This window comes from Hemicordylus capensis, chromosome 3 (genome assembly GCF_027244095.1).
Source record: "Hemicordylus capensis ecotype Gifberg chromosome 3, rHemCap1.1.pri, whole genome shotgun sequence".
NCBI classification, from domain to species: Eukaryota; Metazoa; Chordata; class Lepidosauria; order Squamata; family Cordylidae; genus Hemicordylus; species Hemicordylus capensis.
In genome coordinates, this window is record NC_069659.1 from 316,287,743 (window position 1) to 316,359,831 (window position 72,089).

At 44.3% G+C, this 72,089-nt stretch overlaps 1 long non-coding RNA gene across 1 annotated transcript; it reads left to right on the plus strand.

The window, feature by feature from the left end:
• The first annotated feature begins 13,147 nt into the window (after positions 1–13,147).
• LOC128348996 (uncharacterized) lies at positions 13,148–40,612 on the plus strand. The gene is made up of 4 exons (XR_008318478.1): positions 13,148–13,291; positions 20,096–20,189; positions 39,461–39,524; positions 40,137–40,612. It is a non-coding gene; the product is annotated as an uncharacterized LOC128348996 (long non-coding RNA).
• The last annotated feature ends 31,477 nt before the right edge of the window (positions 40,613–72,089 follow it).

The following is a 72,089-nucleotide window of genomic DNA, read 5'->3' on the forward strand; positions in this document are numbered from 1 at the left end:
GATGTAGCACAGAACAATGGGTTTGATGAACCCATGATTCCATGCCCCTCCCCCCACTCTCCTGTCCACATCCAGACATTGGGGAGAGGGGCCTCTCTGCAGTCAGCAAGACTGCCAAGATTTGGGGGAGCTGGCTGTGTCAGTTTCCTTCTTTGGTTTTGGATAAGGTTAACAGTGTTCGGATGTAATGCTGGCCATGCAAAACCGGAGGGTGAGACAGTGAAACTTAGAGAGAACCAAAGGTAACAAATGGAATTTGCGGAGGTAAACCGCAGGTCCATTTTTTTCTTTAACAGCAGTTTGCCATGGGACCTCCAGTGAAGGGACCTCCAGTTTTGTTTTATGTCTGAACCCAGCCATAATATATTTTCATAGGGTTTCAGTAAAAAGTAGAGAGAGAAAATAAGTACTTGGGATAGTTACTTTAAAGAACTTTATTCTGGCTCACTGGGAAGCAAATTAAATTCAGTGCAGCAAAGATTATCCATGTACCAACTGAAATTTCCCCATGGACCCCAGATAAAGTAACAATACCCAGGCGAGTATTGTTATTTCCCTATGTGGATGTGGGCGAGGTCCTAGGAACATAGGAAGCTGCCTTCTACTGAGTCAGACCGTTGGTCCATCTAGCCCAGGATTGTCTACACAGACTAGAAGCAGCTTCTCCAAGGTTACATGCAGGAGTCTCTCTCAGTCTGGAAATGCCGAAGGGGGAATTTGGAACATTCTGCGTGCAAGTGCTCTTCCCAGAGTGGCCTCATCTCCTATGCGGAATGTCTTACAGTGCACATATGTAGCCTCCCATTCAAATGCAAACCAGGGTGAACAATTCATGCTTCCTATCACAAAACCAGCTCTCCTATGTGAGTTCATGGCAGAATTGACATTTGAACCCAGATTATAAGAATATAGGGCCATAAGAACAACCCTGCTGGATCAGGTTCAAGGCCCATCTAATCGAGCATCCTGTTTCACACAGCAGCCCATCAGATGCCTCTGAGAAGCCCATAGGCAAGAGGTGAGGGCATTTCCTCTCTCTTACTGTTGTTCCCCTACAATTGGTATTTAGAGGCATCTTGCCTCTGAGGCTGGAGGTGGCCTATAGTCACTAGACTAGTAGCCATTGATAGACCTGTCCTCCATGAATTTGTTTAAAACCCCTCTTCAAGCCATCCAGGCTGCTGGCAATCACCACATCCCATGGCAGATAATTCCAGAGATGAATTATGTGCTGTGTGAAAAAGTACTTTATTTTGTTGGTCCTAAATTTCCTGCCCTTTTGTTTCATGAAATGAAATTGAAGGCCAGTGGTTCTAGTGTTGTGTGAGAGAGATGAAAATGTAACTCTGTCCACTTTCTCTACTCCATGCATAACTTTATACCACTCTATCATGTCTCCCTGTAGTCACCGCTTTTCCAAACTCAAAAGCCCCAGATGCTGTAGCCTTGCCTCATAAGGAAGGTGCTCCAGGTAGGGATGTGCATGGAACCAGTGGGGTGGGGGAGCTCAAGAGTGGAGGGGGATACCTTTAAGGGCAGGTGAGGGTTCTCTTACCCGTCTCACCACGTTTCCCCCTCTGATGCTGCAGTTTAAAAGGGTCCAGCGGGGCAGCAGTGTACCTCCCCGCTGCCCCATTGTCTCATCAGACCGGGAGGGACCGGAAGTGCCGGGTGTGTGTGCGTGCACCCAATGTGTGTGTGTTTGAGAGTTTACACAGTATACAGCATTTCAAACGTGGCTCAGAATCATAGCATTTTTATTTTCAATCCCCTTCCTAATAATTCCTAGCACGGAATTAGCTTTTTTCACAGCACTCTGTCAACAGCACTCTGTCAACACTTTCAATGAGCTGTCCACCATGATCCCAAGATCTCTCTCTTGGTCAGTCACTGACAGCTCAGACCCCATCAGTGTATATGTGAAGTTGGGGGTATTTTTGCCCCAATATGCATCACTTTACATTTTCTTACATTGAACTGCATTTGCCATTTTGTTGCCCAGTCCCCCAGTTTGGAGAGATCCTTTTGGAGCTCCTCACAATCTGTTGTGGATTTCACTACCCTAAATAGTTCAGTGTCATTTGCAGATTTGGCCACTTCACTGGTTACGAGCTCATTCATAGTTCACTCACTTTGCCCTATGCTTACAACCCCCTTAGTATTAGAAATATACTTCTTCCACAAATGTGCACAGCCAGTATATTCTGGGAAAACACATTAATGCATAGAAGGGCTGTACTCATTAGGGAGGAAAAATAATCCTAGCTAACAAATTTCAGCAGCACTGACAAGCCAATGAAAAAACCATATATCCCTCTTTAAGCCAACAAAGAATTCATATGGAGCGCCCAAAAAGACCATTTATCATTTTGTCTCAGAAGAGGTTACTATAGCAATCTTGAAGAATCGAGCTATTGAGTTTTAATTAAGAATTAATAGATTCTCAAAGAGAAGATTAAAAGGAATCATTGTTAGACAATAGACTATAAAATACATGAGACAATAAAAAATAATTAGAAGCACTGCAAAGCCTCTGTGTAATGTCATTGGAGCCCACAAAATCAATCTGTGAGAATGCTGAGGTCATATTTATTATTTGTTGAACTTTCATGTTATATTGTTTAGGAGATTATAAGGGAGAAAAATAAAAAAATATATGATACTATTCATATCGCACTTCAAGCTTATAACATTATGCATTTTTTTTAAGGTGACAGCTGGTACTGCAGACATTCAATGGAAAGAAAGACACCCCCATTTCCTCCATGGAGAACTCAGGGAAAGAAAGGAATGGTCTTCCATGTTGTGGTCTTGCAATAGAAATGCAAGGACACACTCACCTGAGGTAGGAGGCACTGGGAAGGGAAGGGAACTCTTCACATGATCTTATCTGGCCAGTCATAGTCAGGAAGCTTCTGAGAGCCAGTGTGGTGTAGTGGACTGGGGAAACCCAAGTTCAAATCCCTGTTCAGCAATGAAATACATGGGGTGACTCTGCACCAGTCACTTATTTATTTAACATTTATTTTATTTTTACATTTATATTCCACTCTTCCTCCAAGGAGCCCAGAGCAGTGTACTACATACTTGAGTTTCTCTTTCACAACAACCCTGTGAAGTAGGTTAGGCTGAGAGAGAAGTGACTGGCCCAGAGTCACCCAGCTAGTATCATGGCTGAATGGGGATTTGAACTTGGGTCTCCCCGGTCCTAGTCCAGCACTCTAACCACTACACCACGCTGGCTCCCTTACTCACTTATTTCTCCACCTAACCTACCTCACAGGGTTGTTGTGAGGATAAAAATAACCGGGTGCATTGTTCTGAGCGCCTTGGAGCAGCAGCAGCATATAAATAAAAAATAAAAATCAATAAAATAGAAATAAACATTTGGCTGCCTTTGGACAATTCTCAGTTCTGGCACCCAGATTAAATCCTTTGTCTAAGAAACTACAGACCCCAATTTCAGAGTCTATTTTAGGTTTGTAATGGTGGCCAAGGGAGGAGGAGGAGAGGGTGTGCAACTAAGCAACAACTGAGGAGAGGGGCCGGGCTTCATTTGTCCCATGCAGGTACTATACTTGTATATAGGTTTCTAATTGGCTTCCAGCATGCTGCATAATTAGCGTACTCCTGACAAAGGCTTTTGGACCTGCCTACTAGACTGTATAAAATATGTTCATGTTGCCACCTAGTGGCCAGAAAACAGACACATTCATTAGGCACGTTTGGACTGAGCATGCTCCTGGCTCAGGCACATCTTCAGAGATGAATGCCCAAATGAGGCCTGTGTGATTTCAGAATGAAAACACAAACAAGCATTTGTTAGTTCATATTGTTGTGCTATAGACTGGGGATGTCACTCTTTAGCAGCAGTGACAGCCGGACAGACATTTGCTGTATGATTCATGGCTGCATCAATGTTTTTCATATTCAGTATCATGATCCAGTACCGAGTAAACTGCAGTGTGATAAATATTAACCAATTCATTTGATCTTTAGGATGATTACATCTTTATATTTACAATGTATTCTCTTTCTAAGCTTCCAGTCTTTCTTTCTTTGGAAAAACTAGAAGTAAAATAATGTGGTTGTATTATTTTGGAACAGAGTACTTCATCAGCAACAACTAATACTAAAGGAACTTGTTGAAGTACTCTTAGAATGTATTTCTATCATTTTTTAAAAAATTCTGGAGACAGGTGAGGTTCCCCATTAGGACTAAAGATAGGATAATGTCATCATCTTCAAAAATTGGGGAAGGCGACTGGAAAAACTACAGCCTAACGTCAGTAATAGGGAAGGATAGGTTCTAAAGCAGTCAATCTCAATAGCAAGCATCCTGACCACAATGAGTGATTATTTGAAGCCAGCATAGGTCAGGTTTGTCGAGAATAAATCCTGCCAGACAAATTTCATCTCTCTTTTTTGGTGACTTTTTAAAGTGGTTTGTGAGAATGCTGTGGATGTAATTTATGCTGTGGGTGTAATTTAACGACACACCATTTGACAAGTTCCCCATGATATTTTAGTTAGCCACGTGGTGAACTTCAGGATATATGATAATACTGTCAAGAGGATTCACTGGTTAGAAAATCATAATTAAAGGTGCTCATCAGTGGATCCTCATTACACTGAAAGTAGGGATGCACATAAAATGCTTCATGCATGTCCCAGGGGACAGGGAGAGGTACCTTTAAAAGGAGGCAGGCAGGTCTTAACTGCTCCTCCGGTGAGCTACCACTGCTCCCCCCCCCCCCGCTGCCCCATTGTGGCGCTGTTGTGCTTAAAATTTAACTTAAAAGCAGCAGCCATGCTGCTGTCCTCTTTAAAATGCCATGTCATGCCATGCCGGTGGGTTGCTGCTCCCAGCAGCCTTCATGTGGCATCAGCATGCAAATGGCACCAATGCCATTTTCATGAGAGCCAGCGTGGTGTAGTGGTTAGAGTGCTGGACTAGGACCGGGGAGACCTGAGTTCAAATCCCCATTCAGCCATGATACTAGCTGGGTGACTCTGGGCCACTCACTTCTCTCTCAGCCTAACCTACTTCACAGGGTTGTTGTGAAAGAAAAACTCAAGTATGTAGTACACCGCTCTGGGCTGCTTGGAGGAAGAGTGGCATATAAATGTAAAATAAAATAAAATAAAATAAAATAAAATAAAAATAATAAGCATGGTGTTGCTGACGCCATTTGCAAACTGATGCCGAACAAGGGCTGTTGGGAGCAGCATCCCATAGGTGTAGGGTGGTGGCAGAAGCTCAACTGATGGGGTGTGGGGTGGTGGTAGCAAGTAGGACCTGCCTGCCTCCTTTTAAATGTACTCCGTGCCCTGAAATGTTTCAGCTGCAGGAGCCTGAATCGTTTTGGCGCCTCTCCAAAGAGGCACCGAAATGATTTGGGCAGATCCCCAACTGAAAGGAGATTTCAAGTGGAGTATCACAGGACTTTGTCCTGGGCATTTTATGAATGACTTAGATGGAGGGATCATCAAATTTGCAGATGACACAGAATGAGGAGGCACAGCTAACACCTCAAAAGATGGGGATAAATGTTAAAATTGCATTGCTTAAATAGAAAGCAGGCTGAAATGAACGAATTTATCAATGGAAAACGCTGTGTTTAGGCACAGGTATAGGACAGGGGATACATGGTTTGGCAGTAGTATATTTATATTTATTTATTTGTTTGTTTGTCAAAAAAGATCTCAATCACAAGTTGAACATGAGTCAGCCTTGTGAAGCAGCTGGAAAAATGGCAAATGAAATGTTAGGCTTTATAATAGAACCATAGTTTCCAAGCCATGATAAAAGTAATAGTTGCACTTATTCTATATTAGTTGGACATCAACTGGAGTATTATGTCCCTTCCTGGGTGCCATACCTTAAGAGGAATGTAGACAAATTGGAACAGGTTCAGAGAAGGGCAACAAAAATGGTCAGGATTCATTGCTATTTGGGGCTGTGAATCACGTCAGTACGATACAGAAAAGTTGTCTATTAAAAAGATACAATTTGATTTAAAACAATATATTGAACTGTATCAGTGGGGAGGGGGGCTCTCCCAAATTCAAGAAATGGTCTTCCATCTGTCTTCTAATTGGAAATTGACTTTAAAGCAACAGTGCTTTAAAATGCCACCTTTTTTCTTTGCATTTGACCCTTCTCCCAGTGCATTATTAGGAAAGAAATGACCACTCCCTGTAACTATAAGTAAGTTCTCTGGGGAAAGGATGTGATGCTGCTTCCTTCCCTGAACATTGTGGGGCAATTGCCAGGGGGGAAAGGTGGCATTTTAAAGCACTGCTATGTGGCTACCCAGAAGGCTGTCCATTTCTAATTAGAAGTCAGAAGGAAGTCTGCTTCTTGAATCTGGGTAAGCTCACCCCCACCCTGATGCATCAAACTGATCTGGTATAACATCTTGATCCAATGCATAAAACTCTGTGCTTTGGCAACACAATGCTAATTAATTGAACAGATACCTGTAATTTGCTCAGTGTAGAGTTTATTGCTGTTAGACAGTCAGTATGATGTAGTGGTCAGGTGTCAGACTAGGACTTGGCAGATGCAGATTTAAATCCCCAGTCAGTCACAAAACTCATTGGATGTCCTCAGGTCTGTACTTTCTCTTAGCCTAACCTACCTTATAGGGTTGTTGTGTGGATAAAATGAGGGTGAGGTCATGTATACCATGAGGTTCTTGGAAGGAGGGTGAGATAAAAATGGCATATTATATTAATGTGATTGTCAAGTTTTAGTTCTTATATGTGACACAAGCTATAACAGTTCACAGTTCACACAAATACTGCAGTGCCTACAAGGATAGTTACCTGAATTTCACTATCTTCATCAGGGGCGTAACTATAATAGGGCAAGGGGAGACATTTGTCTGGGGGCCCACTGCCTTGCCCCCCCCCGAGGCAAGTCACATGAATGACTCCCCAGCTGTGCACCTGCCCGGGCTTCCTTCAGTTGTATTCATCCTCCAAAACTGATGTGAGTGTTAAGACCTGGAGCTACCAGAATAGCATGTCTTTCTCATTTAAGATTTCTGTACTTCATGGGCTGAGCTGCAGTGGTGGTGGTGGGGCATTTTAAAATCTTGTCTCTGGGCCCACTCCAACCTTGCTACTCCCCTGATCTTCATCCTGCATCTTATTGATTGATTGATTGATTGATTGTTGAATTTCTATACTGCCTTTCATTAAAAACAACCCCAAGGCGGTTTACAAAAGTTAAAAACATACAATTAAAATGACAATTAAATTATCAAGCTAAAAAATATAAAACAAATCTAATTTTAAAACTATAAAATACAAGCATAAAAACACATAGACACAAGAATAAAAACACATAGAAGCAGCATAGAAACGGTCATGTAAAAGCCTGAGTAAAGAGCCAAGATTTTAGAAGCTTTCTAAAAACTGTGATGGAGTCTGAGGAGCGAATGGCCACTGGGAGAGCATTCCAGAGTCTGGGGGCAACAACAGAGAAGGCCCTGTCCCGAGTGCATGACAGATGAGCCTCCTTCATTGTAGGCACCCGGAGCAGAGCCCCCTCAGATGACCTTGTCAAGCGGGCAGCAACCCTTGGGAGCAGGCGGTCCCTCAGATACCCCGGGCCCAAATCGTTAAGGGCTTTAAAGGTCAAAACCAGCACCTTGAATTGGACCCGCAAACAAACTGGCAGCCAGTGCAGCTCTTTCAGGATGGGTGTGATGTGCTCCCACCGGGCAGCTCTGGACAAAACCCTAGCTGCCGCCTTTTGCACTAGCTGCAGTTTCCGGATATTCTTCAATATTCTTCTTTCCACCCAACTTACTGTGAATTAATATATTTCTGATGTTCTGGTCTCCTCAAGGCAGAAAGTCATTTCTGTCTGACCCTTGGAACATCTCCCAACAGATGGCAATGTTTTAAAAATATGCCTTGTCAATACTTGTAATATTTAATTGGTATCACCAGTTTATCCCCATTTACTCAGTTTACATCCCTCTCCCTAAATTGTAGAATATGACTTCTCTCCATATGCCTTTAAAGACTTTCTGTCAGTACTTTCCCCAGATATTGCCTTGCCTTTAGCTCTTTCAATAGACTATTTTACAGTTTGTTAAAACAGTGTATTATGCTGCAAAGTCTACATAGCCTAATTAATTGTCTTTGTGGAAGATTTCTTTTTAAGTGTATTGGGTGGTAGCTTTCATATGTTAGCAAGGAGTTAATACTGGCAGACATTTCTGAAATCATCTCTGATCATTTTTCTTACCTTATATTTTTAACTCTGTGTCTAAAAGATCAATCATCCTTTTATCTCAGTTTATCTGTCTGATGATAGATATGATTACTAGAATTTGCTAATTTCACTGAATTTTATGAACCATACACAGTAATAACTGTTGACTGAAATGAGAGTGTTTCGATAATGTCAGTTGTTACAGGCCAATGTTTTTCTTTTCACAAATGTGATAGTCATGCCAGTTTCTGTAACCTGCTTTTAAGAATCCTTTTTATTTTGGATTATTCATGTTTTGTCCCAGTTGCATATTTGCTTGTCCAGCTGGTGTCTTAAAATTAATTTTGCAAAATGCTGCATCTCACAAATCTTCTGAATAGTGAGCTTGATGCGTATCATTGTTTTTAGCATCTTCAAATTGATGTCATTGAAGTCACAGTTCTCATTTAATGTCAGAGACAGGGTATGTCGATGATGTGCAAGGCTTCTCTGGCTCAGATCAGAACATGCTCTGAAGACATGAAACATTTCAGAAATTAAAATGGAGCAAGCCAACAAACAGAAAATATTCTAGCATCTGCAACAGTTCAAGTATGATAAGAATTCCTTTGCAAGCCAGGGAAATACAAAGAGGGGGAAAAGAGAGGAACACAGTGTCCCTTGATGTAGGAGAGGGAAATGAATCATGTTAAAAAGGATGAACAAGTTGAATAAGATCCCCTGGGATAAGGCTGACTATTTTAATTCAGGTCTATTCAGTTGTTTGATGTCGAGATGTGGTATTCTAGTGATAAGCACAGAGAGAAAACCTGCTGGATGTTTAAAAGGTATTTTTATTTTTTGACAGCATTTTCTGAAACCATCCAACAAGACCAATGTTTTTGATAAGCGTTGTACACAAACCTGTCTTGAATTTTTCATATGCTTTCATCATCTCTGCATAGTGGGTTACCAATGCAAGTAAACAATGAGGTCGTGCACACGACCATTGTTCTCAGAGCTGGGGAGGGATGGGGGAAAGGCAGGATTGCTCCTGCCTTCCCCCATATGATCTGAACTGAAGCCCTGCTCACCACACCATACTTGCAGATGAGCACCACTGTGGTGAGCAGCGTGGCAGCAGGGAGGCTGGGGGAAGGATGCCCAGCCTCTGTATATCTCGCAATGCACCGTGAAATGAGCGCGGTGCATTGGGGGATTCCCCCCCTGAGTTGGGTGCTCTCTGTGTGTGCTTGGGCTGCACACACACAACCCCATACCTGGGGTAAAGGGCACACTAGTGCCCTTTAACGCAGATTAAAGCCTGGGGTAAATTCCTGAGTTTACGAGGCAGGCAGCACTGGGATCAGCATCAATCCCGGCACTTTATATTGGCAGCCAAAACAAGGCCCAAACCTGGGTTTGGCTGCTTGTGTGAACAGCCTCGATATATTTTAGCAGGCTGTGGAGCAGTAGGGTTCCTTTAACTTTAAAGGATAAGTTTCAGTGGAAATATTTCTTCCCTTCTTCCCAACTGATTTACACCCTAAAAAGGGATTTACTGATTTACACCAAGTTATCCCTGCTAACTTGGCAAAGAGCCACCTTTTAATGTGGTGATTCTCTTTACTTAGTAGGGGGAGAGTAACTGGCCCTATCCACCACCAGCACAGTACCTCCAGTGACTGTTGCTGGTGTCTGTCTTATGTTTCTTTTTAGATTGTGAGCCCTTTGGGGACAGGGTTCCAGATCATTTAATTATTATTTCTCTGTGTAAACCACCCTGAGCCATTTTTGGAAGGGTGGTATAGAAATCGAATGAATGAATGAATAAATAAACAAAACAAAAACAAAAACCAGTCGCTCCTTATTTCTTCCAGGAGAGGAGGGTAAGGGATTCAAAAACAAATAAAGGGAACATTTAACAAATCAATGTGAACAAACAGAACAATAGCAAAGGAGGCATAATGTGCCTGCTTTTCATATGAAAACATATGATCCATTTTCATTGGATCAACATGCTATGCCGTGTTGACCCTTTCTTATTGATTCGCTAATATCAGGTTTATCTGTCTATTGACTGGTTGGCATTTTGACATGCACTGCACAATGGGGACAAGTAGAAATTGCAGAAAGAAATATAAAAAGACACTTCTGTATTGTCTGGGCAATTTTATGGACATGGAGAAACCATCTGAAAATTTTTTCCAGTATTTCTCTTTGGGAGGAACCCTGAAATTCCTCTAAATTTCTGTTTGGAGGAACAGAACTTCTCACATTCTCCAAATAGCAAGGGTTGTTGGCTGACGTGTCCAGATCCCCAAACAGAGATATCCGGTACTTCCAAGGTGCTACCAGTTTGGTGCCAGTCCATGAAATTGCTGCCTGATATGGAGCACAAAATGGTGCCTCCTTTCTCTTTTTGAATTTGAAATCATGCCTGTAATGTCCAGGGTGAAGCTAATCGGGGAGGCTGAAAATTAAAATTATTTAGGAAAAAACAAATAAGAAAAAAGGTAACTCACTAGAAACTTTCTTGAAGATGAGATTGATTCTGCAATTATTTTTGTTTGCAGAGGTATTGATCACTCAACTTGCACAGACCCAAGGTGTTAAACTTAAATTCATGAAAATGTAAGGTGACAAAAAAACATAATACGCTTGAACCAACAACAGAGCTGCAAGCGAAACCGTATGTGATGAGTACTCTCATCTTCTTGTAAATATGTTGGCACAGCTGACCCGACAGGATTTATGGTCCCTCCAGGTCCACTTCTGTCAGTCAAGATAGAAATTCTGTAGATAGAAAGTAGCAGCTCAGCTGCACGGATGAAAGTGAAGGATGACTCTCAAAAGTAAAGTAGTAGAAACAAAATAAAATCCCCTTGAAACTAAACTAGGTGCCCCCCTCTACAATATCTGAGCAATAACTGAAATAAAGGAGCAAGGAAGGAACAGAACAAGGACAGGCTGAAACAAGAAAGGTTGAGCAATTATAAGCACAAGGAACACTACAGTAGGCAACGTTGCTGACAGTACCGTCTCAGGAACAGCGTTTGCTTGATACAGGGCTCGTGATAACCGGCAGCCAATCAGGCTGTCCTGACTCAGGATTTCTATTCCCTCTCCCGTGAGAGCTTACGCCTGTGTGTCTCCCACTGAGCCTTTCTCTTGAGACGTCTTCTTTACTCAGGTGGAATTCCAGCTTCCTCCTGATCAGTCTCCTCGGCCCTCATCTCTGCCAGCTATACAGATTCCCCTGTCTGCTGCTGTTCCACCTCAGCTTCTGAGCCTGCTCTCCCAACCAAATCCTCCCGCTCCTCCTCTGACTCAGAGGTCGGGGCCATGTCATATCTCTACTGTCAGGGTTTTGCCTAAACGAAGCGAGCCTCATGACTGCAGATCATGTTAAGCTAAAGTAGCCCCTCGCCCCACCTTTTCCTCTGTGTGTGCCATGCTGTATGGAGTTTCCCAATAGGCGCTGAGTTTTGTCAGCCTCATGAGCACACAGCGGTGTTCTAGTTGTCATTCAGACAAAGTTGCAGGTGGAACTGGAACCGGGGAATACAAAAATGATACAATATATTGTCATGATTACTGGTTGTTGGTTTCTGGTAGATTATTTCTTTATTTTATTTTATTTATTTCTGGGTAGGCGAAGCCTCAAAGCCTCATAGGACGCTTTGTCACTGGTAATGTCTTTCCCCCCCAATTCTCCCTCTTTCTTATGAGGCAGTGGAAAATAAAAACAGTGCAGTGCCATTTTGCCTTCCTTTCTCTTCAGGTTATCTGTGTGGAGGGTGACGAGTGGGCTGTCATGCCCCCTCCCCCAGAAACTGGCTCCCAATCCAAGGCCTGAAGCTGCCCACTTCATCCTCCTTCATGGTAGGACTGAGGCTGTTCCAGATTTCAGCTAAACTACAGTGCTTTTTAAAGTCTGCTTTTTCCCTCTTAACCAAATGGGATGGTCAGTACCATCTGGAGGGACAAATGCTCATTGTGATTTTTGACAAGGCCTAGAGATGGAACATAGGTGATAGTGTTGCAATGCTATCAGCTTTCAGTGTGTTTGTCCTGATTTATGTTATTGCCATGACCATTGGGCCTGCAGTAGCGGCATTTGCAATGACATTTTAAAAGCTTTTAAAAGCTTTTTTTAAAAAAACACACATAAACGATTATAAAATTGTATTGATGTTGTCAGAGGAATATCATCCAACGATTATTCCATGTCTTCATGCAATAATCATTGGATGACATTCCTCTACGGATGAGTACAGCATGCTCCTTGTTACCCTGGTCCTTCCCTAACCCTTTCCTCTGTACAAAACTGACTGCAATTTTACCTTAATTGTTTGAGGGTAGGGATAAAGAAGGGGTGATAACACAGAGAATAACATATAGAGCGGGGGCATAGGAGAACCTGGTCACTGAGGCAGAAGCCTACCCCCCCCCCCCCCGTTTTCTCCACACCAATGGGCTTGGATATTTACCCAAGCCTGCCAGCACTGAGGAAAACAAATGGCGGGGGGAATCAGGGGGGAAAGTAGAAAACAGAAAGGTTTTGTAGGATGGGGGAGGAAAGAAGGCAGAAAGCAATAAAAGCCAGGGCAAAAAGCAAGGGAGAAAGAAAGGAACCGAAGGGAGAAAGCAGGGATTGCATCCCCCCTCCCACCAAAAAAACAAGTTAGTATAAGATCAGACTTACCAGCAGCCACGGAAAGCTTCAGAGCAGGGAGCTTCCTCCAGCTCCTCCTCTCCTGCCTGCAACTTCATCTTTTGGTCTTACTGGCTGGAACAGCTGCTAGTCAAGCTGATCCAGCCTATCTGATTCCTAGGGGGCTCCACCTGGCTTTGCTGCCAGGGAGAAGGGAAAATGTATTAAAATAGGCTCCCTGAAACAACTAGGAAATGCATTTTTAACCCATTGTTTTAGTTCTTCCTGGGGGCAGTGCCACTAGGAGCCCCCTAGGAATCAAATTGGCTGGATCAGCTTGACTACGACCAAAACAAGAAGTTACAGGCAAGGGAGCGGGGGCTGGAGGAAGCTTCCTGCTCTGCAAGATTCCCTGGCTGCTGGTGAGTCAGATTCTTTATTAGCTTGTTTGTGTTTGTTTGGCGGGGGGCGCTGATCCTCCTGCCCTTACTGACCAGCCACCACTGCATAGAAAGCTGTAAGAGCAACAATGCTGTTACGTATTTTCCATCTCTAGTGGGGTAGACACTGCCAAAAATCACTATGAATATTGTCCCCTAAGATGATACTGATAGTCAAAATTCGAGGACCTGGCTCATAGACCACTTAAGTTCCACACTGGAACACTGTGGCATAACACATGTATGCCATATGCCATCTAGGCAAAATGGGATATGATGGATATGTGCTACCTCCAGCTTCAGAGGCAGTATGCCTCTGAGTACCAGCTGCAAGGGAGCAACAGCAGAGGAGGTGGCATGCCTTCATCTCCTGCTTGTGGGCTTCCCAGAGTCACCGCTGTGGGAAACATGATGCTGGACTCGATAGGGCCTTGGGTTGGGCCTGATCCAGCATGTTCCTTATGTTCTTATGATGTGAATATTTCTTTCTTTGGCCTATGTTAATATTATCCCAGTTGTGGAGAGTTCCAGGAAGAAAGCAATGCCCTGATATTAAACAATCCTGTTACACTTTCATTATACTTTACTATGGTTGGCTTCTCATGGCCCCTTGAAAATCGGTAAGCTGGGAACCAGAGCTTCTCAGTCAGCACATGCTCCCAGAGGGAGTGTAATCTAAACTTGCCCAAATCGGATTCCTGTGCCGCATTACTGAGATTCTTCCAACATCTACCTGGCTCCTGCAACCAAGATTTGAAGTTGGGCAGAAGAAGTTAGGACTCAGAAGAAACTCAGTAATGTATGTGGGAGCAGGACTTGGGCAGGTTCAAATGATATGCCTGCCAGTAGTGTGTACGTGCCAGGAATCTCTAGTTCCCTGCTTCCTGACTTTCAGACAGTTGTGTGAAGCTGCCATATAGAAAACTAAAGCAATGAATGAGGCCTCTGATGCTAGAGAAAATCATGTAGCCTTGACAACCCTGACAGTGCACTGAACATAAAAACATAAGAATAGCCCTGCTGGATCAGGCCCAAGGCTCATCTAGTCCAGCATTCTGTTTCACAAGTGGCCTGCCAGATGCTGCTGGAAGCCACAGGCAGGAGTTGAGGGCATGCCCTCTCTCCTGCTGTTACTCCCCTGCAACTGGTACTCAGAGGCATCCTGGCTATGAGGCTGGAGTACTCAGAGGCATCCTGGTGGACAAGATGACCTCTGAGGTTCCTTACCAATCTGTGATTGCATAGCAACTGCTTGCAAATCAAACACAACAATGCAATTATATACTATGAGCTTTGTCTTAAGTTGAAAAAATGCTAAGTTGCCAACTGTTTCTGAAAAGTGTATAATTTTTCACTATGTAAAAATTCAGATCTTCTGGACAATAACTTTGGAATTGTAATTGTGAATATTATTGTTGCTGCTACTGCTGCTGGTTGGTGTACCTTTGTAAGAAAAAAAAAGGAAGCAGAATGCCAGACAAAACAATTATAAATAGAAAACTCCTAAGCAAGGACCCATAGAATTGAGAAGTAGGATATTTCTCTTATGCTGTAGAAAAACATTTCCACTAGTTGTACATTAACACGCTGGATTTATTGTCTACAGATGAAAATCTATGATTAAAGTTTTGAATTCTATTTATGTAACTGGCAACAGCTATTTCTCTGTCACTTACTGTGACAGCAGAAGGCAGGGGATGAAGCTTTTAATGTTTCAAAACTTTTAAAACATTTGATTATGACACTGATCAAATGTAGTTTCACGATATAATGTGTGTGTCTGTGAGAGAGAAAACAAATGGTTTTCCCACTCTTTCCTGGTGGAAAGAGACTCCAGTTTATGGCAGAACAATCTTCAGCCTTTGTAAAACAGAGCTAAAACCATTAAAAACAGTTGCTTCTAAGATTTCACAAGATATTTATTTATTTATTTATTTGGATTTCTCTATCACCCTTCCAAAAATGGCGATATAAATGATATTACTTCATAGTTTGGGGCTCCACAAACATAAAGGCTAGAAACCTGCTTTAAACATACACACACACTCACACACGCGCACACACACATGTCCAGTTTGGACATAACGCCAAACCAGAGCTAAATATGCCAGAGGTTGGTGAGCGGCCGAATGCATGAAGCTGCAGTTTCATCACCCAGCCATGGCTCCATTTTTGCTTCCAAACCTGAATTTGAACCCTTGGTTCATAGTTAGTTTCGCTGTTGAAATCTGAGGTTTGAAGGCACCATCGGCCACATGCATATGTCATGGCAAACCACAGGTAGATGAACCCGAGGTTAATTTTTGTAACCGTGAATCGCATCACAGACATTCATCTGACTACAACCTGGCAACCTCCAGTTTGAGGTTACTCCTTTTTTGTGGTCTACTGAGTCTTCATCCTAGCAAGCTCCATAGTACTCATGTCACCAGCCTATGGGCAAGGTGTTGGAATGACTGCAGGGTGGCAGCTTGGCTACAAACTTCTGTCCCCACAGTTTGATTGTGTTGAGCAACCAGGCTGAGCGGCATCTGCCATCTGTCCCACATGCGTGTCTCCATGGCCTTTCACTCTCATGAGAGAGCAATCTGCTCCGGAGCAGTATCTGTCACCATCACACAGGAAGACTCTCTCATGTGACTGGAGGCAATACTGATCCTGCTGGATGGTTCTTCCCATGAACAACACCAGAGACTGCAAGTTTTTACCGAAGGGGAAGGAGCTGGGGCCCCCTTGGCAAAGAGGCACCTTTTTAACGTGGTGATGCTCTTTATTTAGCAGGGGGAGAGTAATTGTCCCTATCCATCCCCAGCACAGTACCTCCAGTGACTGTTACTGGTGTCTATCTTATGTTTCTTTTTAGATTGTGAGCCCTTTGGGGACTGGGATCCATCTTATCTATTTATTATTTCTCTGAGGAAACCACTTTGGAAACCTTTATTGAAAAGCGGCATATAAATATTCAATGTTGTTGTTGTTTGTTGTACAAAAAACAGAGCAGAGCCATCCAGTGATTCCTGAGTGGGGCTGCCTTTTAAAGATGACCCTGGGTATCGCTGCCCTGCCATATTTGCAGCAATCTAATTGGGTTGCTCAGTTTAATGTGCTACCACAATTCCGTGTGCTTGTGAACATACTTCTTTATGGATTTATTTTGGTGAACTAAACACATAGTGCCTGTCTTGCCATCCTGTCCCCTTTCTCTTCTGGTTGTCGGGGGGTGGGGACAAGAGACACAGTGGAAAGCAGGCATCCCGCAATGTGACTTTTCACTTGTCAGGTTTAGAACAAGGTGACATCCGTGTTGCTGGGCAATGGTTTGAGCAGCACAGAGATGGGGGGAGGGGGGCTAGGCAAGTGCTTGGAGAGGCAGCCATTGAGAAGCACAGCAGGCATGGAGCAGGCACATTCCTGGGTGGGTCTGGGCCCCCTCCCCATGATCATTGTTCCAGAAACAGCATGAAACAGCAGTTATGGCAGCATCTGCTTTCATATGTAATGCTGCTGCCTTCAAACCACAGGTTGGAGCAGTGAAACTAAATACAAAGCGAAGGTTCAAACTTAAGTTTGCTGAGGGAAAGAGCAGGTCACTTTTGCCACAAACCCACAGTTTCACACATTCGGATGTACACAAATTCCAACCTCTGCCCCATTCAACTCTGGTTTGGTGTTACGTGTGAATTTGGCCATTGTGTCATCTGGATTTTGCTTCCACTGTAACCTGGGTTTTGTGTACAAGCTCCTTCTGCAACCATAGAGACTTCAGCTCAGAGCAACCCAGAAATGAATCAGTTCTATGGGGGCTGCATTTCCCACTGGCCACCTCTCAGTGCTGATGCTCTCTCCTCTGCCATCTCCTTACTTCTCCTGTTGCTGCTTGGCAATAGGGATGCCATGTCCCTAGACTTCATATGTAACAACCTGGTCTCAAGTAGCCCCACAATCTTAAGCTTCACCACTGCCACCAAGAAGATGTTTATATTTTTTCTGACTGTTTCCTGAAATAACCTTGCAAACCACAGTTGCAAACAAAGTTAGGAAGGGTAAATTTCTAGGCGTGGAATGGGGAAAACAGACAACGGCTACAATTTGTTAAATTCAAAAAACAATAAATTTTACCACTTTTCTCTGCTCCAGTAAACTACATGCATAAATCTCCCCTTCTCTTGTGACCTCTGTTTTCAGGATGCTGAAAACAGAGGTCACTCCTCCTGACCAAAGGTTGTGGTCACATGGCTTCTCCAGGTGCCACCTTTCTGGGCAAGTAACAGCTCCCAGAAACACCAGCCACCGTTAATTTGCATGAGATCCACCTTTGGCTCTGAACATAAGAACAACCCTCCTGGATCAGACCCAAGGCCCATCTAGTCCAGCATCCTATTTCGCACAGTGGCCCACCAGATGATGCTGAAAGCCACAGGCAGGAGTTAAGGACATGCCCTCTCTCCTGCTATTACTCCCCTGCAACTGCTACTCATAGACATCTTGCCTTTGAGTCAGAGGCATCCTGCCTTTGAGGAGCAGCTGTGTGGATATGATATAGCATCAATTCTTCTGGAGGACCATTCCTTCTTCCGCCCACCCACACACCCACCAACCCATCGCCCTCTCACCCCAATTTCTCAGATGCTGTTCTGTGTCTCTCCCCCAACACCCCATTGTCATCTGAAAGTGCTCCTTGCCATCCCAGGGTATCAGTAATTGTGCCTGTGCATGACTTTGTAGCTTGGGATTTCTCACAAAAGCAGTGGTGAAAAGTGGTGTGAGGAAATGGTTAAAATGTCTTTGTCCTGCCAAAGGCGGGCAATCAGTCCAAAAAGGCACAATTGCACTGAGCACTAGGTATGTGCACAAAGAGGTTTGGCACCTCCTTAGGGAAGCACCGAACTGGCTCGGGTGCCCACAGCTGAACCAGTTTGGCAGGGCAGGGAGCAGTTACCTTAAGAAGCAGGTAAGCAGGCCTTTACCTGCTCTGCTTCCACCCCGCTGATTGACCGGACTTGGTGCACACTCTACCACAGGTTGCGCATGGCTGCGGCACTGTTTCCTGCAGCCTGTGTGCGGCATTAGCAATAGCAATAGCAATAGCACTTACATTTATATACCGCTCTATAGCTGGAAGCTCTCTAAGTGGTTTACAATGATTTAGCATATTGCCCCCCAACATTCTGGGTACTCATTTTACCGACCTCAGAAGGATGGAAGGCTGAGTCAACCTTGAGCCCTTGGTCAGGATCGAACTTGCAACCTTCTGGTTACAGAGCGGCAGTTTTACCACTGTGCCACCAGGGGCTCATTGGCCGCTGTGCATATCAACCATGCTGACCATGCAAATGTGTATGGCAAACGTGCACATATCTATGCCGATGCCATGCACAGGCTGAAGGGAACAGTGCCACAGCCACACACAGACTTTGACAGAACGAGCACTGCACCTGGGAAAGTGGAAGGGCAGCAGCTCAGCAGGTAGGACCTGTTTACCTGTTTCTTAAGCGAATCACTCTCTGCCCTACCTGTGGCTCCCTGAGCCCGTTCAGGCATATCTCTACTGTGCATGCCCCCTCTAACATCATAGCCAATAGTTGCCACTTCACTGCTGTGCTGACGCCTTGCCCACAGTCTGGCAATATGAGTGGAATTGAGTGTGCCGGGATGCAACCTGGGTGGTTTAGGAAGAGGGAAGAGTTCCTCTGTCCAGAAGCTGGAGGTTTCCAAACTGCAGTTGATCAATTGTCTGCGGCATGCTTCTTGGCTTCACAAAGTAACCACAGCTTCATCTATCCGTGATTTCATGCTATGTCCGAATGGGGCCAGAGAGATAGATAGATCCTCAGGACATTGTTATCTGCACCAAGTCCTGCACTTGCACTTGCATGATGCAAGTGCATGGGATACAAACAGTCCTTGTGAAATAAAATGTATCTTAAAAAAGAATTTAGGATCCCATGAACAGTAATTCAGAATAAAGTCCCACTGTTCTCAATGAGGGCTTATTCCACAAAAGTGTACATGGCATTGCAGCCTTAGATCCTTCTAAGGCTGCAATGCAGGCAGTTAACCCACAGGTTAACCCCGGGGTAGGCAACCTTGGCTCTCTCATTGTTATTGAACAACAACCTCTATCACCCCCAAACACAATAAATTGTGGCTGGGTATAATGGGAGCTGTAATTCAACAACAGTGGAGATCCAAGTTTGCACACCCCTTGGGCTAGACATTAGAAAGAATTTCCGAACTCTAAGAGCTGTTCAGAAGTGGAACATCTGCTTCATGTAATGGTGGGCTTTCCCTCCCCTGGAGGTTTCCAAACACAGGATGGATGGCCATCTGAAAGGGGTGCTTTAGCAGTTTCCTGTGTTGAACAGTTGTTGGACGGGAAGAACGGCAAGATCCCTTTCAGCTCCAAAATTCCATGATTCTATTATTCTAAGGCTACATATATTTGTTCTTAATGTCTATCTTGATGCTTGATTTGGTAGGATTTGGTAGCATGGCTGCAGTGTTCTTTTGTACACAGAGGAGGCTAGACAATGGAGTGGTAGGATTAAGTACTCCAAGGTACTTGCAGTTTCTAGGCACTGCAAAGGCTGCTTGCAGGCATTTATGTTTTGTGTGGAGAACTGCAACTCCATAACTGTAAATAACACGAATGTGTTTGATCTGACTGAGCAATGAACTTTTTGCCTTTGCAGTGCAGCTGTGTGTGAGCCATATTAATATGCTGGAAACGGCAACTGAGATCCCCTTGGCATATGAATTTGCTGATGCTTTTTAACACAATTTCAGTGCATGTTATGCGAGGACAACAGGCGAGAGCATGCCAAGATGGCAGTCTATCTGGAACAGCGATATCTTAATCCTCAGATTTCCTACCAAAGTGGTGAGAAAATTAGTTCAAGAAGCTTTCGGTGTCGGAACTCTCAAGTCTTTTGTACTCTTTAACTTTAATGCAGACATTACATTTATTCTTTGCGTTCACAAGCCTGTTTAAAAAGAACTCAAATCATTCCTATTGCAGTTCAGAATGTGATTTGCTTAATCTAATAGCAGTCTTTCTGGTTGTTTAAATCCCTTTCCTAGCACAGCTGACCTGGTTATAATATGTAACTTTAATAACTCACATTTTGTGACTAACCGGAATGGAATTACAATAATGCCAGAGTCTATTAAAGTAAAAGGCTATGCAATTATTACTTAAAGGTCATGGAAGTTCTCTGCAGTGACATCTACATTATTTTGATGTGTTTTCAACCTCTGAGTGCAGACACCGATGTATTATGCATAGAAATTCATCATAAACAATGGGGGAGAAGAACATTGGAAAATAACTCAGGTTTAAGAGCTCTGTCGTATATATTTTTTTCGTACTGCTTTATCTAAGTAATACTCATAAGCTATGATTATCCTGTCTATCTCACTTTTTGTCAGAAGAATGGTATGCATGCTAAGCAATTATGTGAAAAGAACATGTCAGTTGCTCATTATTTTCTTTAAAACACCAAAATGCACCCAAGACAACTCCCTTGATTTAGATGGATTTCAAATGTACATGCCATGGCTGGTATCGGATGTCTTTTGAATGGACAGTTTGCCAAAAGACACCTATATGTGAGCAGGAACCCTACAGTGTAGCCATAGGAAGGCTGAGCTTGTGTCCTCATAGTGAAAGATGTGAAAGTAAGTATTTTAAAACTTTCTGAGGATTAAGCTTCTTAAATCAATAACCCAGTAATATGTAGCCTGAGATGTATAACTTAGATCCGATTATTTGTAGTAACTGGGAAACCTGTGGTTTAGTTCTGATAGTTGGGTTGTTCTGGAAACCCAGATTCTTGCTCCCTTTGTCCCCATGGAGTGTTTTTTTAAGAGTCACTTTGGTCTGAATCCCACTCACTTTTTGCTACTCAGCTACTTAGTGCTTATTATTTATAAGTACGTATTGCTACTTAGACCTAGCGTTTCGTTAAGCAAATTGGTGCTGGTGGAGGTTGAGGATTGGACAGCTTCCTGTTACATTATCAGTTATCCCTCAGTTACATTACCAGCTGTAACTGATTACTTTGGAGGCCTTGCTGTGATTTTGTTGTTGTTATTATCTTGCTTTACCTTTCTCCCCATCCTCAGCATTCTACTGGTATATCTTACACCCACCTAGCACAATGGTTTGAAGGAGAAGACTTGCAGACTAGTAATCTGGCACATGTGAGCAATATGTACATATTTACCAGTAGAATGGACATCAGATGGTGGGACTGTGTACTGAAACTGGGTGCGCAGGACTGGACAATATGCCAGAGGGGTTTTTTTTGCTGCTCACAGGCCCAAAGAATATGATCCTTCTTCTCAGAGAGACTCAGTTGTGTCTCTAGACAATAGCAATGCTAACTGGTCAATGTTTTGAAAACTGCCAGATTGCAATTCTCAGAGATATGATGGGGAAAGTGTAGTAGATGTAGAAGATTAGGTCTACTGACTTCTTATGTCATAATGACTCTACACAATGCATTCAGAGAACCTTTTCCTTACCGGTTTGCTTGGAGTAATAGGCCATGGAACTCTTTCCCAGATGGGTAACGGGACTCTCCTAGATAAAATATTTTCCCAGATAAAAGAGGTTGTCCCAGAAAAACACAGCCAATTATCTTCCCATCCCTTTCCACTTCTCCAGGTGAAGTTAATTGAGAGGAGGACAGAGTGGACTTTCTGATGCAGCAGCTGCAGTACTCTGATTCTGACAGCAGTTTGGAGATAGTGGCAAATGAGCAGCCTTCTTGTTATGGAGAGTGAGAAGAGATCAAAGTTGGTTGGAAGAGATGCATTTATGCCTCTCTTGCTCGGGTAGCAAGTAGAAAAAAGGAGTAGCATATGCATATTGCTTCTGAGACACACAATGAGCCCTTTCTCATGATCAAAGAGAAAGGGCTCAAGGGAGCCTAATGGGTGACTTCAATTACCCACACATCGACTGGGTAAATTCACATTTAGGTAGTGAAAAAGAGGCCAGATTTCTAGACATGCTAATGAATGTGCCTTAGAATAGTTAGTAGTGGAACCAAGCAGAGAGATGGCCTTAATCTTGAGTGATGTCCAGGATCAGGTGTGAGATGTCAGAGTTGCGGGGGAACAGTGACCATAGTATATATCCAGTTCAACTTATATGCGAGTTGAGCATTGCCAAGGAAGTCCAACACTGATGCTGGACTTTTGAGAAGAGGAAATTCCTCAAAAATGAGGGGACTGGTAAAAAGGAAGCTGAAAGGGAAAGTCAGAAGGGTCAAATCACTACAGAAAGCATGGAACTTATTTAAAACCACAATATCTATCTATCTATCTATCTATCTATCTATCTATCTATCTATCTATCTATCTATCATACTTCTATACCGCCTGATATGTACATCTCTAGGCGGTGTACAAAATTGAAAATATTTAAAAGTTACAAATTAAAATACATAAAAAGACAATGTAATGACCTGCCTTGGCCGACTGCCCAGCAGCTGCAAAACTCTCTTTTTGGAGGGGGAAAGGAGAGCCGACAGACAGGAATTGAATTCCAGATGTAGCCAGTAGTCAACACTAGAGGACAGACAATCAGAGAGTCACAAACATTGCCAGAAGTCTAAATCTGGAAGTCCACAGGATCAGGGGTACACACGAAACAGAGTGAGACAACAACACACAGGACAAGGTTGCTCATGGTAGGGCTGGTCACTACAGACATTTCCAGCACAGAACCAGCTTCCAGGCTGCTCTAAATAGGCAGATTGCTGAGAGCCTCACCCATCACTGCATCTGGATCTTATCAAGGAGATATGGCTGAGCCAGTGCTTGGACACCTGTTCCTTCTGGACAGCCGCTCTGACCTACGGCGTTCCTCCCTCTCCAGAGGATCGTAACAGGCTGCAGGGTTGATGACAAAGGAGGCGCTCTATTAAATAGCCTGGACCTAAACCATTAAGGGCTTTATAGGTAAGAACCAGGAAATTTCACCTGGAAACATATCGGCAGCCAGTGCAGTTCTTTCAAAACTGACGTTATGTGGTGCCTTCAGGTTCTCCCACAGACCAAACTGGCTGCCGCATTCTGTACCAATTGTAGTTTCCAGACTACGTACAAAGGCAGCCCCACATAGAGCACATTACAGCAGTTAAGCCTGGAGGATACCAGCATAAGTACTACTGTTTTAAGGTCATTCGCCTCTAGAAATGGATGTAGCTAATGTATCAGCCAACGCTGATAAAAAGTGTTCCTGGCCAGCACATCAACCGCGAAACCAAGGAGAGCTTTGGGTCCAGGAGCACTCCCAAGCTACGTACCTGATCATTCAGGGGGGAGTGTAACCCCATCGAGAACAGGCAGGTCTCTGCCCTCTCTGGTCCTGTTCCCGCAAAGTCAGTACCTCCATCTTATTTATATTCAGCTTCCATTTCCCCCCCTCATCCAGCCCATTACTGCCTCCAGGCAGGCATTTAGGAAAGATATGCCATTTCCTGGTGAGGTTGGCATGGAGAAGTAAATCTGGGTGTCATCAGAATATTGATAACACCCAGCACCAAACCACCTGATGATCTCTCCCAGCGGTTTCATGTAGATGTTAAAGAGCATTGGAGACAGTATGGAGCCTTGTGGAACTCCACACTTCAGTTTAGCGGAACAGTCTCCAAGTGACACCATCTGGAATCTACTAGAGAGGTAGGAGCAGAACCACTGTAAAACAATGCCACCCAATCCCACATCCCTCAAGTGGTCCAGAAGGATACCATGGCCAATGGTATTGAAAGCCTCAGAGAGATCCAAAAGGATTGGCAGAGTCACACTCCCTCTGTCGATAGCCAGTTGGAGATTATCCATCATACCAACCAAGGCATTCTAATAATAATAGAAGCTCAGTTGGAATGTATACCAAGAAGAAGGAAAGGTACCACCAAGTTCAGCATGGCTAACAAGTAGAGCCATGGAAGCTATAAAAGAGAAGAAGACTGCCTTCAGAAAATTGAAGTCCTGTCCAAGTGAAGAGAACAGAAAGGAACATAAACTCTGGCAAATGAAGTTGAAGGAGTCAATAAGGGATGCAAAAAGAGAGTTTGTGGAGCATATAGCTAGAAGTGTCGAGGGGAATGGCAAAAACCTATTTAAATATATCAGCAGCAGAAAACCTGCCAGGAAGGAGGATGGACCCTTGATGAGGGCGTGAAAGGAACCCTTAAGGAGGATAAGGAGATTGCAGAGAAGCTAAATGAATTAGTTGCATCTGTCTTCACGGTGGAGGACACTGACCATATACCCTCTCGAGAACTGAGCTTCTAAGGCTTGGAGACTGAAGAACTGGGCCAATTTGAAATGATGAGAGGGGATGTTCTAAACTGTCCTGAGAAACTAAAAAAATTAACAAATTGCCAGGGCCAAATCACATCCACACAAATGGCTCTCCTATCTACCTCTGCATGCTTTCAGTCCCAAGTTTCTTCCCTCTCACCCTGAAAGGATCCTGTCCTTTCTCTCTTCTCCTCACTACTTTTCCTTTTCCCATGCTAAAAGAGCTAATAGTTATATTGTCAAGGTTGACAGGGCATACTAGCTGCTACTGCTCCATTTCTCATTCAGATTTTTAAAGTTTTGCTGCAACTGAAGTCTGCAAGTGTTGAGTAATTGAGAAATCTATATATATAATACACAAAGAAATAAGAATTTAAAGCTTACTTCAAACAAACCTCCTGTGCCTCACAGAAAATATATTCATTGCCCCCACAACCCAGCCACAAGGAAGACAGACACATTCCAATTTGGGTAAAAGGGCCACAACTTTATTAAATAATCAAATTAGTGAACTGAATGTGGAATAAACTCCACCCTCCAACAGTGCAGGCATACCAAAGACCAGGTTCAGACATTTATGTCCTTGCACGTGTCTTGAATGGGCGACACACCCTGACTCAAGGATAGAAACAGTGCAAACCTGCTTCACCTCCATCATTGCCAACCCCAAAGGGTCATGACAACTTCTAGGGTTTCAAATCCTCCAAGCCACACAGCTTTTAAGGTTTGTGAAGCCCTGAAGCAGGTGAATAGAAGTTCCCGCGCCGCCAAGCTTCTAAGGACTGATTGACCAATCCACCCTTTCCAACTGCCCAAGGGTGCTCAAACCCTTCTACACTTCCACCCAGCTTGCACTGTACCTGCCCAGTTGTGACCTAAGACTAACTAGCACTAGGAAAGATGAAACAGAGTAGGCAAAAAGACCCCCCAACATGGCCAATCAGTTGAGGGCCCAGAAATTCCTACTTGGCCTCCAAAAGGGCCAGTAAAACCCGCTGTGCCCCTAGGGACAGGAGGGAGAGGAAGCCAGAATAAAGTGAACGGAAGAGGGGAGGGGAGGGGAGGGGAGGGTAGAGACAGTGTGCAAGCCCCACCTCCCTTCCAGCCCTGCCCAATTAGGACTCCTTGTGGCTGTTGCTGAGGGGGAGAGACAACACCCATCCACCAGCACGAGGCTGAAGGATGGGGCATTCCCCTCTTAACTTCTACATGAGACCGCTGGAAGAGATTATCAGGAGATTTGGTGCAGGGTGTTATCAGTATGCTGATGATACCCAAATCTATTTCTCCATGTCAACATCATCAGGAGAAGGCATAACCTCCCTAAATGTCTGCCTGGAAGCAGTCATGGGCTGGATAAGAGGTAACAAACTGAGACTGGATCCAGATAAGACGGAGGTACTTATTGTGCGGGGTGAGAACTCGGGAGATGATTTTGATCTGCCTGTTCTGGATGGGGTCACACTTCCCCAGAAGGAACAGGTATGTAGTCTGGGGATGCTTCTGGATAGGGATGTGCATCCCTCCGAACCGGTCCGGATGGGCACGGGGGGGTTGTAGCTTTAAAGGTGGGGGGGTAGTACTTCCCCCCCCCGCCGCCGCTCTTCCCCCTCCGGCGCTGTAGTTTTTGTAAAAGTTTCTGGGGCGGCAGCGTTCCTCCCTGCTGCCCCTGGCCCTGTTGTTAGCCCCCCAGAGCTCAAGTACGCTACACGCATGTGTCCGTTCTGGCACGCGTGCGCACTCGCCGCCGCCGCGTGCACTCCGTGCACATCACACGTCGACGTGTGATGAGTACGGAGCGTGCACGGTGGTGAGTGCGCACACGCGCCAGAACGGGCACATGCGTGTAGCGTACTTGAGCTCTGGAGGGCTAACGACGGGGCCAGGGGCGGCAGGGAGGAACGCTGCCGCCCCAGAAACTTTTACAAGAACTACAGTGCCGGAGGGGGAAGAGTGGTGGTGGGGAAGTACTACCCCCACCCTTAAAGCTACAACCCCCCTCCGTGCCGAGCCGCTGGATCGGCTCGGAACTGGACCGGTTCGGAGGCCTCCAGCATGGCCTCCGAACCAGTCCGGGCACACTCCTACTTCTGGACACAGAACTCTCCCTGGTGTCCTAGGTTGAGGCAGTGGCCAGAGGTGCCTTTTATCAGCTTCGGCTGATATGCCAGCTCCATCCATTTCTTGAGATAAATGACCTCAGAACAGTAGTACATCTGCTGGTAACCTCCAGACTTGACTACTGCAATGCGCTCTTTGTGGGGCTGCCTTTGTATGTAGTCCAGAAACTGCAGTTAGTCCAGAATGCGGCAGCCAGTTTGGTCTCTGGGTCACCTTGGAGAGACCATATCACTCCTATCTTAAAAGATCTGCACTGGCTCCCAATAAGTTTCCAGGCAAAATACCATGTTTTGGTTATAACCTATAAAGCCCTAAGCAGCTTGGGCCCTGGGTATTTAAGAGAAAGTCTTCTTTGCTATGAACCGCACTGTCCATTGAGATCATCTGGAGAGGTTCATCTGCAGTTGCCACTGGCTTGTCTGCTGGCTACTCAGGCATGGGCCTTCTCCATTGCTGCCTCGAGGCTCTGGAACACACTTCCTGCTTAAATAAGAGCCTCCCCATCTCTTACAACTTTTAAAGGGGCAGTCATGACACATTTGTTCACCCAGGCTTTTAATCAGATATTGTTTTAATTGTGTTTCAATTATGTTTTCATAGTTATTAACTTTTTAAATTTTAATTAATGAAATATGTTAATCTTTTTATTGGTTGTTTTTAATTGTCCTGTAAACTGCTCAGAGAACTTGCATTTTTGGTGGTATAGAAATTTATTAAATAAATAAATAAGTAAGTAAGTAAGCAAGCAAGCCAGAAGCTGTATTTAGGATGATTGGTAATGTTCAGTTCTTTTCCCTGGCATCTTCCCCCTCCTGAAGATCCCATCTTCTAGGGGGTTTGATGAGCAGAAAGAAATCTTCAAAACACATTGTTCCTTTTTCCAACACAGAAGTTGCCTTCAGACAGTGTTCTCAGTGTTTAAAATCCAACACTGACTGTGATGGATCAAGTTGTTCCTTTTCCTTTTTCTCCTTTTTCTTTTTTTTACAAAATTTTCCTCAATATGCAGTTTCAAGAATATCCAGTATTGTGCATCATCTAGGAAAGAGAGGGAGAGAGAGGGGGAGTGAGAGGGAGAAATGATGGGCAGAAGTGAACCATGTGAATTATATGGGCACAATAGTGCCAGTATAGAGTTCTATAAAGAGGGAAATTGTGTAGACAGCAAAGGGCGGGGGGGAATCAACCCAAAATCAAAAGGGGCAGGATGGTTTCACCACTTCAGAAAACAAGAAACAAAAAGAGAGAAAAAACATTCTCATTTGAAGTGCATCTTCTTCACTGTCCTTTATATATTCTTCAAGGCCTTTTTTCTCCTCCTCTGCTGTTTGATGGACTTGCAGCATTCCTCTTCCTCTTCCACCTGAACTGCGAAGGAGGTATAGCCTATCTACATCACTGTGGAGGTGCAGAGCATTATTATTATTATTAAATTTATATACCGCCTGACACCAAAGGCTCTTGGCGGTTCACAAAAACAAACACAATCAAGATGAAATAAAATGAAACAGCAATTTTAAACAATGTAAAACATTCAAAGATTACTAAAAGCAAGCTTAAGAAATGTGTCTTAAGGGCTCTTTTGAAGTCTGGTAAAGATGTGCTTTGTAAACATCGCCTGCTTGCCCATTTCTTTTCTGGGTTGGGTGGTAGGTAGCACTTGAAACAAGTTTCACGTTTTGTTCCATTGAAACAACTTGGTTAACTGCTGTTTCAACAAAACGTTTCCGCCATTTGTGTTTCATTTTGAGCTCCAAAAAAATAATAATTCAATATCCATTTCGTGAGCATCCCTATAGTGAGCACTTGTTGATACTGACTTATCATATGGACATTATTCTGTTCTGTTCATGGCAAAAGCTTATACACCATTTATGCTTGTTATTTATTCACACTGTATTGTTCTCCCCTGGATGGTTGATCTCTCATACATGGTCAGCCAGATACTCTCTGATCAACATGTTATAGGGTGATCTTCCATCACAGCAAATTCCTACTCACCTGCCCAGCTGGCCCACTGGACAGGTAGTTTAACCAAGGGCATTTCTGCTTGGTCCTTGGTGAACATTGCCTGAACCATTGACACCTTGGCAAGATGCTGGGCACTGACAAGCGAGCGGTGGATGGTGGAGATGGTGACTCCAGCATCCCACCCAACAAACAACAAATATTCATAAACCTGACACTGTCAGTCATTTTAGAACACAAAAATAATGCACCACTGGAAATTCAGATGATGGGTAATAAAACAGAATAAAATGTAGTAGTGTTTTTAACATAGGCTGCAGTTAGTGTTATGAATGGTGTCAAGTGATAGATTTAAAAATACAGAAAATGCAATGAGTTAAACAAGGATCAACACTAGCACATGCTTGAAAAAGGAAAGTAAAGGGTAAAGGATTCACCTTTTAGACAGTTGAAAAGCTCTCAGAATAAATATTAGGATAGCATAAAAAATTCAACATAATAAATGGAGCCAAACACTAAACATTACAGACATCTAGCTGTTGATATATGAAGTGAATGAACCTCCACATGAGAAGCTGCAAGTTGCAGAGCTAAGGGAAATTATGTGAACATCAAATAAATTCTCTGCATGTGAGCTAACAAGGAAAAAGTGATTGGATATCACCATTATTATATTAATTAATGAGCTGCTGTATCATGGGAAGCTGGACTCAGAAAATCTCTGGTTTGAATATTGAATCTCAGACTTGGCCCTCTCCAGCTACAAGGGAATAATAATATTGAATGTTTTTACAGGATTGTTTAAGGTTGATAAAGCCTGTGAAACAATCTGAATACTCAGAAGTGCTATATTAATACTAAGCATCATTATTGATTACTACAGACAACACTTTATCCATTGTAAGATGCAACATAAATCTAATACAGTTTAAAAATTGCCAGAAAGATGATCTAACTAAAATTTGTGAGAGAAAGGCCCTGAGCTTTATGAAGCAACTAGCCCCCTGTCTGAGGTAGCCTAACTTCTTACTAGCATCAAGGGAGATGCTTTTATGTGAGGTTAGGAACATAGAAACCTAGGAAGCTGCCTTATACCATGTCAGACCATCGGTCCACCTAGCTCAGTATTGTCTACACAGACTGGCAGCGGCTTCTCCAAGATTGCAGGCAGGAATCTCTCTCAGCCCTATCTTGGGGATGCCAAGGAGGGAACCTGGAACCTTCTGCATGCAGGTGCTCTTCCCAGAGCAGCCCCATCCCCTAAGGGGAAAGTCTTACAGTGCTCACATGTAGTCTCTCATTCAAATGCAAACCAGGCTGGACCCTGCTTAGCAAAGGGGACAATTCATGCTTGCTAACACAAGACTAGGTCTCCTCCCATAGGAAATTTTCCTTCTCCTAAAGAAAGTTATCCCTTAGGAGTTAGTGTTATATAACACACTCGTTTTCTGTTTCGATGCCCACAACTACAGAGACAGTCAGGGATGGTTCCACTGAAAAGAATCAATCAAGGTCAATTCTTCCCATATAGTTGTTGACCTTGAAAGGTGCCTTCCACAACACATTTTGAATGTAATATTCAATGGACATCTGGGTGGCAGAAGAGTTAAATCTGCCACACTATTGACTCCAAGGAAGGACCTAATGGTGGCCTGTTCATTTGGAGGATGACAAAGATGCTAGGTATGGGATTCCAATTGATTAAACAAAATCAAGCTGTTTCACTCAAATGCATGTCAGAATAATCAGCACAATGTTACTAAACAATGAGAATATTACTGAAAAATCAAACAATGCAAAGTAACTATTCAGAAATTACTCAACTTTAAGAAATAGGGGGAATGTGCTGTACCTTTAAGGAAAGTTTAGGCAAATGTGCTAACCCTTTAAGGGAAAGGTAACGAAGCACTCTGAGTACTTACAATAAATAATGCAAAGTGATCCATCTTTTCACCTGTATGACTAAAATGTGCTGGATATTTTCTCCAAGAAGTGGCACACACGTCTTCATCTGATCTGTATTCTAATGACAGAAAAAAGTCGTGGGAAGAAACACATCAAAGAAACTGGCAAAGATGATTAATATAAGTTACTGAAAGAAATGATACTTAAAGGTTAGCCTGCTCTGAAGGATAAATTGCCCCGAGAGGGGATGGCTTCTAGTAATATAGAAATGTGCAAACAATTTTGGGCAGCTTAATTTATTAGATACAAACTTTGGAGTCCTGCAGCTATTCATAGAAATGCAACAACAACTACTACAACTTTATGGTATGCTCGTGCAAAATGAGATTTGTAAAATCAGAGGGGTTCGGAGAGAGTCCAAACCCAAGCCCAAACTTGCCCAGCCTGGTTTGTATCAGACTTCTCTGACCCCCTTCAAAAAAAATCGGAGCTTTCTAGAGCTCCAAATGGCAGCAAGAATCCCCCCCCTCTCTCTCTCTCTCTCTCACACACACACACACACAGAGCACATACACAATCTTCTGCCCTCCTGCCTGCTTGTCCATGCATTTTTTAAAAAAAATTATGCCATTTTTCACCCACAAGCAGCCAATTTCCAGGTTTTTCCTGCAATTCTCTGGTGTTACATCAATTCCTCTTAGATTATTTCATGTTAGAACACTTTCCCTGCGACTCTCTAGAGTTAGATAAGTTTTCTTCCGGGTTCACAGTGACTATCCATGGTTATTTTAAAAACATATTTTAAGGCTTGTCTGACTCCAACCCTCATCCTGACCCCAATCCCGACTACGATCCCGGCATATAACAGCAGGAATGCACACAAAACCAGTTTTGCCAGTTTGGCTTGAATCCAAACAGGATTCAAACTGACCTGACCCAGTCTAGTTTTGTGCACCATCAAGCCGGACCTGATTCAGGTTTGAACCAAGCCAGCTTGAAAGAGCTCTCTACCTGGACAGGGGAATCTGGTGAGGATTCCCCTGTACCAGTAAAGGGCAAGGGGGGCAGGGGGGCTTTCCTAAAGATAGAGCAGGCGGGAGGGGTGTAAGAAAGTACTTATGAGTGCTGCCAGTGGTGGCTGAAGTGGCGGTGGTCTCATGGAGAAGCAGCAGGGGTGGCTCCCCCACCCCATTGGCATTCCTCAAGGTAGTCAGGGCTGATTCAGGCCTGGTTTGGGCCCAGGAACTATCGGCACAGTCTCTGCGCAGGCATGGAGGTCACTAAAATGTCCTCCACATATGCAAGGAGACTGTTTTAGTGATCTCCATGCCTGTGCAAAGGTCCAAACCGGGCCTGAACTGGCCCTGCCTACCCTGGGAGAGGCCGATGGGGGTTGGGAGTGGGGAGCCACAACCACCCCTGCCACACACACCCATGGCTGTCGCTGCAGCCACTGCCAGCAGCACTTGTAAGTAATTTCTTACTCCCCTCCCGCCCACTCTGTGTTTAGTGAAGTCTCCCTGCCCACCTTCACTGGTAAAGGGGAATCTTCACCAGATTCCCCTTTACCAGTAGAGTTCCAAGCTGGCTCAGTTTGAATCAGACCCAGGTCGGTTTGAACTGGTCAAGGGCCATCCAGGTCAGTTTGAACTGGTCAAGGCCCATCCAGTTTGACCCTGAACCCGACAAGTTGAGCTAGCTTGCATACCCCTGACAGAAGGGTCCAAGGGTCTAACATTTGTGAGGTCAGATTAGATTGGGTTGGACCTGATTCCAATTTTTGTGTTCATGCACAGGCCTAGTTTATGGTTCATAGGCCCTGTGAAGATCTAATGTTTAACCGTGGTATATTTGCCTTTGCCATGGTTAAGTATTTGGTCCAAATAACTAAACCTTAGTCAGACTGGCCATAAACCAGCAGGTGAAGTTAGTTTGTAAACCATGATTTGAATCAACTATGAATAAGAGGTTGTGGCATCCACAAAGAATATACCATGGTTAAAGGAATTTCCATCCTAATTGTTTCAAGCTGACAAACTGTTCTCATTTAATCTCCTTGTATGCACTATTCTAGGTTAGTTTAGTTTGACATTAAACCATGGTTTCACCATTTATATGGTCTTAAGTAGGGTTAAGATGGCACTCCATGAGGTTATTCCCACAACCAGGAGAAACCGAAATAAGGTAGCCTAGCATGGTTTCTCCTGCTCGTGTGCTGCAATTGGTGCTGTGCGGCTCCGGGCAGCAAGCCTCCAAAAATACACCCCCCTAAACGAGGTCAGTGGAGTGTGCGCTCCACTAACTCCACCTACCAATCGCGAGACTCTGTGGCGCAACACTGCACTGTGGCAAATCACAAGGAGACCCCCACCAGGAGGCTAAAACAAGCCTCCTGGCCTCGGAGGTCTCACCAGAATGCCCCACACACTAACATGGGGCATCCTGGGATTTCCAGCGGGGTCAGGCATAGGGGTGTGCAATTTGGATTTTCGGTGATTCAGTTCGGGACCCGAACCAAATCACCCCTGTTCTGTTTTGTGCCCGAATATTTGCCACCCGAATCACCCTTGATTCGGTTCAGATTCGGATTTAATCTGAATCCGAATCCAAATTGATTTGGGGGGAAAGGGCCCAGGGGCAAAATTTTGGGGTGGGGTGGTAGTGCCCAATGGGTGGAAGCTACCACCCCAATTTCAGGGGGATTGGGCAAAGGGCTGATTTTGGGGGAATTTCTGATATTTTCATGTCTTTGGGGCAGATTGGGGCAGAAATTGGGGCCTGGGGCATAATAGTGGGGTGGGGTGGTAGTGCCTAATGGGTGGAGGCTACCACCCCAATTTAAGGGGGATTGGACAAATGGCTGATTTTTTGGGAATTTTTGAAGTTTTTGTGTCTTTGGGGCAGTTTGGGGGCAGAAAATGTATCTGCCCCAAAAGAGTGGGGTGGGGTGGTAGTGCCTAATGGGTGGAGGCTACCACCCCAATTTCCAGGGGATTGGGCAGAGGGCTGATATTTTGGGAATTTTTGAAGTTTTGGTGTCTTTGGGGCAGCTTGGGGGCAGAAAGTGGATCTGCCCCAAAAGAGTGGGGTGGGCTGGTAGATAGTGCCTAATGGGTGGAGGCTACCACCCATCCCCAATTTCAGAGTGATTGGGCAGAGGGCTGGATTTTGGTGAATTTCTGAGGTTTTTCTTCATAAGGTGCAGTGTGCTAGATTGATATTCATAGTAAATGAGAGTGTGAAAAAGTGAAAGTGGGGTCATGAGAGTTCTTTAATTGAAAAAAATCTCATCTGCTATCATTGAATGAGAATTCACACCTCAGAAGTTTTTCTGAAGGGATGTTTTCCCTTATTTTCTGATTCCCTTATTTGCACTCATAAGCAAATTCTCCAGCTTTCAGTTTATTCTGATTTTATATACTCCTAATGCAGTTTTGCTACAATATCCCTAGTAACGAATACCTGCCATTATTACTACTACAACAAATATTTATATACCACATTTCAACAACATTCTCAAAGTGGTTCAGATAGGAAAAATTAAAATAAGATGCTTCCCTGTCCCCAAATATGAGATCTAAAAATTGAGCTGCCATGTAGCACCCCACAGGATTAAACTTTGTAGGTGACATTTAAGATCCTGGGCTGTAGTTCCACTGAAAATTTGGCTTGAAAAACCAACCACTCAGACCATTCGGGGATACATTTTCATTTTGAGCTGTTACAGCAAACAGCAGTGAGTGGGAGAACTGAATGAGTTCAGCAAAACAAAAGGAATCAAAATTAATAAAATCAGACCAGTGGGTAGTTGGCTGTTGTTACTAACAAATATGAAGCTATAGTGCCAGCTGTGTCCTTTCAGTACCTTTTCAAAATGGATTTAGGAATAAGGTTTAACATGCATTTGATTCAAACATCAAAGCACTGAAAGATTTCCTGATATCCTTTTGTCAGGCTTACTGTCCCTGGATACATACAAGCAACATTTGGTCTATAATAAGGAATATAGGTGTGTAATGAGTGAATATGTGGATAATGAATAGAATAAAAATTCTGAGATAGCAGGGGGAACAATATATTTTGCATCTCTGTGTGTATCTCTGAGCAGGAATTATGAGAAGAGTTTGAAGTACAGGGCTCCATCAGTATCTACAAGCATTAATGATGGCCCTTTGTGCTGAAACAGTGTCCTCATACATAAGATTGCCCAAAACTGGCCAGAATTTAATCTTCCTGGGCAGTCCCCCCCCACCGAAAAAAAGAGAATGTAAAGTAAAAAATAATGCCTATGTTCAGTGTTTTTATTGGTCTTTCCCTATTTTTTATGACACATTTTCCTAAATAACCAGCTGGTGCCATAAATCCATTATTTTAATAAAAAATGAAGTTTGCTTCTTCACAAAGGATATTCTACATATCCTTAAAGTCACTGAATAAGTACTGTAAATTTTACTTACTTTTGGCTGTGAAGGAAAACAGAACTTGCATGTTATTTGAAATTAGTCAGTTACTCTTCAGTGTAATAATATTCTCATTTGCAACATGCGAGGGCTTAAGGTTAATTGAGCATCTGTGTTTTTTACTGCCAAAATATTTCCACAGCTTGGTATTCTGTGGCAGTTATTTAGCCAGTCTCAAGCACTCATTCACTGCTAATCTTGAAAATGTAGGGAAACCATCCAGATGATTAAAGATAACTTTAGAAGGAAGTGTGGAGAATATTGAGCTTTTTTAATGGCCCTGAAAACAGAGCAGCAGTTACTGCAGTATTATAGCAGTTGGACTTCATTCTCCAGCTATGTTCTCTTGCTGTGTTCTCCTCAAGTACAACCCTCCTTATCAGAAGCAGCACACTTCTTATTCAGTCTTTTGAGGTGAACAATTAGTTCACCTTCCTGGCTTTCTGAAGTCTGTTGTTGACGACCGGGGGAAGGGGCGTCAGGGAGGTACCCTGCCGCCCCAAATGCTTACTAAAATATGCGTGCCAGCGGGGGGGAAAGTGGCGGGAGGGTAAGTACACCCTCCCCCCGCCCTTAAAGGAACCCCCCTGGCGACGAACCTCTGAACAACCCCATGTCCAGACCTTTAGAATGGCCTCTGGACCGGTCCATGCAGATCACTAGTGGCTACTCGGGGACAGGCCTTCTCCACTGCTGCCCCGAAGCTTCCTCCCTGCTGAAACAAGAGCCCCCCTATCTTTGACAATTTTGAAAAAATCTTTAAAGACACATCTGTTCACCCAGGCTTTTAATTAAATAATGTTTTAAAACATTGTTTTAAAATTTTAAATTGTTGTAATGTTTTAACTTTTTTGCTGTCATTTATTTTAACTAATGTTTTATTTTATTTTATTTTTGTCATTAGGGATGTGCGAAATGATTCGGGTATAAAATGATTTGTACCTGAATCTGGCTGATTCAGGTGATTTATAGATAAAACAAATCATCCCTGTGCTCAATTGCTCAGATTTGGGTCCAAACAAATCACCCCAGATACGGACCCAAAAAATTAGGAGATTCAGACCTCCATTTTGTGGCCAAAGTGGGTTGAGTGGTAGTGATGGAAGCTACCACTCAAATTTCAAAGAAATTGGAAAAGGGGTGATTTTTAAAGAATTTTTGAAGTTGGTACATCTTTAAGCTTCTCCCTATAGGGAATAATGGTGATTTCAGCAGCCTTATAACTCCATGTGGGGGGCACCAGGGTGGTCCAGAGTGGGTTGTGGTGTGTGGTAGTGCCCAATGGGCACAAGAAAGCTACCACCCAGATTTCAAAGGGTGTTTATTTAATTTTTTAAAATTGAAGTTAGCATGTCTTTGTGGCAGATTCGAGGCAGAAAAGTGATTTCTGGGGCAGAAGAGTGGTTCAGGTGGTAGCACCCCAATGGGTGCCTGCTACCACCCAAATTTCAAATAAAATGGTGAAAGGGGTGATTTTTAATTTTTTTCTGAAGTTTGTGTGTCTTTTAGCTTTTCCCCCATAGTGAATAATGGGGATCTCAGCAGCCCCATAAGTCCCTGTTGGGGACACCAGGGTGGCCCAGAGTGGGCTGTGGTGAAGTGTGCATAGGGTGTTAACAAACCTACAAGCCCATGGGGAACTTTTCATTGTTTTCAATGTCTGAGGTGTTCTGAGAGTAGATTTTCTGGTAGGAAATGTGAGAATCCATCCATTGGGCACTACCACCCACCCCATTCTTTTGCCGCTGGGACCCCTTTTTCTCCCCCAAATCAACCAAGCAGCAACAGCAATATCTTCAATAACTGGCTGCCTACTAGAGCCAATTCAATTAAGAATTAACTCGGTAGATTTATGAGCTTTTGTTCAGAAATCATATGGCTTTCAAAGAGTTTCCTTCCAGTCTGCAGTGTTGGCACATGCACACTGCTGGTGTTGTGTGCATATGCATCATGTATTGATCCTGGACACTGGCGTTTGGGTTACCTGCTCTGCTCCTTCTCTGCAGCACCAGCCATGTTACGGGAATTCAAATGGAAAAAAAAAATCATATCTGGGAACATGAGAAATGTTTAGATCTGGATGGAGAAACAAGTAGCCAGGGGCGTAACTATAATAAGGCAAGGGGAGACAGTTGTCTGGGGGCCCACTGCCTTGCCCCCCCAGAGGCAAGTCACATGATTGACTCCCCCCGTTGCACACCTGCCAGGGCTTCAGTTGTATTCATCCTCCGAAATTGATGTGAGTGTTAAGACCTGGAGCTACCAGAACAGCATGTTTTTCTGTAGTACCATTAAATGCCTTGCATCATCCACAATTTACAAAACCTTTTAAAAAATAATTTAGGATGATGTTCTGTTGTGGCACATAGGGGTGTGTGTGTGTGTGTGTGTGTGTGTGTGTGTGTGTGACTGTGCTTTTTGTTACCACTATTCAGCCTCATTTAAGATTTCTCTACTTCATGATCTGAGCTTCAGTGAAGGGCGGGTACATTTTAAAATCTTGTCTCTGGGCCCACTACAACCTTGCTATGCCCCTGCAAGTAGCTTTGACAGTTTCACTGAAAAGTGGCTAACAAATCAAATTCATAAAAATTCATGAGTCATCAAATGCAAGAAACAATCAAGAGAACTGAACCAAACCTGGTTATTCAGGTGATCTGGTCACATAATCTCTATCCACATAAGCCCTATTCACACATTAGGTTCAGTGCACACATTTCAACTGCCCTCTTTAGATGTTAGGAGTGCTGTGGGTGCTCACACTTATGAGGGCAAAAGTGGGGAGGAAGTCCTGCCACCTTGCTGTCACACATCCCCCTGAACCTGACAAACACACTAATGGTGCTGTTTGTCTGAAGAGGGAGGCACTGTAAGCATGTTCAATAGCAATTTCATAAGCCGAAACCTTGATTGATCCTTTGATTGATTATGCATGTACAACAAAATATCTGAATAGGGCTAGAATCTCACAGCAATCAATAAGAGAGGGAGAGAGAGAGGGAAAGGGAGAGAGAGAGAGACTCCTGCCTGCAATCTTGGTTGGAGAAGCCACTGCCAGTATGTGCCAGTTTGTGCAGACAATTCTGAGCTAGATGGAGCAATGGTCTGATTCAGTATAAGGCAGCTTCCTATGTTCCTGTGGAGGAATATGTCCTTTGCCTTTATGAAAAGGGGTATTAGCATGCCCCTTTTGCTCCCCCTTTTATATCTCCTGAATGGATAGGCAAAAAGTTATGAAATCTGGTGCACAAGAAGTCCGCATTGCCAGGACACTGTGTTATTTTTTCAAGGCTATGGGTAACTCCTCTGATTTGGGGGGAATATTTTTTTGGGGGGGAGTTAAAATAGGTGGGGGAAAGTTAATACTGGCTTTTTTCAAGCTGAAACTTTACAAAAATTTCTGGATCTGAAGCTCTCCCTAGGACCATCATACCTGCCCCATGTTGAAGGAAAAGGAAATCCCCCCCCCCCTTTTTTTTTGTCTTCCCCATTGCAGAAGCACACAGTTAGTAAAAGTGAAAATACTTCAAATGCTTCTGGTTTAGTGGTTAGAATGAATTTCTCATTTTCCCTTCTTTCTTTTCTTTTTGGTAAAGTTCTGGCTTGAAACAATCTTGATTTCTCCATTTGTAGCCATTTTTACAAAAAAGTTTTTAAAAATCACAAAATATCAAGGGATTGACCAATTATTCTTCAAATTGTCTACAGGGGGCCCTGCTCTCCTTTTGCATATGTTTCAGGAAATACCAGGGCTCTAGGGCCAACCTGTGATTTTTGGAGGGTTTTTTCAATTTCCCCATAGACTGCTATGTGGGGGGAAAATCCAAATTTAAGTCAGGATTTGGATTCAAATTCAGAAACCAATCCAATATCCGACACCGGAGGCCATAGAATCTGAATCCAATATTGTCAAATTCCCATTGGTTCAAATCTGAATCTGAATTTTCTGAACATGCACAGGCCTAATACAGACACTTCCAGAATCTTGTTTAGCATGTTGAACATTTAAAATGTCACTTGCTTTTTAATATAACCAAGGATATAAACTAGCTAATTATGAGCTTCAGTGACATCACTACACTTTGCAGCAAATTTGCTTCATTTAAAGAGATGAAATCAGCGTTGTGTGAGCAATAAGGGTATCAGGCCCAAGTAACTGGCCCTACTCTTCACTAAATGTGAAGATGGAAGGAGAAGTGGGGGTAGAGTGGGGAGGAGAAAAGGCTTCCTGGAGAATTTAAACAGTTGCTGTACTAACAAGGTGACTTTCACATCCATATTCCATTTGCCCATTCCCAAACTCTTCCAGACATATGGTAGGCATTATAGTAATTGCTCATTGAAAGATGGCTTATAGCCTTGTATTATTTCCTTTGGTCAGATTCTAGAGTATATTGAACCCTCAGTGCCAGTCGAAGAGAAGAACCACACAATGGCAGGTCAAGGTACCCTTCCTTTATCTTGAACTATGCTGTGGATACTTTCTGCTTTTAACTCTTGGCGAAAAGCCTAGAACAAAAAATTAGTGACTTTTGGGGCTTTAATCCCATTGATAAAAAGAGGTGAATTACTCTAAAATGACTCATTTACAGTCCTCAAAGATACTACAAATCACTTTCATTGCCTCCTTTCTACATGATTCCAACTATATATAGTAATTCTCACATCTTCCCACCTCCAGCACTCAGGTTGGGCATCTGGTGCCACAATGCATGATTTCTTTCTTCCAGCTTCAGTAAACCTTTCTGTGGTCTCTGTAATTTCTGTCCATTCAGGTAGCTAATAGATACTGTATATTAGCAAAGAAAGGCAGCATAATTAATGGAGACAAACTAATTTACTTGCAGTTGAAAAGAATAATCTTGATGAATTAAAACTGTGACAGGGAAAAAAAACCCAGAATGAAGCCCTATATGCCATGTGTTTCAGAAAGGTCTAAATATGTGCATTGCCAGGAGCCTGAACCACCTAAGACACCTAAGACTGTTTTAATTAAGTTAATTAGCATCTTTGAGTGAAAATAGATGACAACTTAGCTTGTGCTCCCTGCTTTCCAGATCCCATATGGCATCAACAATAATAGCAAAGAGAATGGATAAGGTTTGGCTCACCAGATGACTAGAACCTACAGATCCTCAGATCTTCCTACTCGTACCCCTCCTCCTCCTCCTCCACCACTATCACTGCATTGACAACTGTCATATGTTTTAACCCCATGTTAAGTCATCATATGTGTTTACACTTCATCATAGGATTTTAGCCCTGTTACCCACTGAGTGTTTGAAGCCTTCCCTGTGTATATTCTGTCTCAGCTGTGCAACTCATTTTTCTTAGCTTTGTTTTTATCATTAACTTTAAGATGTTCAGTTGGTATGTGCTTTTCTTTTGCCGTGTATGTGACATGTACTCAAAATAAGAAGGACCTCTCTATGTATGAAGAGATGGTTTATTGCAACTCTCAGTACCTTGTATTTTATTACCTGTAGGTCACAACACAATATCTATCCAGGGTAAAAGGAAAATATTAGAGAAATCTAAGTTGTCACTCTTATATTTCATACTGTATGCCTGATTGTAAGAAACTAGAGAGCTGTAGATCTGTCTAAGGATGCTGAGAGCTCTGAAAATTCAGATGGTGTTTCTCTTTGTTGTGCCCTTGGATGGCTTAAGAATAATCAAGGCTTAAGAAATAATCACAAGGCTTAAGAAATAATCAGCCATTCTGACTAAGAATGTGCATGAATCAAATTTTCAGATTCAAATAGAATTTTCATTGAAACTGGCTGATTCAATGCAAATTTGAATCAAATTGGCCCTAAACAGGCTGATACGATTCCAATTCAAATTGATTGGGATTCAAATCGATTCAACCTATTTTGGCACCTTTTTTGACCAATCAGGGCACTTGAATGGTTTTTAAAAGTCACCAAAATGACCCTAAATGGCCATCGAATCAATTTGAATCTATTCAAATGTCAATCTGGCCAATTCAATTCAAATTTTAATTGAATTACACTTTTAACGTGTGATTCATTTTGAATTTGAATCATTCAAAAGGGCCAGGTTTGCCTCAAATAAATTCAAATTCAAATTGATTTGCACATCCCTAATCCTGACCATGGTGTGGAATCAACAAGACTGGAATAGAGCAGTGTGTTTTTTCTAAGACACAAGGTTATACCCAAGAATTAATATGGGTATATAGATGCATACAGGAGCTGCAGGCACTGACTGACATGACAGGCAATAATCCACTGACAAAGTCAGAGATGCCTAGAGGCAGGGAGCCTTCAGAGTAGCTGCACTGCCAGACTGATGGGCAGTACAATGTGTTGTACTTCTCTCCCCTCCCTGCAAAAGCACTGTTCACTGTCAGAAATATGTCTGTGAGGTCTGCTTTTGCAGGGAGAAGAGGGAAGCAAAAAATCACTTCCCGGTCTCCCTCTGTGTGCACTGCCCTGACCATCAAGCCAGTGGCAACTACTCTGAAGGCTCCCTGCTTCAAGGTAGCTCTGATTCCCTGCCTGTCATATGTCTGACACTGAAAACACATATATTTTTTATACCCAGAATAATGAATTTGGTTAAGAACAAGGCAAAATGGGTTAAAGGATCAACCAACTCATTGAGAATGTTCACATGACTGGACAGGAGGGGTGGTGGGCAGGAGGGAGGCTTTCCTCCCAGATGGCATGATTCTGGGAGTGTGGACTGCTCTTCCAGATGAGCAGACCTCACAGACATATTGGCATGATGCATTGGGGGATTCCCCCAAGAGATGGCCTCTCTAGGCACCCATCTCCGGGTGCAACTGGGCTGGAAGTAGCCAAGCTCGCACACAAGTACAGGTAGCAAGCCTGTGTTAAGGGAGTGCTTGCTCCCTTAACCTCAGGTAACAGCCAGGTTAAAAAGGGCCCAGTTCCAGAAGTTCTCACATGCAGCATAACCCAGAGTGGGTGTCCCTAGCCTGGGTTAGGCTGCACATGAGAATGGTCTCATTACGTTCGTAAAGCAAGGCTGACTTTACCATGGAATGATGTGAAGTTGTCTGCTTGGTGTGAAGGGGTCTCTTCTTTCCTTCTTCTGTGGTTCAGATACAAATTCCAATCAAGAGGGGTGTGTGTGTGTGGTTTTCGATTATTATTATTTGGTTATTTAGCTTTGAACTTTGATATTTAGTCACATGGGCTGACATCTAGACAGCCGGTAGCGGCAGTGGGGATCAGGGCCCACCCGTTCCCCAGAAGCCCCAGAATGCCCTGTGCAAATGCGCAGGGCATTCTGGGGAGCCCTCAGATGTTGAGAGGCTTGCTGTAGGCTCCTAGTCAGGGATCACCTCGCGAGTCTCCATGGCATAAAGCCATGTCATGGTGACTCACGATCCGAAAATCAGGGTTAGCAGAGCACTCGCTCAGCTAACTTTGTTTAAGGTGGGGGGCAATTAGGTGGGCTAGCTGTCGGGAGCCCTACAGTTCCCAGCAGTTCACACACATGGGGGAAACAGGGCTGGGCTCCCTTAGGCTGGTTTCCTCTGTGTGTGTGAATAGCCTCATTGTTATCCTACACCAGGTGCGGAGCCAGCCAAGCAGAGGCCTGCAGCCAGCCCCACTTGGTGGCCCCCTCCATATTCACCCGTGTGTATGACTCGGGCTCTAGAGGAGTCCAGAGCGAACTCCCCCCTCCCATGCCTGGGCCGCCAAGAGCCTGCGTGAACTATCTGCTAGTTATTTCAGGCAGCACAGACTGCCCGATAGAATGTTTTCCCCTTCCTCTCCCTCTTTGGAGGGAGAGGAAGGGGAAAACATCCTATCAGGCAGCCGACACTGCCTGACATGACATGCTGAGAGCTCGTTCGGGCTCTCGGCAGCCCAGGCCACGCCCCCTTTGCACGTGACATCATACTCAAGGGGTGTGTGGCCTGGGCAGCAGAGAGCCTGAATGAGCTCTCAGCTCATCAGAGGGAGAGGAAGGGGAAAACGTTCTATCGGGCAGTCAGCGCTGCCTGAAACAACTAGCGCAGGGTTTGCCCGGGCTCTCGGTGGCCCGGGCATGGGAGGGGGGAATTCGCTCTGGGCTCCTCTGGTGCCTGAGCCACGGGGTTTTGGCGGCCTTTTCCATTGGCAGCCCGGGTTCTTTGAATCCATTCGCCCGATGGTGGCTCTGCCCCTGTCCTACAGTGTTCAAACTACAGGCAGTACAGAGAGGGTTTGACCTCTAGATCATTTGTGATGGCCCCCTTAGCTACTATGTTCAAAAAGTCATGATTTGGCTAGAATTAGGGGCATTGTGTAAGTGCCACAGTGAATGATGATGCATTGATATGCATTTCATGAAGCATCCCCTGACTGTGCCCCTTGATTGTATGCACTATATATGAGAGGGAGGGAGAGAGGGAGGGGGATCCATTGTCCAACAGTCATGTATGATTTATGTTGAATACAATTGATAGACTTAGGAACGTAGGAAGCTGCCATATACAGAGTCAGACCATTGGTCTATCTAGCTCAGTATTGTCTCTACAGACTGGCAGCAGCTTCTCCAAGGTTGCAGGCAGGAATCTCCCTCAGCCCTATCTTGGAGAAGCCAGAGAGGGAACTTGAAACTTTCTTCTCTTCCCAGAGTGGCTCCAGCCCCTGAGGGGAATATCTTACAGTGCTCACACTTCAAGTCTCCCATTCATATGCAACCAGGGTGGACCCTGCTTAGCTAAGGGGGCAAGTCATGCTTGCTACCACAAGACCAACTCTCCTCTGGAGATCCTAGTGAGGGGCCACTGCTGGACCTGCTTCCATTTGCCCCTGCTTGCTGTCACTCAAGGGCCCAGTTCACTGAATCCCCAGTAGTGATGTTCAGAACCACTCTTAGAAATTTTACTCATTTTACCAAAAGTCTAAGCTTCATTCATCCTCTCCCAAAGTGCAAAAGGCTAAGCTTCATTTATCCTCTCCCGAAGTCCATGAGTGACTTCTGGTGCACTGAAATATTATGCACTGATGTTATGGCACAGCCATTTTGACACACTGGTCCAATGAAGATAATAGCTTTTCAGATCAGAAAAGAGAAAAAAAACAGTAATCCATTTCATGTTAACTATGTTTTATGTTAATTATGCTTTATGGCACCTGAAAAAGATAACCCTTTATGGAACTTGAATAAGATAATTGTACATATTATTAGAGACTTGCATTTTTTGGGAGGTATACAAATGTGTAAAATTAATTAATTAATTAATTAATTAATTAATTAATTTTCTTCTTAAATGGCCATGTAGATTGGGTAGATTACAGACTTTTCTGTTTACCACAAACTGAGTGGATAAGGCATACAGATAGGTTTAGTGGAATGTGATTACTCCCAAATGTTTTCACAGTAAGGACTACAAATACTTGAAATACGCTCTGTTTTCTTACCACTACTAATATATCTACTGCTTCTCAACATAGTATAGTCAGTATGTAATAAAACATTAACAAACTGACAAGTTCTTTTTCACCACAGTTCCCTAAGGCAAATTCTGAGAAAGTAGTTTGCTCACTAGTAGTAGCTATGCATTAACTACAATATCCTTTTCTAAGATTTGTTTCTTAAGCATCAGTTGATGACATTCATGTATTAATATATTCATGTGCACACTTACAGGGATATCATCAATCGAAAAACAAAATTAAGTCTAGAAATCTGAATTATGTCAGAATAAAAGGGAAAGGCATACATCTCTTTGACACCTCTCTTCTCTCAAGTCAAGTCATGTCAAGTTTATTTATGGTCAATCCCTTTCAATGTTATCCCATGTAAACACTATTTTCTATAAACAGCTTCCAAAATGGCCCAACCACATGGGTGGATGACATGGGTATTTTTCATGGATTTATTTATTTATTTATTTATTTATTTATTACATTTATATCCCACTCTTCCTCCAAGGAGCCCAGAGCAGTGTACTACATATTTGAGTTTCTTTTCACAACAACCCTGTGAAGTAGGCTAGGCTGAATTGACACTCTCACACACCCAGTGTACATTAACTCTGTGGTTTTGATCCATGCAATTGAGCCCAGCTCACATGGTTGTGTCATTTAACTGTTACCCCAGATGTACATGAGCCACTTCTGTACAAGCAACTAGTCTAAGATACTGTTTGTAGGTACCCATGGTGAAAATAGTGTCAAACCATTTTCCAGTTAAAAACTACTTCTAGCATGATCAATTATAATAATGTACTATTGCATCAGATCCTGTTTCTCTAATTCAGCAAGGCTACATAAATTGCTTTCATAAGGCTTCCCCAAGAAACATGAGATCAGCACTGTCACATCTGGCATAGAAGAGCCAGTGTGGTGTAGTGGTTAGAGTGTTGGACTAGGGCTGGGGAGACCTGAGTTCAAATCCCCATTCAGCTATGAAACTCACTGGGTGACTCTGGGCCAGTCATGTATCTCTCAGCCTAATTTACCTCACAAGGTTGTTGTGAGGATAAACATAACCATGTACCTCTGGGCTCCTTGGAGGAAGAGTGGCATATAAATGTAAAATAAATAAATAAATAAAATCTGACATCACAGGCTTGGGAGAAAACATAGGAGCCTGGATTCTGTCCTCCTGCTGAAACAAGTGATCTCTGGTTCCACAACTGATAGCTTCAATTGTTTTTTGGGGGTCTGAACACCTGGAGGTGCTGGATGATGATGATGATGATGATGATGATGATGATGATGACATTTATATCCCACTCTTCCTCCAAGGAGCCCAGAGCGGTGTACTACATACTTGAATTTCTCCTCACAACAACACTGTGAAGTAGGTTAGGCTGAGAGAGAAGTAACTGGCCCAGAGTCACCCAGCTAGTATCATGGCTGAATGGGGATTTGAACTGTTTTTCTCTCTCTCCTTTTGTACATGCAAGATTAGATCCAAATTCACAAATCTGTTTCTATGGATAAATCACCACTCTAACTTGTGTTGATAAATTATAATATTCCTTTTGGTATTTTCTCCAATTGGCCTTTATGATTTTTAGATCCACATGAAGAGTCAAGCATATTAATGATAGATCTTGCCTCCCGCAGAGAGAGAGTTTTGGAAAGCCAGTTACTTTTTAGAGTTTCTGGTCCATAATTATAATTCATTTTCTGAAGAGTTTATTAAAACTCTCAAGGGCTGGTCACCAGATTAAAGGGATTCCAGATGTGATTATGTAAATGGACCACAAATAACAAACACAAAAACACAGTGTTTGGCAGGGAGAGCAAATTCAATCAGGAAATTAAATAAAAAGATTTATCATGCTCTTGGCAGGGAAACAGATGCTATAGCTCGATTTCAAATTGGCAGCAAATCTATAGGAATGGATAATTTAATGCCATGAAAATTAAATGTATTAAGGGAAAGACATTTTAAATATTTATAATACAGTTTTTCACCTTAATGGCTGTATCCCTTCCATTCAAAAATGAAACTAATATACTTGAAAAGGTCCAGAGGAGAGCACATTACTCTAAGATGTAATGCTCTGGTTGATTTGTACTTTATATGAAAAAGAATTGGAATTAGTTTATGTGCTGTAAGTGAGCAAGACGAAAAACAGCTATCAAAATCCTATCAAATTAAATAGACTGGCCAAAGTGACAGCACTGCTTTTCAGCAACATTCAGCAAAACAGCATAAATGGAGGGAAGTTCATTAGTGAGGGCATGATCAGGCAAAAGTTTTACACTTTTAAATTCCATTGATTTCACTAGCAGAGATTTAAGTTAATAGGATTTACATATGCTTGACGATGTTGGTTCCTGGTTTGGCTGATTTATATGCTCCATTTAAATGGGAGAATATGCTGTTTCATACAGCATATCATTCCCCTTCCAAACAGACAGGATACAGTCTACTGGAAGGATGTCCTGCTCAAGCCTCATTGAAATCAATGAGAATATAAGACAAGATGTAAAGCTCATTGCTAAGCAAAGAAGTCTGATTCAGAGGAGCATCCTGGTGGATTCTGCCCACAGTTGCCATCTGCAATGTGCTTCATGTCTTTTGTGTCCAGTATTTCGGTCCAGAGAATCTCCTCCATGTACAAGAAACAGGCTTCCAGTCATCCAATGCAAAATCCAGCTGTAGGGGTGGGGATATGTAAAGTGATGTACATTGGGAATAATAACCCCAACTTCAAGTATACGCTGATCGGATCTGAGCTGTCAGTGACTGACGAAAAGAGGGATGTTGGGGTGGTGGTGGTGGACAGCTCATGGTGGTGGTGGTGGACAGCTCGAAAGTGTCGACTCAATGTGTGGCAGCTGTGAAAAAGGCCAATTCCATGCTAGGGATCATTAGGAAGGGGATTGAAAATAAAATGGCTAATATTATAATACCCTTAAAAAAAACTAAAAAAAACCTAAAAAAAAAAACTAACAAAAAAACTAAAAAAACTAAAAAACTTTAAAAAAACTGGAATACTGTGTACAGTTCTGGTCACCACATCTGACAGAGGTCTATAAAATCATGCATGGTGTGGAGAAAGTGGATAAGGTGAAATTATTCTCCCTCTCACATAACACTAGAACCAGGGATCATCCCATGAAATTGATTGCTAGGAAATTTAGGACCAACAAACAGAAGTACTTTTTCTCACAGTGCATAATCAACTTGTGGAATTCTCTGCCACGAGATGTGGTGACAGCCAATAACCTGGAAGGCTTTAAGAGGGGTTTGGATAACTTCATGGAGGAGAGGTCTGTCATTGGCTACAAGTTGGAGGGCTAAAGGCCACCTGTAGCCTCAAAGGCAGGATGCCTCTGAGTACCAGTTGCAGGGGAGAGAGAGAGTAACTCCTGCCTGTAGCTTCCAGTGGCATGTGGTGGGCCACTGTGCGAAAGCGGATGCTGGACTAGATGGACCTTGGGCCTGATCCAGCAGGGCTGTTCTTATGACCTCACATTTATCAATTCTATTTATTTATTTATTTATTTATTTTATTCTCTCTGTTTGTTTGTTTGTTTGTTTGTTTTATATACTGCCCTTCCAAAAATGATTCAGGGCAGTTTACATCAAAATAGAAACAATTAAAATCAATTAATAATTAAAATCAAAACTATAAAAACAGCATAAAACCAATTAACAGTGAAAACATTTTAAAACCCTGGAAGGCCAGGCCAAACAGATAGGTTTTAAGGGCCCTCCTGAAGGCCAATAATGAACTCAAATTCTGAATTTTTGCCAGGAGTGCATTCCATGGCCTGGGAGCAGCTACCAAGAAGGCCCACCTTTGAGTCGCCATGTGGTAACATACAGGCACAGCTGCCCAGAGAGTGCAGCCTTGGTACCTCTCCCAATAGCAAATGGGCACTAGGAGAGGCTTAACACTGCTCATCTGTTAGGTTGAGCACGAGCAGAAGATGCTCTGTCCAATGGGCAGATTGATACTCAGAGACGCCTCTCTGTAAAAACACTTCATAGCGCTTGTCTGCTATTTGGGGAAAGAGGGACCTCAGCTAATTCTTTCTGGGTGCCCCCTTCTCATCCCTCCTGCACTGAAAAGTCACAGAGAGTGACAAAGCCATGGGATCTGCTTCAGTGTCAACCTCTAAAACCCTTTATAGCTTCTGTACCTTTCTACACAAACCTGTGCATGACGGCAATAGGGTTTGGATAAGAACAAGGGTAGCCCCATGAATGCAGCCTTCTGCTGCTTTTGTGAGTCTCTAGGTTGGGAAGAATGTGACTGAACAGGTTTTTAAATATTTAATGTACCTGAGAATTGCGGAGGAAATCATGAGAGGCAGCAGCCGGCCACCTTTCTATCCTGTCTGGAACCAGCCCACCCCACTGCAAGGGCACTTGCTATTACATTTTAATTTGTATGTGTATTCATTTGCAATTACTTGAACCACTTTGGGAACCAATGTTTGGCATAAACAGTGTTGTGAAACATAATGGCTGACATCCTAACACTGTGTGCACATTGCTAAAAAATACCATGTGTGCAGTGTTAGTGTTCCTACTTCTGAAGCACAAGAACTGTGTGTGATGAGGGCAATATTTTCAATCCCCCCTTCCCCCAGAAGCCTTCAGTGTGATCCAGAATTAGTTACTCGAGGGCCTCGTAGTCCTCCGAGACCTACTTCTAGGTCAGCCGAACACTTCTGGCGGAAGGGAAGGGATCAATGAAAATTGAGCCTCAGATGCAAGCCTTGTGCTTCAGAAACAAGGAAATTAGTGCTGAACACATAGAAACTATCCACACGACAGCATGAAAGTGAGTCCGGTGTTTCTCTGTCAGCTAGCCTGCCTAAAACTCTCTCCCCTTAACCCAGGTTAGCAGAGCAAGCACTAGGCCCGCTCTCCCCACACTGACCCTCCCGACACTTCACACTAATTCTGTTAAGCACCTCATAGTTTTTTAAGCTGTATGTGCTCAGTATTATTAGGATATTGGTTACTGAATAAATGGGGCAAACTTGATTTAGACTTGACCTGTTACTTCATGTCAATGCAACTTTGATATAGTCTCAGCTTCATTCTGCCATATGCATTTTGAAATCTAACAACATTCTCCAAATACTTCTTGTGCATAATAATTCTGTGCAAATACATAGTTCTAGGAAGGCACAGGCTCTTTGAGAAGCTTGTTGAGAACTGAGTTTGAAAAACCTTCGAATTAGTGGAAGGCACATACAAGTACTGCTATCAAAAAAATAAATAAATCTACTGTTCATTCGACTGTCTTTGCCAAATTGCTTGGATGTGATTTGTGCCTCTCCTTTGTTTCTATCCCAAGAGGCTTCCAGTAAATGCATTTCACTGACAAGGAATATTTCTAGTGTGTCCAGGTTTTGTTTGAGCAAGAGATTTATGAGTAGCTCTAAGGCTGCAATTGTAGCAAATTTAGAATGGCTTATCATGCTATGCTAAGTACTACTAAGTACAAGAACCTGAACAAAAATGCACATACACATCACATTACTTGTCAAGGGCAAATGCATATTCTAAACCCAGAAATCTGGAATGAAGATGTGAGACAAAGAGTTCATTCACACAATCACAAACTGTGTACTACCCAGGCTTTGGAGCTATGTGTGCTCCCAATGTTCGGTTGTGTGGAAGCAAGGTAAGAAGAAAATCTGTGTAGATGTGATTGTGTGGAAACAAGGTAGAAGGAAAAGCTACCCAGGTTTCCCTCCTACCTTTCTTCCACACAATCACTTCTACCTAGGTTTTCCTCTTAACTGGCTTAAACACAACTGGAAATTGGGAGCACACTCACCTCCCAAATCCGGGTAGAATAACCTCAATATAATTGGACTGAATTATGGGCCACAACTTTATTGTTATTACATGTTTGATCTACAACTTCAACCCTTAAAGTAGATTTCTTCTGCCTCTGTGTTGGAAAATTCTTACTAAGGAGAGAGTGAGGGAAATGCATCTCCTGCTGCTTACTTTTTGTAGTTCATCCTACCCTGTCTCCAGACATTGTGTATTATGTCTTTGATTTATTGATTGATGCATTTTAGGCTGCCTTTTGTATTTTGGCCCCAAAGCAGTGTACAAAAAAGTAGACCTTCAATCCATCATAAAGCAACAACCCACTGATGCTCTGGGATCAGATGATAAAAAGTTAGTTAAAGCTGAGTGTCATCTGTATATTGGTGACTCTATGAGGCTATTCACGCGGTTGTAGAAAATCGGGCTAGCCTCTGCTAGCCCAGTTTTTTACAATCATGAGAACCACAGGACTTGGCTGTGAGCCCAGTGGTTCTTGAGTGGGTAACCCGCTCAAGTAGCCCGCCCCTAAAACCGGGCATGAGGATCTGGCGCTCCACAAACCCGTTTTTTAATTGTGAGTAGCCGTGGAACGGTTCTGCGCCATGGTTACTCATTAGTAGACCCCCGGTGGGAGGCTGAAAAGCAGCCTCCAAGCTCGGTGGTCTCTCCAGTATGCCCTGTGCGCTCACGCAGGGCATACAGAGGCTTCCGGGGGGCACACAGCCCCCAAACTCCCCAGCCCCTGCCAGTTCCATCCTGGAGCCAGCAATCATGTGGGCAGCCAATCTGGCTGCTCAGGGTCCCGCCCTGATCGTCTGTGGGGAGAGCAGGCTTAGCCTGCTCTCCCCGCAAACCCGGACAAGGCGGGTCTCCTTGATCATGAGACCCACCTCTACATTTCATTATTTTGCCCCAAAAGGAGGAGAAACCTATAATTGTCAGCAATGTACCTGGTCTTTGCTCTTCAGTGCCTGCACACCTTAAAAGTGTGCTGGGGATGCCCTGTGAATCAGCCCTTCGTGAACAATGAGGTAAATCCGGTCAGTCGGGGCCCAAGGAGCGGTTCCCTGCCTCAGATCCCTTGATCTAAAAAGCCAAGGGAGGTTGGTTTGTGTCTGCTTCCCTTCACTACTTCAATGCCTCAGGATGCTCACCAATGTCCCTATGTTTTCCCCGAGTGGGTTTGTAGTATGTGCATATATATGTGCTCAGGTACCCACCCAAGTATGAAAAGGTAGCTCAAGAAGTCATTGATCTTTGGTAGAGGCCAACATCCTGAATAACAAAGTGCTACATGAGAAGCACTGATCCTGCTACTGAGTTATAGATTAATACAATACTGCTGTTCGTACACAGAAGAAACAGATTTTGCTGACCTCCCCTCCCCCCAGAAGTGCTCTGTGCCACCTGAAAATATGTTCCTAAGGGTCATTTGCTAGTCAATGACCAAATAAACTTATATCTATCCCTGAGGGTCACAGTAGCACAAGTGCTTTTCATGTAGCTCTCATGCTTAGTTGATTAGGCTGTTGGCTAGTAACTTCTGCTGCTTTCAGTGGTATGCACCTATTCTTTGAATATCATTTGAGTATATTTAGGTTATATCTACAGAACATGGACACCCTAATCTAGAAGACTTGAGAGCAGCACAGGACTTTGTACAAGATCCTGCTTATTCAGATATTCAGTAGCTAGTGCACATGTTTGTGTATAGCCTTCCACCTGTTGTATTGCCTTGCAATCAGATCAAAACAAAATGTTTATATATTTTATCTTCTTTGTTTAACAATGTCAAATCAGACAGAGATAATCCACTAAACCCCGAAAATGAGAAACCGATTAGTAACTAATTAACTGCATGTCCCTTAAGTTTTCTCTTTAGATTTTTGATAGAATTAGAAAGAAAGGTGAAAAGGATTAGTAGTTATCTTTGGTTTCTAATGTTATCTATCTCTTGACATTGTCTGGTTATTAATGATGCCAGTCTCAGACAAGATTTGACTTTTTTTGCTTTCTTTGCTTTATTTTTAGGGAAAGCTGCTATTTTATTTTCTTATATGGTCTGAATGGAAAGTGACTGGGATACAGAATGAATGACAAACTTCAAGATACAATGGTGATGCCTTTTGATTTTTGCTCATTAAAATCATGAAACCCTTAATGTTATCTTAATGAGGTGCAGATCTTTTGTGGAAGGCTTTTAGGGAATTGACTCTAAAAAATGCAACATAATGGTATTAATTTGGCATAAATGAAACCCTAGAAGCAAAATGCTACCTACTGTTTAGCAATTATTTTTAAACAATAAACTCATTGGCCTTCTACATGCTTTTCAAAATCTTAATGTTATCCATTAGTACACAGATGCTTCAGCTCTTGATACAGTAGCTCTGGGAACTGCATGGATCATTAGCTTGCCAATTAGCTTCTCTTTATTAAACATCTATTTCACAAACATTTTTAAAGGGTTCTGCAGCTGACATTATGTTGTGCACTCCAATTATATCTAAGGGCTGGGAACTCGAGATCCACCATAAAGATGCCTAAAACTGGATGCATATCACGGGAAAACAAATTTCTATACATGCACGGAAACATGGGATAGAAAGATGCAAGGTTGTTTTGCTCCAATTATGCTCACATTTCTGATCATCATGGGAGCCATGAAGAGGATTCACAGGGTGATCTGCTCTGGATACCATCAAAAATAGTTGGGCTGCATGGCCTAAACTGGTCACAAAAAATATAGTCATATTTCCATTGATGTGCATTGGAAGAAACTAGGACCAGAGTTAGCAATGATGATTTTTAAAAGAAAAAGAAAAACCACTAAAGTGCAACATGCATAACTGCCAATGAATTTTTAGGGGAGGAGAGCTGGTCTTATTTGAGTTTGAGGAGAGCATGAGTTTGCCCTTTTTGCAAAGCAGGATCTGCCCTAGTTTACATTTGAATGAGAAACTACATGTGAATGCTGTAAGATATTCTCTATAGGGAATGGGCCGCTCTTGGAAGAACACCTGCATGCTTGCATGCAGAAAATTCCAATTTCCCTCCCTGGCATCTCCAGATAGGCCTGACAGAGGATCCTGCCTGCAACCTTGGAGAAGCCAGTGTCAGTCAGAGTAGCCAATAATGAGTCTGACTTAGTATATGGCACCTTCCTATGTTCTTGTGTTTCTATATCACTACCTAAAAGCACAAGCAGGAAGGGGAAACAAAAAACATATATTTGGAATGTCCAGACAGATCAATCCTTTTATTAGAGATGTGCAAACCAGCTCGAGGTCAAGCCAGTTCATCATCAAGCTGGACCAGGCCCGGTTTGGCTCAAGGTTGAGCCAACCCCTCCCCCCACATCCGGCTTGGTGCTGGTTTGGGGGTTCTAAAGTGGTTTTCCCCCCTAAATAAAATTAACACTCACGGCCTGATCTGACAGACTCGGGGGTTGCTGCATGTAAATGGTCAGGGTGCATGCGCAGTGGCCTCCAAAATGGCCTCTGTCATGGGAAAAAGGGCTAGAGCAGCCCCAAAATGGGCTGAAACAGCCCTTAGAAGACTGCGGGGAAGACAGCAGGGAGAGAGGGAAACACAATGACAACAGATCTGGTGCCACTGGACCCTGATGTCGCCAGACCTGGTGGTGTTTAAATTAAAAAAACCTTTAGAACCCCTGAAGCAGTTAGATTTTGAGCTGAACTGGGAGGTTTGTTCAGGGGCACAAAACTGAACATGCCTGGTTCAGTTCAAGGTCAGTTTGGACTAGAACCGAACAGGACAAGCCAGTTATGTGCATACCCCTACTTTTTATGTAGGACATCTGGCTCAGAAGATCAGCAAGTCTTGTGTGTCTATTTAGACATTACGACGATTCAGACATTATGAAAGTGTGTGTTCAGACACCCCCCCTCATGTTTTACTCATGAATTAGAAGTAGGGAAAAGTCAAGTGGCCCTTCAGTGCACATAGTTTTTTTGCTTGATTAGTTTTTTTCTTGTTAAACCAGTAACAGGAAAGGAACTTTCCAAGAAAAGCTCTTCCCAGTACTGGCTCAACCTAACAAAACAGGGGAGCACCAAATGAGGTACAGCTGCCTCTGGTTCCCAGAAACTCCAGTTGCTCCATTTTCTCCCATCCTGCCCCGGCATTGTCACTCTTGGGATCAGACCTTTGGGCTCCAGTCCGGTCCCCTGCAGGCCAGGTGAGCTTCCAAATGCTGGCCTGGTGGGGGGAGGGCTCCAAATGTTGAGTAGTCTGCCTGCACCATGCTGGGTGGCTGAGCCTGCCAGAACAATTCATGCAAGCGATGTCCGGGCAGGCTGTGACGGCTGACTGTAGTGCTGCCTGACTCACCCAACACAGTCAGGCCTGGTGTGCACAGTGGTGATGGGGCGCAGGTGGGTGTTAGCAAGAAGGCTGCCAAGCAAGCAGAGAATACACAGCTGCTTCCACCCGTCCAGCCATTCAACTGTGCCTGTGTGCATACTTGCACACATGGTGCTATTGTCTATCCTTGAAGGAGGCAGCTCTCCTTCAACTGTTTCCTCCTTTCTCCTCTTCCCCTCCTTCTACTGGTTCCTTTACTGGCTCCTTCCTCATCTTCTTCCCAGGTTATTCCCAGTGTTGGCTCTGCTCCCACTTCCTCCACCAGTTCTTTTACCAGATCCCCTCACCTTCTTTCCATGGGTTTCTCCCTGTGCTTTCTCTCCTTCATCCCACTCCCTGCACCAGTTCATCTCTTTTTGTCCCACATTCCCTCACATCTCTCCCAGCGCACCACTAAGCAGACCAGCCCACTGATTCTGTCTCCATCATCATCAACAACACTAGTAAGAAGGAACGGAAAGAAGGACGAGCATGAGTCGAGGCAGCAAGAGCCTCAGTTTATTCCAGCCAGCAGGCTCAGCTGTCGCCTTGCGGGAGGAAGGGGCAGAGTAGCGGCAGCGTGTGGGGAGAAGAAATGCAGCAGCGGAAGCAGGGGACTTGGAAGTTTTGCTGCCTGGTAAGCTGGTTCCAGCCACCTCCAGCACATTTCTTCCCCCTTCCCCGCTGCCCCTGCCTCCTTAAGAGTTTCTTTACTGTGTTTCTTCCCCCACATCACCACCTTTGATGGAGTGCAGGTGAGAGAGGAAGAGGGGAGAGGGGAAGTCTGGAAGGACTGCTTCTCTGGAAAATGTGGTATGTGCAGCACAGGTAGTCAGTGGGAAGTTTCTTGTTCAAAATGCCTTCTAAAAATACAAAATTAAGAAATCCTGTAATGCATTATGCTCATTTAAGTGGTAGGATTGTCCATGCAAAATGTGGCATCTCTCTGCAAGTCAGTGGGAAGTATCTTATTCAGAATCTCTTCTAAAAATAAAATAAAAATGTTTATAGCTTCTCCTAAGTATGTTCTGGTATGTGTGTGCAGGGGCGGGGGGGCGGGATAAATAGTGTATTGTAGCATATCTGGCAGCGGCAGCAGCTGTGTGTGTGGTGGTGGGCTCCAAAAGGCCTTTAGGTCCAGGCTCCAAAATTACTTAGGTGCACCACTGTGTCCCAGTGTTAATGCCACACTGGTCATTCATCAGGCATTATGTTGTAGGAATCCATGAATATAAATAAGAAATATATCCAGGAATGTTTGCTGTTATTTACATGTAAAAGTAAAGTGTGTCATCGAGTTGGTGTCGACTCCTGGCGCCCACAGAGCCCTGTGGTTGTCTTTGGTAGAATACAGGAGGGGTTTACCATTGCCTCCTCCCATGCAGTACGAGATGATGCCTTTTAGCATCTTCCTATATCACTGTTGCCCAATATAGGTGTTTCCCATAGTCTGGGAAACATACCAGCAGGGATTCGAACTGGCAACCTCTGGCTTGCTAGTCAAGTCATTTCCCCACTGTGCCAGTAGATCAATCATATTCATAAGTTTAAGCCTTTCACATTACAGGGCGACAGCTCTTCTTTATCCGAAGCAGGCTTTTTAATCCAAAGCAGGAGAAAAAAAGGTCTAATTTTTGCAATCTGATGACAAAGTGTTTTACTAGACTTTGCAGAAACTTACTTTTTGTTGACTGCTGTGGGTGATTGAAATATTAATACATTTTGTATTTGTCTAAGATCTAGGGATAATCAAATAGACACTTGCTGCTGAGCTGTGAAATAGCTCTTGCTGCATTTTTACCCAAGCAGTAGATTCTTCTAACTTTCCTTACTGCACTACAACATTATTGATTGGTAGCTTAGAAAAACGGTTTTGGCTTACATCCTGAAGCTAGTATACAGAAACTTTCCTGGAAACTGAGCAAGAGAAGAGAAAGTTGATAGACTATTTTTCCTATAGTATAGTATATTTCCTCCAGCTCATTGTACTTGAGAACAGCCCCAAGCACACCTTTTTCATATTATAGATTGCCAGGAAGGCAGCAAAAGGTTAAAAAAAAAAAAGCAATGTACTAGCTAGTGCTTTTGTCAGACTGACTGTTAAATCAATCATCTTTTCTTTCAAGATTCTGTAGAAACATTCCATGTAAGGCAAAGGATGTGAAACTGCTCACATTTTTAAGGGCATATCATAAAGACAAGTGAGGGGCTGTGATTGATTGATTGACTGATTGATTAAGTGCAGTCAAATCAGTGTCCACTCTTAGCAACCACAAAGATAGATTCTCTCCAGGATGATCTGTCTTCAACTTGGCCTTTAAGGTCTCTCAATCCATATTTGCTGAATAAGTAATAAACATCAATGGTGGGATTAGATTCATTCATTAGTAAAAAGTAACTTCATTGAGGCTTATGCTGACTAAAGGCAGGAATGTATAAGTGCTCTGCATTCTCAATAAAACCCAACACCATCAAGGATGTTGTGCATGTACACTGCCCTCATGCACACTTACTCCACCACCTGGCCAATTACAGTTAGGCTTCAGGGAAGGAATAATCCTTTAGCACAGACAGCTGATAGACAGACAGATAGATAGATGATAGTATATTTGTATACCGCCCCAAACTCACATCCCTGGGGGGTTTACAACAAATGAAATTATAACATGAAAACATAAAACAAACCCACGATTCTACAAATCTAGTTAAAAACTTGGATGAATGCATTTGTCTTAAGGATCTTTTGGAAACCAGTCAAAGATGTGAAGGCTCTTATTTCAGCAGGGAGTATATTCCAAAGCTGTAGCAGGGCAGGGGAATATCAACAGAAAAGGTCTGTCCCCTGAGTAGCCACCAGACAGACAGATCAAATGTGTATTTAATACCTTTCCAAGTTTTTATTTTTAATTTATCATTTCCATTGCATCCTGAGTTTTCTGTCCCAACTTGGTATGGTGCATACTTGCTTCTTGTGCATTATTCAGATAAATTTCTTAATCATTGCCTAGGAAAGGACTACAAGTTCTGTATCAATGTAGGATCCAAAACAACATCTTCTATGAAATGATCTTTTTTTTTAAAAAAAAAAGTGCGACTGATGATTACAGCCATAAAACACACATAAGCACACATAAATCACTCTTTTGTAAAATGGGATTAATAGTGAAGATGAAATGCAGTTCTGAGCAACATATGGGCTCAGTGAAAATGAACTGGTAATGATATCTGGCCTATGACAGTCATATCAAATTGTGAATGTTTGTGTACTAGCTTACATTAGCAAAAGTAAATTGCTTTTCTACAATATTTTATTTTGTCTTCTCAATTCTTTGGCCTCTAACTTAATTTTGATTTTGCCTGCTTGATGCAAGCAGCTTGAGCAGCATATGAACTTTTCTATTTAGCTTTCTTGACCAAAGAGGGAGAGAGAAAAGTACGTCTTAAGCATTCATGAAGAAGGAACACAAAATGGTCCATGCAGTCAGAAATAAAGAGCAGGATCTTTCCCCCTCCCACAACATTAATTCCCAACATACACAGGACTGTAACTACAGGAAAGCCTATGGAGCCTAGTTGTTAGGGACATGTGAATCGATTTGGGTACAAAACAATTTGTACTGAAATCTAGCTGATTTGGATGATTTGTAGACAGAACAAATTGCCCCTGTGCTCAATTGCCCAAATTCAGGTACAAAACAAATCGCCCAGATTAGGACCTAAGAAATTTGGATTGGGACTTCCATTTTGAGGCCACATTGCCTACTGGTAGTGCCCAGTGGGTGGAACTGGTAGTGCCCAGTGGGTGGAAGCTACCACTCAAATTTCAAAGAAGTTGGCCAAAGGGGTGATTTTTAACAAATTTTTGCGGTTTGTGTGTCTTTAAGCTTTTTCCCATAGGGAGTAATGGGGATTTCAGCAGCCCCATAAGTCCATGTGAGGGGTACCAGGGTGGGCCAGACAGGGTTGTGGTGGGTAGTAGTTCCCAATGGGTAGAAGGAAGCTACCATTCAAATTTCAAAGATATTGGGCAAAGGGGTGATTTTTTACAAATTTCTGAAGTTCGCACATCTTTAAGCTTTTCCCCATAGAGAATAATGGGGATTTCAGTAGCCCCATAACTCTGGATTGCGGACACAGGGTTTGGATCCAAATTGAATCTGGGGTGATTGGGGGGGCAGATTTGGACCCAAAACAAATCAGGAGTGATTTGATTTGGGTACAAATTGAATTGAAAAAATTGATTCATGCCTATCCCTACTAGCTGTAGCATAGATGTTCCCTGAATGTACAGTTTTTAAGCAGTGTCACAGAGACTCTGGAATATAACACTTTACATTAGAGTAATGGCTTTCTGAAGGACCCTGGGGATGTCACAGTAAGTTTCATACACTTTTCTTACACTTATAGGACCATAAGGACATAGAAACCTGCCTTATCCTGAGTCAAACTATTGGTCCATCAAGCTTAGTACTGTTTACACAGACTAGCAGCGGCTTCTAGGGATGTGCGAGACAGCTTTATTCCAGCCTTGCACGACATCGAACTGGCCCAGTTTGGGCAGTGTGAGTTCGAACTGGACTGACCCCCAGTTCTAAAAACTGGTTTGCAGACCAGCTCAGGTATACTTGTAAAGGGGAATCCTCAAGGATTCCCCTTCACAAGTAAAGGGGTCATCCCTAATCTTTAAGCTAAAGGAGGTGTCGGGGGTGGAGAAAGAAAGCAGCCTCCATCCCTTTACAGGAGGCGGAGGTGGCAAAGAACCATTGGAGGCAGCAGCGGGTGGGCAATGGCTCCTCCAAGCCTCTTGTCAGCCTCCCAAATGACAACTCGGGCTGGCTGTGGGCCAGTCTGGGCCTCTGCACACATACAGAGACCATTTTCATGACCTCTGCACATGCACAGGGGCCATTTACATCACCACTGTTACTGTCTGAAACAGCACTAATTTGTTAGTTGTCTACACTTATCTAATGATACAGAAATAATCTGTTCTCTTCAGCTCTTAGCTGGAGATATTATTCTATCTTTTGTCATTCAGGCATTCCTCCATCCATCAAACCAGCCAGCCAAAGGGATGCCATAGGCACAGGGCTAATGCCAGGTTGTAGGGCACCCTTGGCAAAGGGCCCTCCAAGCCCCCCTTGCTATATTGTGCATCCCTTAAGAGGTGACTCACTGAGAAGGTCACTCTGCCAGCACTACACAAAAGTTATAGGCACAAAGGCTGTCCTGGGGTTTGTTAGTGGGCCCTTCTGAAGGTCCTGAGACCTTGGCAGGCAGTTGATGATGTTGATCCCTAGTGCTAGTCCTGCATAGGCATCCCAAGAGAACAAGCCATTGCCAATTTATCTTTAGAGATCTGTCCCGAGTTGTGTTAAAGTACCTGTCACTGTGCATCCAGGTACAGTGTCAAAACAGTCCTACTTTTTCTCTGAAAAAAGTCCAGTATTCCCTTTTAATAGATGAATTGATCACAGTAATAGGATATTGTCTTGACGATAGGGATGTGCGAACCGGTCCAAGTTCAAACCGGTTTGAATTCGACGGTTCGAACTTGGACCAGACAGGGCTCTGGTTTTGCCCTTCTGGTCCGAGTTTGAACCGAATCAGAACCGATTCAGTTCAAACCAGTTCGAACCGGATTGGATGTGCCATGGAGTGCCCAGGGTCTGTTAAGAGTTTGAGTGTGTCTGTCCTCCATTTTGTGGATCATTCTTCACTTTTGCTCCTAGCCTCCATTTTGTGGGCCTATTTTTCAGACTTTGCATTGGCTGTGCTATTGATCGTTTGATTGGACAGAATGATTCTTGTGCTCTGGCAGGCTGTTGACTGTGCCATTGTTTGAGAGCTGACACCCTGTTGGCCGGTGGGGGAGTGCAAAGGTGGGGGCTCCCAAAGGAGGGATTTTCAAATCTATTTAAGCCAAGCCTCTGGCCTGGAATATTTGCTCTGGCTGCAGTTGTGGGATCCTCTGGAACATGCTGTGCTCCTGACTAGCTCGTGTTTGTGTGAGTCCTTGACTGTCTGTCCTCCTGTTCTTTCTTTTGTGCATTCATTCTTACCTCTGCCATGTGTCTCTGCCCTGTGACTTCATAGCTTCTTTTTCCATGTATTATTGTTGTTGTCTTTTCTTTCTCTCTCTCTCTCTCTCTCTCTCATTCATTCATTCATTCATTCTTTATTATTTGGCCAGGGCCCTAGGCCTTGGCCCTTTCCCTCCCCCCATCCATCTGCATTGATTTCATTAATTTTACCCTGCCTCTCTTCTTGTTTGTCTCTTTTCCTGCTGATTTATTTTTGCTTTGATTTTGTTCTTTGTTTAGTGTGCTTTTTAAAAATTCTTATTGTTCCTGCCTCTCTCCCTGCCATCCCATACCAGGCCAGTCTCTGGCTGACCCGGGGCCTAGGCTCTGCAGCCTGGCCTGGTCTTCCCTGACCTCCTCCTGTTCCACCTGCCCCTCTGGAACCCCCTCCCTCTCTGTTTGTGTTTTGCATTTGATTGATTTTTCTTCTGCTGGGTTTATTTTTATTGATTATTGTTGATTCCTGATTATTGCTTGCTGTTATATATGTATTGCTGTGTGGATTTAATTACTGATTTTTGTGTGCCCCTTCTGGGCCTGCTTCTGCTGCCCCCTTCCTCCTGTCTTCCCCCCTCCCATCCAGAGTCCCCCTTCTCATCCAGATCCCTCCCCCACTGCCCCGCTCCCCTCTCTCCCCGCTCCCTCCCTCCCGCTGCCCCGCATCCCCTCCTCCTGCTCTGCCATCCCCCCTCCCTCCTAGTCTGTGCCTGTCTGCTGCCTGCCTGAGCTTGGTTTTGAAGAATTGTGGTTATTTTAAAAATATTAATTTCTGCTGTGTGTGTGTGCTCTCTGATTTTATTAATTTCTTATTAATATAATTGAAGAGTTTGTTTGCTCTGTTGTTCATTGATTTTTGCACTTTGCTCTTGTCTTGTTCATTCATTCCTGGTTTTTGTTGTTGTTGATTCATTGATTTTGTGGCCCTTGGGGCCTGGTGCCCCCCCCATGCCACTCCTACTCCTCTTGCTCTGCCATCTCTCCCTCCCATCCAGATTCTCCCCAGCTCACCCCCTCTCTCTGTGTGGCCCTTGGGCCTGCTGCACCCTTCCTCCTGAAACCCCCCTACCTGCTACAACTACATCATCCCCACTCACCCCCCGCTCTCTCTGCCCCCTTGGGCCTGCTGCCCCCTTTCTCCCAACACCCCCCTCCCTGCTACATTACCCCACTCACCTCCTCTCTCTGCCCTCTTGGGCCTGCTGCTGCTGCTGCCTCCTTCCTCCCAACACCCCCTCCCCTGCTACATTACCCCCAATCACCCCCTGTGCTGCTCGCTCGCGCGCTCTCTCCCTCCCCCCTCCCTCCCTCCCCCCTCTCTCTCCTGCTCTCTCCTCCTTCACTCTCTGACTCTGTCTGCTCTAGTCTCTGTTCTAGTCTCTGTCTCTTACTGTCTCCTTTCCTTCTTTCATTCCCACAACTGCATCCCACACCATCTGCTATCAGTTTTTTTATTTTTAAAAAAGTATTTCATTTTATTTGTCACTGCTTGGGGGTGGGTGAGTCACAAATAGTGGCTCCTCATTCTGCCCCTCTCAACCGTCCTTGACCACCCCGGCTGCCTGTGCCGCCCTGTCTGTGTACCAGCCCAGGGGTGGCTGGTTTGCGCATCTGACCAGCAGCAGTGTGCGGCAGGAGAAGGACCGGAAGAAGAGGGGTGAGTGTATACGTGTACATGTGTGTACACCTTTTGTTGTCACCTTCCCTAGGTGGTGGTTTTAAATAGGGACTCCTGTATTTTGCAATGCATTTGGGTGTGGGGAGGGATATTTTGAGATGTACTGTTGTGTTGTTGTTTGCTTGAATAAATTGTTTCTTATTTTGCAGGTTGTTTCTTTTTTCGCAGGTCTCCCCCCCCCCCGGCTATTATTACTGTGTTGTTGATTGCTATTGTATGTATTGCTTGCTTGCTTTGGGTGGAGTGGGTGGGTTTTGTTAAAGGGGTCTTTTAAAGTAGGCTAGGTAGGCTTAGCAATTACATCCCCCTGCAATCTAAAACTACACTTTTCTCTAAAGAAGGGTTTCGTTTGATTTTCAGGTTCTCCAAACTCCATCCCTCCCCGGTAGGTGCTGTGTCCTAATTCCCACCCCTCCCATTCCATTTTCCGCATAATTAAAAAAATTGCCCCCCCCCGCAACTACGCCACCTAACTGCCTGTGCCACCCACCCTGGGTTACCCCCTTTATTTAAATTTTAACACCCTCTCCCCGATTTGTTTTATCAACCTAAACCAAAAGGCTCCCCTCACCTCACCTCAATTGGCCTCCCCCCTGCTCAAAGTCTTTGCTTCCCCCCAATTGGCTTTTTTCCAAAAAATTCCCTCCAGCCTCCCAATTAATTGGCCTTTTTTGCCCCTTCTCCCAAAGTATTTTTTTGCCCCTTTCTGGCCGTTCTCCTACAGTCTCCCACCTTTACTATATCTGAACAACACGAGTGCCGTGTTCAGGCCAGGCCTCACATAAGGTTGCCAGGCAGAGGTGGGAGAGGCCGGGGGCGGGCTGTGCCTGTGGTTGTGAGACAGAGAGTGAGAGGATGTGGGGACAAGCGCAAGGATACCCCAGTCCTCCCCATTGCAGAATTCTTTGCCCCAGCTGAGGGGTTTGTGCACAGGCTGGACTTCCCTCAGCTTGCTGCCAGCTGAGGCAGAGGCAGAGGCACTAGGGCTGTGGCGGGTCCCTCAGCACCAGATGTTGCTGGGGCACCACCAGTGGTGGTGGAGGAGACTGCTGGTGTGGAGGAGCAGTCAGAGGGCAGGGAGGACGTTATGGCTGGCAGCGATGCAGCCAGGTTCTCCCTCCCTCTTGGGGCCCTTCCCCCTACCATTTCGCTGCTCAGTGCCCCCCCCCCCGAAGCCTGGTCAGTCATGGCGGCGTCCAGCGGTGGTGGGTCCCACCACTCAGGCTTTGATGAGGAACGGTCTGCTGAGGTAATGGAGAGGCCTGCCTCTCCTCTGCCAGTGGAGCCGGGCCCTTGCTCTTCCACGCAGGGCAGAAGAGGGTTGGGTGGCAGCAGTGGGCAGGCAGTGGCAGCCACCGCCCCCCAGGACTGCAGCAACCCAGAAGCAAGGACAGCGGTGTCTGGCTGTATTTTGAGATCCCTTAAAATGCCCCGAACCATGCCTGCTGTGTCCACTGCAGGGAGCATGTCAGCTGGGGCAAGGATCCCAAGCACCTGGGTACGACGCCCATGTGGAGACACATGGACCGTCATCACCCAGCTCTCCTTGGCCCCTCTGGCAGTGCTAGTGTGCCTGGTGCTCCTGCCACTAGGGCGGAAAAGGGCAGTGTGCCTGAGCCATTCAAAAAGCAGGCTACACTGCCAGTCAAGCGGTGGACACAGGTGTTCGGCAGTAAGCGTACTGTTCGTGTGGACCATCATCACCTTGCCTGCCTCATAGGGGAGATGATTTCCACCGATGATCAGCCATTTCAGGTGGTCGTGAACTCCGGCTTCCGCTGGATTCTCCAGTACCTTGATCCCAACTACATCATTTCCTCAAGGACCACAATTCAGTCGGAATGTGGTCCCCTCCCTGCACTGCACCAGCATGTATTTCACAACTGACCTCTGGACCGGTGTCAGTAGGATGCATGCTGCTTTCCTGGCCCTCACTGCCCACTGGTGGCACCCGGAGAGAGAGGGGACCTCCATGGGTGCTGCCTCTGTCTCCAGCGGGTCTCCCACTGCACTACGGCACAGGTGGGCCATTCTGCACATGGCGACCATGGACATGTGGCACACCATGGAGGAGGTGGTGGCTGTACTCGACCGCCAGATAGAGGAGTGGATTGGCGGGTGTCCACACCTCTCCCGGGGATTCATTGTCACTGACAATGGGTCCAAGATTACCACTGCTGTCGAGACAGTCATGGGCTGTGTGAACATAGGGTGTATGGCACACATGCTCCATCTGGCTGTCAGGGACGCCCTCGGCATTAAGGAGCTGAAGGCGTACTCTCAGGCCCACCCCATCAAGTTGCTGTTGCTGCCACGGCCACGCTTGTCAAGAAGGCTCGCAAGCTGGCTGGCCATTTGCACCACAGTGAGAAGTCCAGGAACCTGCTTCGTGAGAAGCAGGCTGACCTCGAGCTTCCTCTTTTAGAGGCTGTTGATTTTTACCCACAATAGGTAAAAAAGCAGAGCACTAAGGAATGAGCACACACTTCAGTTACAGAGTAGGTAGCAGAGGATGGTTTGGATATTGCAGCTATTTAGAGAAAAGACATGGAGCTCCTTGTATGACTAAACACTAAATATGTATTGGTTAAATACACTTAGATAGGAAAGACCTATATCTAATCTAAAGGACTACATAATGGATAGCTAAGGAGAGAGAGAGAGAGAGAGAGAGAGAGAGAGAGAGAGAGATGTTTCCATCTGCTCTCTAGGAGGAAAGGAAAGATTGTGAGTCAGCACAGGAAGTGCTGCAGAGTCAGTTCAGGGGTCATAGAGTAGGGACAAATAGGGAGACCCTGACTCACTGTCTCTACTCCCAATGCCCCTAGTGGTCATTAGGACAGTTGGTGCAAAAGGTCGATGCACTGGAAGTTCATCTCCAACATCCTCATCATCTCATCCCAACGGATGTAGAGACGTGGTGGAACTCCACCTTCCTCCTGTTCCAGCACCTACTGGAGCAGGAGAGAGCCCTTAGCGCCTTGGTGAGGGACCTCCTTGGCTGTTTGCAACCTCTCAAATTCAGAGTGGAAGCAGATGTCCAAGGTGGAAACTCGAGCCCTTCCATCTTGCCACGAAGGGCTTGTGTGCTGACACCACTTCCTTGAGCCAGGCGCTGCCCACAGCTCTGGGTCTGGAGAACCTGATGGGCGAACTCCAGACTTCTCTGACCATGCCAGAGGGTCATGCTCTGGCTGGAAGGCTGAAGTCTGGGGTGCCCAAGCGGCTTGTTGGTGAATTGGGTATCAGGGAGAAGTATGTCCTCGCTTGTCTCTGCAACCAGGCCATCAAGGGCAATGCCGTGAGTGCCAGCGACTTGCCCGGGTGGAGGGACCTCCTGGTCCAGAAAGTTAGGGAGGTGGAGGTCTCTAGGACCAGGAGAGAACAGGAGGGTGGCAGTGGTGCGGGTGCGTCTCCCCCCGAGTGACCCGCATCCAGCAGCAGTATGGGCAGCCAGGTGGCGTCAGCTTCCCCTTCCCCTTCCCAGTCCAGCAGCGTGGCATACCAGGCAGCGCCAATGCAGCAGGCACTTGCTCCCGCCGCGAAATCCACCCGGTGGTTTCAGCGGGTGTGCCTTGGCGCCTTGCCTGGTGTGCAGGAGGCTCGACCTGCCAGGCCCTCCAGTTCTGAGCAATGCGTTGCCCAGTACTTGGAGAAGCCTGTGGAGGAAGACAGCTCGATGGACCATGCACAGTTCTGGGTGACTCGACGCCAAGTCTGGCCGGACCTGGTGGTGGTTGCTGTGCGCCTCCTCTCCTGCCCCCCAACCAGTGTCCAGAGCGAGTGGGTGTTTTCACGTGCCGGGGACGTGGTGACACCCTCTCTCTCCCGGTTGGACGCTGGTCCGGTGGAGCAGTTAGTCTTTCTTAAGGTCAACCTCCCCTTGCTGGGCTACCCCAAGCTGGAGGTTGAGCTGGGTGAGTGATTACAGTAGTTGCCCCATGGTTGGTCACCTGCCTGGCTCATCCTCTGCTCATGCCTACCCTCCCCCCTTCCACTTCTAGCTGAGCTGACGTGATAGATGCTGAGCCGTGCCAGCCAAGTCGCAGTGCGCCTACTACTGGTGCTGCAACTGGCCAAACGTTTATACTCCCCACGCCCAAGTAAGAAACCCAGTGCTGACCACAACAAGCCCTTATCTCCACCTGTCAGCATTCAGGGGCCTGGCGTGGGCACGGCACACACACCTAAAAGTAGCACAGCCCCACAATAATACCACCAGACTATCACTGGCAGCGGCGGGCACATGTTCTGTAAATATGTAAATAATAATGTCAAAAAATGTTATGTTAATCAACCCTCCAAACATATTGAAAATCATACTCGAAAACGAATGATGACTCAAAAAAGTGTTGATTTTTTAAAAATATGTTATCAAAGGAATCATGTGAGGAGTTGGTTTTCTTTAAAAATGTGTTTAATATCTTTTTAATGCTTGCTGAATGAATTCTCATGTTGTTGATTATGGTTACTGTTGATGTTGGCTGATGGAAAAAAACAAATAATAATAGAACTTGTCAACACAACATATTGATTGATTGATTGATTGAGTTCTTTGGGGGGAGGGGAGCGAATTGGGTCTGTGTCTGTGCTGCTTGTAGTTGGAGAGAAAGGTGTGTGTGTGTGTGTGTGTGTTTGTGTGTGTGTGTGTAGGCTGTTTCTGTTCTGTCTATGTAGATGGATGTTAGTATTGTCTCTGTGTGTGGATGCTTGCTGTAGTGTGGTGTCTGTCTGTCTGTCTTTCTGTGCCTGAATGTTTTTTTCCCTCCCCCCTCCATCCCTCCCCTCATCCCTTCCACCATCCTCTTCATCACCCTTCCATCCTCCTTTCCACACCCACCTGCCCCTGGTCTGGCAAGCTGATGAGAACTGGTCTCCTACTGAAGCACACACATCACGTGTGTGCATATATGTGGCATACGACCTGCTCTGAGCCGGACCTCCTCCCTCTTCAATGCCCTCTGGAACATCTTCCTCCCCTCCCCTCTCCTAGCTAGCTAGCAGCGCACACACAGACACACAACACCTGGCCAAACAAACACAAACACACATACACTCACACTGGTGCCACCACCTGCCTTGGGCCTCTGTGTCCTAGAGCAAAGATGTGGTGGACCAGAGCCATTTCTTTCCCCAAGCAAGGCAAAAGACATGTACTGCACACATGAAGAGATGAAGACACTGGACAAGAGAACTAGTAGAGAACTACTGAACCAGCAGGTGAGTGTTGCAATGCTCAATGCTCTGCTCTATCATCACACTCAGCTCTCAGCTGCACTATGTAGACACACTGGTGGTTCTTCCCAAGTTAATTTAAACTTCCTATCTCTGTTAGAATTGCCTCCTGCCTGTAATTATGCCCTCCACTTGCAGTTGCGTCATCACATGGGTTGGCTACATTAAATAATATCTCATAGGGACTGATGGAATGTGTGTCACTGGGTGAAAGGTTAAGCCATCAATCCCTATGAGATATTAATTAATGCCTTAGAAAATCCTAAACAAAACAAAACCCACCATCACTCCTATCAATCTGGAGATGCCAGGAGGGATAGAGGCCATTTTTGCCATGGCCCCAGACACACTTTGGGGTGCTGCCACCCCAAAGAGGTGGGATTCGGGGCTGTCCCAAATCCTCATTATATTCAATAGGAATTCCCCCCCCCAAAAAAATTCACCATTAATACTAGGGGCAACCAATTGCCTTAGGAATTTGTGGGTGGGGGACACCCATGGGTGCCTACCACCCAACCCAGCTTTTTGCCCCTAAGTACTCCACACAGAGAGTTATGGGCAACAATGGAAACTATTTTTTAAAGTTCATAGAAAATCATAGGAATGTCCAATGATTCAAGGTTTGGGTGGTAGTTGGCACCCAAGGGTGTCTACAACCCTCCCTACTTTTTGAGGTCTGAACCAGTTCAAAACCAGTTCAGATTCGAACCGAACCAGGGGGTGGTTCAAGCAAAACCAAAACCGAACACACACACACCCCTGTTCGAACCCAGTTAGAATTCGAACCGAACCAGGCAAACAGGTTTTATGCACATCCCTACGTGACAATGAAGCACAAATGCTAAGGCTACTTCTGAAATCAATTGTCTTTTCAGTCCTTCTTTTCTACCATCTTGTTTTATATTTATTTATTTAATACATTTGGGAGTGCTCCCTGTGGTCCTTATATAATTATAACAATATATAATAAAAGTATATTTTAGAGCCCCTGGTGGCACAGCGGTAAAACCAGAAGGTTACAAGTTTGATCCTGACCAGGGGCTCAGGGTTGACTCAGCCTTCCATCCTTCCGAGGTCGGTAAAATGAGTACCCAGACTGTTGGGGGCAATATGCTAAATCATTGTAAACCGCTTAGAGAGCTCCGGCTATAGAGCGGTATATAAATGTAAGTGCTATTGCTATTGCTATATTTATTTATTTATTTATTTATTATTGTTGTTGTTTACACAGACAGGTGTTATTGACTGGTTTGTTTTATCCAGACATCGAGTCCTTCCCAAGGACCTGGGATGACTGAATTCTATTATCAGTGCTGTTGCTGTTATTATTATAGATATTGTCGCAGAATATAGGCTGTTCCCAGTAGTGTTGCTTTTTGTAATTGGCTGATGGTGATTCCTGTGGCCCCTATGGTGTTGAGATGCTCTTCAAGGTGTTTTGGAATTGCACCTAGGGTGCCAATTACCACTGGGATGATTTTGGTCTCCTTCCACCACAGCCTTTCAATTTCAATTTGTAGATCTTTGTATTTTGTGATTTTTTCTATTTCTTTTTCTTCTATTCTGCGACCCCCTGGTATTGCTATGTTGATTATTTTGACTTGTTTTTCTTTCTTCTCGACTACAGTTATATCTGGTGTATTGTATGGCAGATGTTTGTCTGTTTGTAGTCGGAAGTCCCATAATATTTTTGCATCTTCATTTTCTACCACGTTTTCAATTTTATGGTCCCACCAGTTTGTGACTACAGGTAGCTTGTAATTTTTGCAGATGTTCCAGTGTATCATCCCTGCTACCTTGTCATGCACACTGGCCTATAAGGTTGTGGTGCAGGTGGCAAGGGGGCGGCGGTGAGTGAGACAGAGGCAGGGGGAGAAGCAAGCGAGAGGTGAAGGGAGATCCGAAGGAGAGCAAACTGGCCAAGAAGGTTGCCGGGCAGATGGTGAGTGGCCGGGGGCAGCGGGCGGCAGAACCATGCCATGCCTGGCAGAGAAGGAAAGTGCTGCTGGGCTGGCGGGGGAGAAGGAAAGGTGAGAGCAGGCGGGCGGAAGAGCCGTACCTCCAAGGGGAGCCTGGCTAGGTGGGCCGTAGAGCCACACTGCACTCAGCGGGGAAGGAAAGCACAACCGCTGGGCAGGGAGGGAAATTATTTATTATTTATTATTTATTATTTATTTTGATTTCTATACCGCCCTTCCAAAAATAGCTTAGGGCGGTTTACAAAGAGAAACAATAAATAAATAATTTATTGGTTTAATAAATAATTTTTTATTTAATTTAAAATAAATAATTTAAATAAATGTGAGAGGAGGTGGACTGCAGCAGGGGGAAGGAAAGCAAAGCGACAAACTAGCAGTGCAGATGCTATGTGCCGGGTCTTCCAGTTATTATTAATAATGTTGTTCTATACAATAACACTGCTTTCAATTTCATGACATTTTGAACTGCTTTCATTCTGCTTTCACTTGTACATGCTATGGATGGGTTCTTATGGGATTGGGGACCAAGGCTCCTTTTCCCACTTCCACAGCCACAGCATCTGTCCCTGCTCATGAATGTGCATGAGCATATTCTTCCTTGCAGTAGAGTCTTCTTCTGCATTTTCATCTCTCCTATGCAATGTTTCCCTTCATGACTTTTCCACAGGAAGTAATGGAAGCTAACTCATGTCCATGTGGTAGAACCAAAACTCCTCTGCAATTTTGATCTGATGCCCCCCAGACTTGGATCCGAATTTGAGCTTGCAGTGCTCTAGTATACAGAAGTACTTGGATGTAGAGAAGTGCATAGATTGGTTTTTGTGATTTGATTTGAGCTTGAATCTAATCTCAAGTACAGGGATTGATTTGTCAAAACGGCTATCCATTAGGGGTGTGCAATTCGGATTTTCGGGTGATTCGGCTCGGACCCGAGCCGAATCACCCCCGTTCTGTTTTGTGCCCGAATCTGGGTCACCCGAATCACCCTTGATTCGGTTCGGATTCGGATTTAATCCGAATCCGAATCCGAATCGATTCGGGGGGGTAAAAAGGGGCCCAGGGGCAAAATTTTGGGGTGGGGTGGTAGTGCCTAATGGGTAGAGTCTACCACCCCAATTTCAGGGGGATTGGGCAAAGTCCTGATTTTTTGTGAATTTTTAAAGTTTTAGTGACTTTGGGGCAGTTCGGGGGCATAGCATGGGATTTGGGCAAAAGGAGTGGGGTGGGGTGGTAGTGCCTAATGGGTGCAGGCTACCACCCCAATTTCAGGGGGATTGGGCAAAGGGCTGATTTTTGGTAAATTTCTGAAAATTTCATGTCTTTGGGGCAGATTGGGGCATATTGGGGCAGAAAGTGGGGGCTGGGGCAGAATAGTGGGGTGGGGTGGTAGTGCCTCATGGGTGCAGGCTACCACCCCAATTTCAGGGGGTTTGGACAAAGGGGTGATTTTTTGAGAATTTTTGAAGTTTTGGTGACTTTGGGGCAGTTTGGGGGCAGAAAGTGGATCTGCCCCAAAATAGTGGGGTGGGGTGGTAGTGCCTCATGGGTGGAGGCTACCACACCAATTTCAGGGGGATTGGGCAGAGGGCTGATTTTTTGAGAATTTTTGAAGTTTGGGTGTCTTTGGGGCAGATTGGGGGCAGAAAGTGGATCTGCCCCAAAGGAGTGGGGTGGGCTGGTAGATAGTGCCTGATGGCTGGAGGCTACCACCCATCCCCAATTTAAGAGTGATTGGGCAGAGGGGTGAATTATGGTGAATTTATTTGTATGAGGTTTGTCTTCATAAGGTGAAGTGTGCTAAATTGATTACTTCCTCATATTATTCATAGTAAAGGAAAGTGTGAAAAAGTGAAAGTGGGGTCATGAGAGTTGTTTAATTGAAAAAAATCTCATTTGCTATGATAGAATGAGAATTCACACCTCAGAAAAAACTTCTGAGGTGTGAATTCTCATTCTATCATAGCAAATGAGATATTTTTCAATTAAACAACTCTCATGACCCCACTTTCACTTTTTCACACTTACTATGAATATGAGGAAGTAATCACTTTAGCACACTTCACCTTATGAAGACAAACCTCATACAAATAAATTCACCATAATTCACCCCTCTGCCCAATCACTCTTAAATTGGGGATGGGTGGTAGCCTCCAGCCATCAGGCACTATCTACCAGCCCACCCCACTCCTTTGGGGCAGATCCACTTTCTGCCCCCAATCTGCCCCAAAGACACCCAAACTTCAAAAATTCTCAAAAAATCAGCCCTATGCCCAATCCCCCTGAAATTGGTGTGGTAGCCTCCACCCATGAGGCACTACCACCCCACCCCACTATTTTGGGGCAGATCCACTTTCTGCCCCCAAACTGCCCCAAAGTCACCAAAACTTCAAAAATTCTCAAAAAATCACCCCTTTG